The sequence below is a fragment of the Staurois parvus genome, unplaced genomic scaffold, assembly GCF_062004578.1.
Source record: "Staurois parvus isolate SC_StPar_1 unplaced genomic scaffold, SC_StPar_1.0 ptg000290l, whole genome shotgun sequence".
NCBI classification, from domain to species: Eukaryota; Metazoa; Chordata; class Amphibia; order Anura; family Ranidae; genus Staurois; species Staurois parvus.
In genome coordinates this window covers 2,698,088-2,770,176 of record NW_028318086.1, presented here as the reverse complement: position 1 = coordinate 2,770,176, position 72,089 = coordinate 2,698,088, and the positions used below count along the sequence as shown (strand labels likewise).

Below are 72,089 nucleotides of genomic sequence, written 5' to 3'. Positions count from 1 at the left end.
GTACGCCCCTTGAGGGTTAGGGACCTTAGATTGTACGCCCCTTGAGGGTTAGGGACTGATGTGAATGTACAATATATATGTAAAGTGCTGCGTAAATTGATGGTGCATTAGAAGTACCTGAAATAAATAAATACCACCAAAAGAAAGATCTATTTGCTGGAAAAAAAGACATAAATTTCATTTGGGTGCTGCGTTGCATGACCGCGCAATTGTCAGTTAAAGTAACACAGCGCCGTAAGGCGAAAAATGGCCTGGTCAGGAAGGGGGGGAAATCCTCTGGATGGCGAGGGGTTAAAGCGATACGTAACAAAGTATCTTCTAAAGAATAGTTCCTCCGGTTCTCCTTTCACTCTCCAGTAACGGACAAGACCCATGAGACTTACTAAACGGCAGCATCCTGTCTTGCAAGACAGGGCTGAGCTATGTGGCAGAGCTGTGTAAATCTTAAGCCTGGATTGATAGAAATACAATTTGGTAGGAAAAAAAGCAAACGCTCTCATATATATATTTCATCTTTGAGTTTATCTTTGTGTCTGGAGTTCAGCTTTAAAAGCGTGTTTTTCACACCTTAGAAAAAAAAAAATCATTGACAAAAAAGTCCTTTCCGCCGCGGTGTCCTCTTTCTGCACACCACAGCGTCCTATCCACACAGCCCCGCCATTGTGTCTGTGCATGCCGCATCCCGCCGCCCCTCCAGCTATGAAACCAAATCTTGTTTTGAATGCTTTTAAGTGTTTAAGTACCATATCTGTAAATTACGTGAATCAACCTGAAGAGATAACAATCCCCCCCCCCCCTTCTCCCTCCGTCTATTCCTGGTGCGAGACCAAACAGGCGAACATCACAGATACGCATCGCGGTTGGCGGACCAATTTGAGAATCCGTGATTAAAGATGTTCCATTTTTATCGCATTAAAGTCTCGTCTATCCGGCTGCTTTACGGTCTTGATCTCAGGGAGGCCAATAACGCGGTAATACCCCCTCATATTACCTAAATATAGTGCCGCAGAGGGCGGGGGGGGGAGGGGCTGGGGGGCTCTTTATGTGATAATAATCTGCTCTTTGATCTGGATGAATCTAATTTTAAACACTGTATTCCCCGGGCTGCAAATGCTGGATTGCTTTGTGCGCTGAAAGTATGCGATGCGAATCAAGGTGCCTAACCAAGAGGGGCTGGGATGTTTTCTCAACCAGGGGCGGACTGACCATTTGGAAACTCGGGCACTGCCCGAGGGCCCGGGGTCAGTAGGGGGCCCCATGAGATGCCCCTGGTACCTTTTTCATAGGCTTTTTTGAGTTTGGGCAAGGACACAGGGGCCCCATGATCCCCTATTGCCCGGGGGCCCCATGAGTTGTCAGTCCGCCCCTGTTCTCAACTGAAATATAGATACGTGAGTCGTCTAATGCCCCGTACACATGATCAGAAAATCGTACAAAAAAATTTTGCGGGAGCACGGATCGAATGATTTTTCTCTTCGTTGATGCGCAGGATGTTTTCACCGATTACCAGGGGCGGACTGACCATTTGGAAACTCGGGCACTGCCCGAGGGCCCGGGGTCAGTAGGGGGCCCCATGAGATGCCCCTGGTACCTTTTTCATAGGCTTTTTTGAGCGTGGGCAAGAACACAGGGGCCCCATGATCCCCTATTACCCGGGGGCCCCATGAGTTGTCAGTCCGCCCCTGCCGATAACGATATTGTGAACGAAAAAATCCAGATGAACAACAGTGAAAAATCTTGTCGTTTCGCATACAAACGATCGATTTCCTATGCGGTGGTACGAAAAAAATCTATCACGCATGAGTGGAAACAGAAGATGACCCGGATGTTTATGTCCGAGGAATCTTCGTAAGCACGAATGAAAAATCCAAATGTTACAAGTAGATTGTCCTAATGAGATGATGAAACCAGAATTCTGCAGATTATATTTTATGTATCACTATTTATGTATATAGGTCGTGTAATAAACGAGATTATACTCATTGCTGGTAATCGTTGTGTATATCGATCGTTCTGGCCGGAAGGGCGTGGCTACAAGGTCACATGCACACTGCATCACTTCCACTTGTACGGAAGACGTCAACACTACGTATTGCCCGATGAACGATTTTTTTAGATTGGTTAATGTGGGTCACGATTTCGACCAATGAACGAACGCCTCTCGGTCGTCAGATGACCGGTCGGTGGATTTTCTAATCGTGTTTTCCCACCTTAACGCTCTGTTTCTTCTCCCTGCGTTGCAGGTAAGTATAACATGTTTGTTCTATTTAAAAAAAAATTTAAGTTTTAGAATGAAATCTGCAATCACTCGGATCTCATTTACGATAAAGAAAAAAAAATTGTCCTGTCTATAACGAGGTTCCCTGCGTATGAGCTTACCTCCTGGAGAACCGCGCTCTTTTCAAGGTGCTGAAAGGGATTGGAGCCACCACCTACGTATTGCCCGACAAACAATTTTTTTAGATTGGTTAACCATTTCAATACCGGGCAATTTTCCACCTTCCTGCCCAGGATATTTTTCAGGTTTCAGCGCTCTCACACTTTGAATGACAATTGCGCGGTCATACAACATTGTACCCAAACTAAAATTTTATCATTTTCTTCACACAACTAGAGCTTTCTTTTGGTGGTATTTAATCATCACTGGGGTTTTTATTTTTTGATAAATTAACAAAAAAATACCAAAAAATCTTTGTTTCTGTTATAAAAGTTTGCAAATAAATAATTGTTCTTCATAAATTTAGGCCGAGATGTATTCTGCTACATGTCTTTGGTGAAAATAACCCAAATTAGGATGTATTATTTAGTTTGTAGGAAAGTTATAGAGTTCACAAACTATGGTATAGATCTGAATATTGATCAATCCTGAAGTACTGACAGCCAATCTAATTTCTTGAGGTCCAAGAATGTCAGAACAGTACAGTTATCCCCCAAATGTCAGGACAGTACAGTTATCCCCCAAATGTCAGGACAGTACAGATATCCCCCAAATGTCAGAACAGTACAGATATCCCCCAAATGTCAGAACAGTACAGATATCCCCCAAATGTCAGGACAGTACAGATATCCCCCAAATGTCAGAACAGTACAGATATCCCCCAAATGTCAGAACAGTACAGATATCCCCCAAATGTCAGGACAGTACAGATATCCCCCAAATGTCAGGACAGTACAGATATCCCCCAAATGTCAGGACAGTACAGATATCCCCCAAATGTCAGGACAGTACAGATATCTTTTTGCAGAGTAGACAGTCCGACGTACTTCATAAGAGGCATGGCGAGTTTTTTGAAGTTGTATTTTTTTTGTCATAATTTTTCGGAAAATGAAATATTGAAAATGAAAATGAAAATGGAAAATTCTTTTCACTATTTTTTTTTTTTTACATACTGTCACCAGTGCAGTACAGCGTCATCATATAAGTGGCATGGCAGTGAACAGGGACACTGACTGGTGACAGTATGAAAAAAAAAAATATATATATATATTTTTTTAATTTTTTATTACATTTTTTTTATTTTTTTAAGATTTTTTTCATATTTCACTATGACCAAAGTAGTACAATGTTACCATAGTAACATTGTACTACTTTGGGGAAGTGATCAGTATTTTTTTTTACACAATTTGCTTATAGCAAAGAATTACTTTGCTATTAACAAGCATTTACCTGAATGACATCGATTCGTTCAGGGTTTTTTTTTTGTGCTTAGCTGTGATTTGGCCACAGCTAATCACATGACATGTGCATGTTACCTGCTGTGACCATTCACAGCTAGGCACTAGTATACAATGGATGGCATGAATGAAGCCATCCATTGTATACAACTGTCATGTGACCTGCTGTGATAGGTCACAGCAGGTCACATGGTACCGTCAACGGGGGCCGGTACTCAGATCTGTCATCGGCCGTGTCCGAGGTATACGGCCAGTGACAGATCGCGCCGCTGCGCGGCTCTGCAACCACGCGAACTGCGCATGTGCGGGAGCACGCCAAATGGCGTGCACCCGGAAAGCTGAAGCATTTTTGCGGCCGCCAAACGGCTATAGGCCAGGCCACGATTTCGACCAACGAACAAACGCCTCTTGGTCGTCGGATGACCGGTCGGTCGATTTTCTAATCGTGTATTCCCACCTTTACATGCCAAAGGAGCTATGAGTCTGGTAAGCCAGGCTTGTGATCCAGGCACCTCTGCCAGACAGTATAGCCAGATCTGTGACCATACTTTTCCCAGTGCAGCTAAGCAATACACTTTGGTCAAGGACACACCCCCAGATTTGTGATTGGATAATGAGGTGACACTGAACAATATCCTTATTCTCCCAAAAAAAACCCACATTCATTAACCCCTCACCCTCCTGAGGATTAACCCCCCTTCCTGACCAGGCCATTTTTTTGTGATATGGCGCAGCATTACTTTAACTGACAATTGCGCGGTCATGCAACGCTGCACCCAAATTAAATTTATGTCCTTTTTTTCCCACAAATTGAGCTTTCTTTTGGTTGTAGTTGATTGCCTGTGCTTTTTTTATTTTTTGCGCTATAAACAAACAAAAACCTATGATTTTGAAAAAAAGATATATTTTTGACTTTTTGCTATTAAACACGTCCAGTAAAAAATTTATAAAATCACATTTCTTTATACATTTTGGCCAAAATGTATTCTTCTCCATGTCTTTGCTAAAAAAAATCCCAATACGTGTAAATGAATTGGTTTACGTGAAAGTTATAGCGTTTACAAATGGCGGTATAGATACTGGAAATTTTTTTATTTACTAGTAATGGCGGCGATCAGCGACTTATAGCGGGACTGCGGCGGGCATTCTGACACTGGGGGGGGAACTGACCTGGTGACACTGACATCCCCGGTGACACCAATACAGTGATCAGTGCTAATAAAAAGCACTGACACTATACTAATAGCACTGGGCAGGAAGAGGTTAATATCCAGGGCAATCAAAGGGTTAACTGTGTGCTGTTTTACATGATGTGCTGTGTGTATGTTTCACTGTAAGTACACTGCTTTGTATGCAGAGCCACACAAAGCAGTGTGCAGGAACTGACAGTGGAGAGACCTGTATTGTTTGCATACAGGACTCTCCCCCTTCGGTAATGCACGGAGATCGCCAGGTGCCAGTGATTGACAGCTGAGGCTGCGAATGGGGGCACCCCCTACTTCAAAATCACGTATATATATGTGGTTTTTCGCACCTGTGCCACCCTGTAGCAGTGTTTCTGCTATAGGCAGGGGCGGACTGACCATTTGGAAACTCGGGCACTGCCCGAGGGCCCAGGGTCAGTAGGGGGCCCCATGAGATGCCCCTGGTACCTTTTTCATAGGCTTTTTTGAGTTTGGGCAAGGACACAGGGGCCCCATGATCCCCTATTGCCTGGGGGCCCCATGAGTTGTCAGACCGCCCCTGGCTATAGGGGCAGTTAATTAATGGTCTTGTAATCTATTTTTCATGAAATTGTTTCACTTGTGGCTGAAGGGGGGGCTTTAAAAACACACAGCTGAGCCATGTTTTTGCCAACACCCTATAGCTCCCCCTTAAAGGGGTAGTAAACTTGACTTTAAAAAGAAAAAAAAAATCATCTCCTTGCAACGTAATGTCACAATGTGCTAGTATGCATCATAAAAAACATAAAAGAACATAGCTACCCTCTAACAGGTCAAATCACAGCAGCAAAAAAAAAAAAAAAGAATTTGGAGGAGGCTGAGGGCAATAGAATACCCCAGAGCCAAGAAGGCTAGTTTCACATTTGTGTGTCTGCATTTTCATGCATTTTTCAGGAATTTAAAAAAATGCATTTTAAGCACTCCCATTGAAGTCTATAGGGTCAAAAATGCAGATGTTGCGCAGACGCGTGTTGCATAGACGGGAATTGGCCCCATAGACAGTAATGGGATTCCTCTTGTTGTGTAATGTCAGGCTGCAGCCGAAGCGAAGCAAATTGCACAGGTGAGAATGAGGAATGATTGGATCGCTCTTGTTGTGCATTGCTTTGTGACGATCCCAGTGTGACAAATCGCACAGATGGGAACGGGGGGGCCAAGGATATCTCAGCTCTGGGGACACCTGGCTACCAACAGCCACACAAAAGCTATATATCAGTTGTGGGTCTATTGAACCTTTAATTCTGAGCTCGGGTCGGCTCTGATGATCCTTTCTGTGAGTCATAAAATTTTAGAGGGAAGGATAGTGAGGTGTGCTGACAAAAAGATTTAGGCTCGGTTGCCACTCCTGCGACTTTGGATCCAACTTGCGACATTCGAGGTCGCAGGACATGTAAAATGCCATACTTTCCTATGACAGCTGTTCCAATGACTACGTCTGAAGTCACTGCGATTTCAGGGGCGTCCCTAGGGTTGGTGTCACCCGATGCGATATCACTTGGTGACACCCCCTCCGACCATCCCCGCAGAATGGATTGGATCTGCGGATTGAGCATAATGTATCGGACTCCGATCCATTATGCTCAATCCGCAGATCCAATCCATCCTAGGGGAATGTTGGCTTGCTTTACAACTTACCTTTTCATGGAGCGGGTCCGGTGTCACCCCGTATAGGTTGCATGCAGACAATCCCTGCAGGATGGATCGGATCTGCAGATTGGGGAGCATAATGGATTGGACTCCGATCCATTATGCTCAATCCGCAGATCCCATCCATCCTAGGGGGATCGTCAGCTTGCTTTACAACCTACCTTTTCGTGGAGCGGGTCCGGTGTCACCCTGTGTGGTAGGTGTCACCCGGTGTGGCACACACCCCCCGCACCTGCCTAGGGACGCCACTGGTCTGCACTATTTTCTTGTGACTTGAGTGCCATAGGGTGTAAAAGTCGCATGAATTTGGAGTCACCTAGTGTGAACCGAGCCTTAAAGCGGAGTTCCACCTAAAAGGGGAAGTTCCGCTTTAAAGATTGGTCCCCCGCTCCCCATTAAGGATTGGCACCTTTGGGGAGCGGGTACCCGAATTTGACAGGTACCCACTCCCACTTCCGCTGCGATTGCCTAGGCGATCGGAAGCGGACGTTGTCCTCCTCCCTCCCCGTAGTCTCCTGGGACACGTGACAGGACCCAGAAGACTACAGGGCCATTCAGGAAGAGCAGCACTACTCACGCATGCGCAGTGGGTACCCGGCTGTGAAGCCGCAAGCTGTCACAGCCGGGTGCCCACACTGAAGATGCCAGCACCTGGAATACAGGACAGCCGGTGAAACGGGTTGCGGCGGGGGCACCGCAGGATCGTGGGACAGGTAAGTGGCTGTTTTTTAAAAGTCAGCAGCTACATTTTTTGTAGCTGCTGACTTTTATTTTTTTACAGAGTGAGTGGAACTCCGCTTTAAGGTATAACTAAAGGCAAGTATTTTTTTATTTATTTCAGGTACTTTACATATATATATATTGTACATTCACATCAGTCCCTAACCCTCAAGGGGCCTACAATCTAAGGTCCCTAACCCTCAAGGGGCGTACAATCTAAGGTCCCTAACCCTCAAGGGGCGTACAATCTAAGGTCCCTAACCCTCAAGGGGCGTACAATCTAAGGTCCCTAACGCTCAAGGGGGGTACAATCTAAGGTCCCTAACCCTCAAGGGGCGTACAATCTAAGGTCCCTAACCCTCAAGGGGCGTACAATCTAAGGTCCCTAACCCTCAAGGGGGGTACAATCTAAGGTCCCTAACCCTCAAGGGGCGTACAATCTAAGGTCCCTAACTCACATTCATACATACACATACTAGGGACAATTTAGACAGGAGCCAATTAACCAGCATGTCTTTGGAGTGTGGGAGGAAACCGGAGCACCTGAACACAGACACAGGGAGAACATGCAAACACCAGGCAGGTGGTGCCGTGGTTGAGATTCGAAACAACAACCTTAGTACCGAGAGGCAGAAATGCCAACCATGTAGCCACTGTAAACAGAAACCTAGACCCACAGTACCAGTGAAAGGAGAAGCAGCAGAATGATGAGCCCATCACTCTGTCACTCTCTCCTCCTATCTGCTCCTTGCATTGAAACCCACTCTATTGGCTCTCTGTGCTGCTGCTTCTTCTCCTCCTGCTGGAGCTCTGCTACAGATTGCACAGTAAACAACAAGAGGCTGAAACCATGTCAAGTGAATGCACTTAGGCTCCATTCACACCTCTCAGGTGCCATAGGTCATACATGTTTTTTTGCATGATTTAGCGTGTACCTATGCATTTTGTATAGGACAGCCCTATAATTTCAATGGACTGCTCTATGTTCCCCAAACATGCAAAAGAGGTGTCTGACCCATTTTGAAAATCACACTGCGCCACAGCGCATGTTACTGTGGCACCGCATGAATGCGCATGCTCTAGCAGAATGTGCGGGGGTCTGCAAAAGGGCAGCACGTTTTTGCGTGTGAACAAAGCCTTACGCTGTTTACATTGAAATAATAAATTAAATAATGAATTAAAGTATAACTAGATATATATATATATAGGCAAATAATTTTTTAGTTTTGGATAGAGCAGAGAGGGATTAGAGCCCCTGTCTAGTTTTTATTGCTGTCTGTGGATCCATTAGAGAGATTCCCCCTCTCTGTTTGTCCCGTTTACAGTTTTCACCAAGAGTGAAAGTGAAAGAAAATCCCAAATTTTGGGTTGTCTCCAAAAAAGGAATAGAGAGTATACGCTATATTACCCAAAGTATTGGGCCAGCCCTCCATATCCTTGTATTCAGGTGTTCATTCCCCTCCATGGACACAGGTGTATACAATCCATCACCTAGGCGTGCAGACGGCTTCTACAAACATATGTGAAAGAATGGGTCGCTCTCAGGAGCTCAGTGACTCCAAGCGTGGTCCCGTGATAGGTTGTCACCTGGGCAATAAGTCCATCCGTGACATTTCCTGGCTACTAAATATTCCACGCTCAACTGTTAGTGGGATTATAACAAAGTGGAAGCAACTGGGAACAACAGCAACTCAGCCACCAAGTGGTAGGCCACGTCACATGACAGAGCGGGGTCAGCACATGCTGAAGCGCACAGTGCGCAGAAGTCACCAACCATCTGCAGAGTCAATAGCTAAAGACCTCCAAACTCGGTGTGGCCTTCAGATTAGCACAACAACAGTGCATAGAGAGCTTCATGGAATGGGTTTCCATGGCCGAGCAGCTGCATCCAAGCCTTACATCACCAAGTGCAATGCAAAGCGTTGGATGCAGTGGTGTAAAGCACGCCACCACTGTACTCTAGAGCAGTGGAGACATGTTCTCTGGAGTGACCAATCACGCTTCTCTGTTTGGCAATCCAATGGACGTGTCTGGGTTTGGCGGGTGCCAGGAGAACGGTACTTGCCTGACTGCATTGTGCCAAGTGTAAAGTTTGGTGGAGGGGAGATTATGGTGTGGGGTTGTTTTTCAGGGGTGGGGCTTGGCCCCCTAGTTCCAGTAAAGGGAACTCTTAAGGCATCAGCATACCAAGACATTTTGGACAATTTCATGCTCCCAACTTTGTGGGAACACTTTGGGGATGGCCCCTTCCTGTTCCAACATGACTGCGCACCAGTGCACAAAGCAAGGTCCATAAAGACATGGAGGAGCCAGTTTGGGGTGGAGGAACTTGACTGTCCTGCACAGAGTCCTGACCTCAACCCCATAGAACACCTTTGGGATGAATTAGAGCGGAGACTGCGAGCCAGGCCTCCTCCCCCGACATCAGTGCCTGACCTGACAAATGTGCTTCTGGAAGAATGGTCCAACCTTCCCAGAGACACCCTCCTAAACCTTGTGGACGGCCTTCCCAGAAGAGTTGAAGCTGTTATAGCTGCAAAGGGCGGGGCCAACTCAATATTGAACCCTACGGACTAAGACTGGGGGGCCATTAAAGTTCATGTGCGTGGAAAGGGCGGGGCCAACTCAATATTGAACTCTACGGACTAAGACTGGGGGGCCATTAAAGTTCATGTGCGTGGAAAGGCAGGCCGACCAATACTTTTGACAATATAGTGCATCTTCCAATGGGGACACTAGGACTGGTGACAACCAGGAATCCCTTCACTTCAGAGAGATTTCCTCTCACTTCCTGTTTTTGGCTATGGGACAGGAAGTGAAGAAAAATCTCTCCAATGGCTAAAAAAAAAAAAGACCTGACAGGAGTTTCAACTCTCCTTTACTCTATACAAAATATAAAAAAGGTAGTTCTGCTTTAAGACTTATATAAATGAACTGATAAAGCTCAGAGAAAAAAAAAAAGAAAGAACATGATGTTGAATCTGTTACATTGTTGCAAACCTTTGAAACATTCTACTAGCACTACACAACTAAATATAACAATGTAGTAGGTCCAGAGCTGTTGTGACTCACCGTAAGGCCTGGTTCACACCTATTCGTTTTTAGTGCATCATCCTGACATGACTATCTTTGTCTATTCTGCTGTGAGTTGCCAATTGTATGTTTTTAATAAAGAAAAAATAACTCAGCGAGCGCTCAATAGAAATAAGCGACTCTGCACAGTAACAGGGAGCCATAAAACCTTCCAAATAACACATATAATCAAGGTAAGTGCAGCGCTAAACCTATAAAAATATAAAGAGTTCTTCAATAAATCAGTAGTCCTTAGTATAAATCATATATATACATATATTTCCAACCGCTCCATCTCCGCCACCCCCCTCTGCCAATCCCTCCACTGGCTTCCGATTGTGCAACGGATCAAATTCTAAATCCTAACACTGACGTACAAAGCCGTCCACCATACTGCCCCGAACTACATCACTGACCTAATATCCAAGTACCGCCCAACACGCACACTCCGCTCCTCACAAGACCTCCTTCTCTCTAGTTCCCTGGTCTCCTCCTCCCATGCCCGCCTCCAGGACTTCTCCAGGGTGTCACTCATCCTCTGGAACTCCCTGCCCCAACCCATCAGATTATCACCTACTCTCCTCTCCTTTAGGCGCACCCTGAAAACCCATCTCTTCAGGGAAGCCTACCCCACCCCCTGCTAACTTGCCGACCTCCTCCACTCTTCCTACCACTCCATCCCCCACAGCTATCTCCTCCTGTGCCACCATCCCCTCCCTCCTAGATTGTAAACTCGAAAGAGCAGGGCCCTCAATCCCCTCGTGTTTTGCATTGTATTGGTATTGTTCTGTCACATGTTCTGTCCCCCTTTGTAATGTACAGCGCTGAGCGAACTATTGGCACTTTATAAATACTGTATAATAATAATAATAATATATGCATGAAAAAAGTTCTAAAACAATAGAGCTCCGTGTGACTTCACGTTTGGCATAACATGAAAGGTATAAATAAAAGTTATTTCCATACATGTGGATGTGTAATCATACACCAGAAATCTTGCGATGAACATGGCAACCCCAACTGAGGACGTACACACGTACGAAACACGTTTTGGAGGAGCCTGCGAGCCTTGACGTCACGCCGTCGGACCTCCTTGATCTGGCGGCGTGACGTCAAGGCTTGCAGGCTCCTCCAAAACGCTTTTCGTACGTGTTTACGTCCTCAGTTGGGGTTGCCATGTTCATGATGGCCCCTATTACCAAACCAGCTGGTTAGTGCTCATAGCAACCCTATGGCTGTTATTTTATTGTTCATGTTCATCGCAAGATTTTTCACATCCACATGTATGGAAATACCTTTTATTTAAACCTTTCATTAAACATTATTTGAGTCTACTACACTATGGGCTTTTCCATCTATTGCTCTTTACCGAGCACCTAATCCCCCACAGCTCCCCCTGGTGACCACTGTACCACACTGAAGAGGCTGCACCCATGTCCTTAAAGGGGACCTCTGGTTGAATATATCTTGATGACATCTACTTATCCTGGGTTGATCCCGGTCCTATGCTGAGAGGGACCCATTAGCAGACCTCCACTATACTATACACTGCGCATAACCATTGTGCGTCCGGTGAGTGCGCACTTTACCCATTACCTTGCCTCTCACCTATCCATTTGAAGGAATTTTGCACTGAAGTCACACGGAGCTCTATTGTTTTAGAACTTTTTTCATGCATATATGATTTATACTAAGGACTACTGATTTATTGAAGAACTCTTTATGTTTTTAAAAAAATTTAAAATTAATGTTGCACTTAGCAGGGGCGGACTGACCATGTGGAAACTCGAGCACTGCCCGAGGGCCCAGGGTCAGTAGGGGGCCCCATGAGATTGCCCCTGGTACCTTTTTCATAGGCTTTTTTGAGTTTGGGCAAGGACACAGGGGCCCCATGATCCCCTATTGCCCGGGGGCCCCATGAGTTGTCAGTCCGCCCCTGGCACTTAGTCTGGCACCCCTCTGCTTCCTTCTACTTACAGAGTTTCAGCTTTGCTCTAGGGATGCCGCATATCTGTGCTCCCTCTTGAATTTCACATGGTCTCCCATATGGACCATTATATGGACTTTTAATACAACCATACACCTCTCCAGCGCCAATTATTATTCTCCTTGGCCTGAGTAGATGGGTCTTTCCTCTCCAAGGAGGGTTCCAGTCTCCTGGGGGGGATGCTGCCCCTAGGAGAAAGATTGTGAGACAGGAGATTGCAATCTGGACCTCAATAGAAGCTGGGCGTTGGGCCTGCAGAAGACTGCTTGAGGATTACATTTGCTGGAAGGCACTGCACAGAAGGTCAGGGACAGTCAGGCTGGGGAGGAAAGAGTTAGATGGTGCAGGACCAGGGGCCGACTGACAACTCATGGGGCCCCTGGGCAATAAGGGATCATGGGGCCCCTGTGTCCTCACCCACACTCAAACCACACCCCAAAAAGCCTATGAAAGGTACCTGGGGCATCTCATAGGGCCTCCTACTGACCCGGGCCCTCGGGCAGTGCTCGAGTTCCCAAATGGTCAGTCCTGCTCCTGCGGAGGATGTCCTCCAGCCAGGAAATTAAACTTGACAAAGGAGCACGCTTCCGCCCTTAGAAGTAAATGCATGCTCTGAAACGCGTCGCTATGCATGCTGGTCCCTGACGTCATCACGTCGACATCGCGCCTCAACGTGCGTTCCAGACGCCATCTTCGTGAGGTTACTCATGCCGGCCAGCTCCTCCCTCCTGTCACCACGTTATTCCTGGATGCAGATGCAGCTGACTAAAGCCGGGACACAGCCGTTCCTCAACCTCTTGGAAATTGTACCTCAATACAAGCCTGTTTTACTACTATTACTTGTGAGTTCTCCTATATTTGGTATTTATTAAAAGTGGTTCTGCTGCACTTAGAGGCGCTTCTTTTCTTTGTCATCAGGAAATGAGGCGGGCTGTATCTGACTTGCTGCATTTTCTAATGCACATTGTGAGAAGCTCACAGTGTGCGGTGAAATCAGACTAAGCCGTGTCAGGACAGGAGAGGAGCTGCTACAACTGGACAAGACTGATGGGAAGGCTTTAGGAAGATTATGCAACGGTCATATTTTGGATTATTTATTTAAAAATCAGTATAAACCTTTACAGTGTTTTTAAAGTCCTATGTCTGAAACGTGATGTAAATGTTTTGTGCTGAGGCCTTTTAATTCTTTTAGAGTTTTTTTTTGTCCATTAAAAATACTTATTATCACTACAATTCCATAAATGAATATGAAGTCCTCAAAAAAAAAAAAAGTCCAGTCTTTTAGGAGTTCAGTATCCTTGTTTTCATTTCGGCTCTCTTGAACGAGTATTTCTGATTCGTCCTCTTATCTGTCAGAATGTACCAAGTCCCCCAGTAGATTCCGCTGGTCACGCCGATGTACCGCCCCTTGTGATACTTCCCATTTAGATTGGCCGCCAGGCAGGTGTCAAACCACCAACCAGATCCGTAATACATCCCGCAGTTTCCCGACGTATAATTGTCATTATCGCTGTCATACGTTGTGAAATACTTGTGATCGTGGTTGTAGTTTCGGCTGTAGCTAAGAGCGTTTCCGGCGTTCCCGTGGTACTCCCTGGCGGTAAGTCGATACTTGTTTTGCTCATTGGCGACTTTGAATTTTCGATAGACGGCGTGCCGTTTCACACCGTACCAGTCCTCTAGTTCGATACGAAGGGTGTGCTGGCTGGACCTGGTTAGGCTGTGCAGATGTTCATTGCCCAGCCAATGCTCTCCTTGAAGAATGCCAAAACCTTGCTTGTACTCCTGCCATGTCCGGTTGAAGCCGACCGCGCCATCCTGCCTTCGCTGAAACACCGTCCAGCCTCCTCCATCCGTCACCATGTCACAGTAAACCTAAAGCCAACCAGAAGCACACATGGTGAACCAAAAATATGAACCTAGGCATTAAGGCAGGGCTTAAAATTTCAAGTCCTGAGCTACTAGCCAGGCCTTAAGAGTTACTTGCCACCAGTTGCCCCACCCAACCCCTACCCTGCTACACCCCTAATTCTGACCCTAAACACACCCTCGTAAATTATTTCATGAAATTACACTGTTAAATGTTACCCACATTACATCAGGGTCCCCAGAGTCCCCCCACATTACATCAGGGTCCCCAGAGTCCCCCCACATTACATCAGGGCCTCCAATGTCCCCCTAAACACTCCATCATACTTAGACCATGCAACGCATACAGTGGGGCAAAAAGTATTTAGTCAGCCACCAATTGTGCAAGTTCTCCCACTTAAAAAGATGAGAGGCCTGTAATTGGCATCATAGGTAGACCTCAACTATGAAACAAAATGAGAAAACAAATCCAGACAATCACATTGGTTGATTTGGAAAGAATTTATTTGCAAATTATGGTGGAAAATAAGTATTTGGTCACCTACAAACAAGCAAGATTTCTGGCTCTCACAGGCCTGTACCTTCTTCTTTAAGAGGCTCCTCTGTCCTGCGCTCATTACCTGTATCAATGGCACCTGTTTGAACTTGTTATCAGTATAAAAGACACCTGTCCACAACCTCAAACAGTCACACTCCAAACTCCACTATGGTGAAGATCAAAGAGCTGTCGCAGGACACCAGAAACAAAATTGTAGACCTGCACCAGGCTGGGAAGACTGAATCTGCAATAGGCAAGCAGCTTGGTGTGAACAAATCAACTGTGGGAGCAATAATTAGAAAATGGAAGACATACAAGACCACTGATAATCTCCCTCGATCTGGGGCTCCACGCAAGATCTCACCCCGTGGGGTCAAAATGATCACAAGAACGGTGAGCAAAAATCCCAGGACAACAAAGGATATATAACAAAGTATTGAGATGAACTTTTGATATTCACCAAATACTTATTTTCCACCATAATTTGCAAATAATTCTTTCCAAATCAGCCAATGTGATTGTCTGGATTTTGTTTCTCATTTTGTCTCTCATAGTTGAGGTCTCCCTATGATGCCAATTACAGGCCTCTCTCATCTTTTTAAGTGGGAGAACTTGCACAATTGGTGGCTGACTAAATACTTTTTTGCCCCACTGTACAACCATAACCCCCATAATCTTTCACTAACAAAACCATAACTCCACCAAGCATATCCTACCTACTATCCAACCCATCAGTACATCAAATGCCCCATACTGTACTATCCATAATAACCACATCACCCTGAACCTGACCAAACCACCCATACATGTAGGTTTACATACAGACACATGTACATACACACACACACAAACAAACAGAGACACCTGTACACACACAGAAATGTACATACACACACAGAAACCTGTACACACACGCACAGAGACACATGTACACATACACATGTACAGACACATACACACAGACACATGTACATACACACATACAAATACACACACACACCCCTATAAAAAGTTGCAGTACTTCGTTGTTCACTCACAGAGCCGGGTACTGCACTCTAGGGGGAGGCAGAGAGCACAGCACACACTCCTTACTTTGCTTTCACTGCGCTCAGCTATTGAGCAGTCTGACGGCTCCCAGTGCCAATGACAGATCCGGCCTGAGCTCTGAGCCTGCTCAGCAAGACGTCCCTGGGGACACACTCACCCCCACCATAATTTCCACTCACCAATGCGAGCAGGCGAGTGGAAAATTCAAGGCCTACATTAAGGTACATACAGTTGCAAGAAAAAGTATGTGAACCCCTTGAAATTAACTTGTTTTCTGAAATAAAAGACTCATGAACAGGGATGTTTGCCAGTTCCAGTGATGTTTTGAAGACTTTAGCTGATACTCATTTGTTCTTCTTTACCTCATCAAGGATTCTGTGTTGTGCTTTGGAAATCTTCTTCTAGGAAGAGTAGTCACAGTACTAAATTGTCTCCATTTATAGACAGTTTGCCTGTCAACTGATGGATGTCTAAGCACTTTGAAATTGTTTTGTATCCATTTCCAGCCTAATGCAGATCATCTACTCCTGATCGTATGTCTTCAGAGAACTCCTTTTTTGTAAGGCATGGTTCACATCAGCTGATGCTTCTTATGAACAGCAATCTTAAAATGTTTGTCTTTTATCAATCTAAGCTACACATTCATTTTCATTAGTGCAGCCTTTTTCAACCAGGGTGCCCAGGCACCTGTAAAGCATTCAAAAGAACCACTTCCAAGATGGCCGACAGTGCGATGACATCAGAGGGAGGCTCCACCCGACGTGTTTCGTCATCAAAAGACGTCTTCTAGGGGTGCCTGCAGATTGTCTATGGAAAAGTGCTATTTGACCGCTCAATATATGGGGGTCAAACCAATCTGGTAGGGGGCTTGTGTTGCTGGCTTTTGGTGATATGCTGGAATCGGGGTGAATATTTCTGCACAGAAGATTCCTCTTTATTCACATTAAGGATCGGGGGTGTTCATGGTTTCATCACTATAACTTGGGATGTTTTGACTGACTATTATATCTGTTTCGATCAGTTCCACCCTTAATATTGAGATCACGGTTATTTTATGAGCACTTTATTTTCTATTAGTTTTTCAATTCACTTGAAATGTTTTATTTTTGAATTGCTTAGCATTGCATTTCTGTATATGTACAAATTTACAGCAGTTATAAGTAACTCACTATACCTCAAAAGGCTGTCGCACTGCTATGGGCTGGACAGTGTAAATTCCGTTTTCTCGAATCCCCTGTTTGTAGATATCCGCACAGTCTCTTGGAAAAAGCCTCTCTGCTTTCTCTGAAGATTCAACCACTGGAGGCAACCAAAGACAAACAATTAACTTAGTACATAGACATAGGAGGAAAACCTCAACCTGCATTTTGGACAACATCGACAATAATTCTTATGGGCTAACAAAATACCATCCTGTACACAGGTTTGTGAATATAATGTATGGCAGAGGCATAGCTGGGGGGGGGGGCAGGGGTGTACATATATACCCGGGCGCCAAATGAGGCTTACAACCAGGGGCATATTTGCCACGAGGCAAACAAGGCGTTTGCCTAGGGCGGCACTTTTTAGGGGGGCGGCGGAAGGGACACTTAGTACAGGGGTGGGCAGTGGGCTGCTGTGTCTTACCTGGCTCCGTGTCCCAGTCCCATGACGATCCAGTCCAGGAGGCGCTGCTGGAGGAGAGGTAGAGAGGTCCGCAGGTCCGGTGTCTTCTTTTCCCTGGACGTCATGTGTGGGCGGGATGATATGCCGCCCCTGTTATCTGGCCAAACCCTCGGGATCACTGGACAGCCTATGGCAGCTCATACCTCCCTCTGCAAGCTCCACCTCCTCACCGGTGATTGGGTGTCAGAACTGTAGCTCAGGAAAGGCACACAGGCGGCCAATCACCTGCGAGGAGGCGGAGCTTGGAGAGGAGGAGCTGAGCGGCAGCGCGAAGATTGAGTGAGGGAGCGGCTGGAGCAAGTGAAGAACATAGCTGACTGGTAAGTGTGCCGTGCAGATGGTGCTGCTGCAACCAGGTATGCTGGCTGTGGATGGGAGAGGGAAGGAGCCTAGGCTGGAGCAGGGGTCAGCAAGCTAAGTGTCATTGGTGTCAGTGGGAGGAATAGTGCCCCATCATTGGTGTCACTGATGTGATTAAACGGGGAGGGGGGCTGGGGTGCCAATTTTATAGTTCGTCCCTGGGCACAAAATATCCTAGCTACGCCTCTGATGTACGGGCACTCAGAGATGTAGTGTCATGTCTCCTAAAGGCTCCTGACCCTGTCAATTGGATGTTTACGAGGCAATGGGAACTGCCCTAGTAGGTCAATAAGTGACTTAAAGAGGAATTCTCACTTTCTTTCTGCTTGGGGGATATCAAAACTGTATCATATAAGTTGACACTTTTGTATAAGAGGCTTTTACCACTGTACCAGAAACTGCCACCTTTCTAGTAGAGGTCAACAGTTGTACTCTACTGTCCACCTCATTTCTGCTTGGGAACATCACAACCCTACTGGAGGCCATCACCATATAACAAAACACCATTGCCATTCCACTAAGGCCCACCACCTTTCAGCTAGGAGCCCTCACAGTTGTACTAAGACTTCTCACTAATTAAGGTAGTCACCACTCTGTTAGGGATTGCCACATGTCTACTAGAACAGTGATCTCCAAACTGTGGTCCTTGGCTTGCTATAATTTGTGGCTAGTATTTGACCCACTAATACCAACAGTAGGGCATAATTCCCCTCACTGACACCAATGAAGGGGCACCATTCCTCCCACTGACACCAACAATGGGACCCACTGACAACAACAATGGTACACAATTCATCCCAATGACACCAACGATGGGGTCCAATGACAACAATGAAGGGGCACAATTCCTCTCAATGACGCCAACGATGTGGCACAATATCTTCCAAAGACACCAACAATGGAGTCCAATGACACCAATGATGGGGCACAGTTCCTCCCAATGACACTAATGATGGGGCACAATTCTTCTAAAGGTGGTGTCAGTGTTTTTCCCACTGACGTCGGGGCCTTTTCTACTCCCGAAGGCCACAGTCCAGCCTTCCTAAAGTCTAAATGACAGTACACTGGCCTTTTGTTTAGAAAGTATGGAAACCCCTGTACTAGAACCGTCACTATTACACTGTGGCCCACCTCCTTTTCTACTAGGGAATATGAACACTGTACTAAAGCCTACCACTACTCTAATGGTGTCTATCACCATACAAGGGATGACCACTTTTTCCACTAGAGACCATCACTGGCCCACTACATTTTCACTAAGTGGCATCAGTGTTGTAGTAGGGCTCACCACCTTTGTGCCAGGGTACACTATCTTTGTACTGTGGCCCATCATAATTCTGTTGGGTCACATCTCTACTAGGTCCCACCACTTTTCTACTGATGGTAACTGTCATTGTGGAAACACCACAACTCTACAAGCGACCATCACCCCTTTTATAAGGTCCAGCAATATTACATAAGTGGATCATACCATTCTGTAAGAACTTGCCTTTTTGGCTCACCTTGAGATACCACATTTCCTGCGCTCTTCAGAGTCAGTGGCGGTTCTTCTTTTGTTTCAAGGGCTTTCAGTCTTCGACCTTCTACAATAAAGACTAGTTGAGTAAAGGCAAAAAAGAAGGACACAATATAATTGGGTAATTGCGACACAGAGCAAAAGAAATGCTTATTTCTACAGGACCTCATCTGGAATATGCAGCTCAATTTTGGGCTCCAATTCACAAAAAGAACATTGGGGAACTGGAGAAAGTACAGAGAAGGGCAACCAAACGAGACATGGAGGAGATCAACTATGAGGAAAGATTAGAGGAACTGAATTTATTCTCTCTTGAGAAGAGGAGATTAAGGGGCATATGATCACCATGTATAATACATAAGGGGGGATATGATCTCCATGTATAATACATAAGGGGGGATATGATCTCCATGTATAATACATAAGGGGGGATATGATCTCCATGTATAATACATAAGGGGGATATGATCACCATGTATAATACATAAGGGGGGATATGATCTCCATGTATAATACATAAGGGGGGATATGATCTCCATGTATAATACATAAGGGGGATATGATCTCCATGTATAATACATAAGGGGGGATATGATCTCCATGTATAATACATAAGGGGGATATGATCTCCGTGTATGATACATAAGGGGGGGATATGATCACCATGCATAATACATAAGGGGGGATATGATCACCATGCATAATACATAAGGGGGGATATGATCACCATGTATAATACATAAGGGGGGATATGATCTCCATGTATAATACATAAGGGGGGGATATGATCTCCATGTATAATACATAAGGGGGGATATGATCTCCATGTATAATACATAAGGGGGATATGATCTCCATGTATAATACATAAGGGGGGATATGATCACCATGTATAATACATAAGGGGGGATATGATCACCATGTATAATACAGAAGGGGGGATATGATCTCCATGTATAATACATAAGGGGGATATGATCTCCATGTATAATACATAAGGGGGGATATGATCTCCATGTATAAAACATAAGGGGGGATATGATCTCCATGTATAATACATAAGGGGGGATATGATCTCCATGTATAATACATAAGGGGGATATGATCACCATGTATAATACATAAGGGGGGATATGATCTCCATGTATAATACATAAAGGGGGATATGATCTCCATGTATAATACATAAGGGGGGATATGATCTCCATGTATAATACATAAGGGGGGATATGATCACCATGTATAATACAGAAGGGGGGATATGATCTCCATGTATAATACATAAAGGGGGATATGATCTCCATGTATAATACATAAGGGGGGATATGATCTCCATATATAATACATAAGGGGGGATATGATCTCCATGTATAATACATAAGGGGGGATATGATCTCCATGTATAATACATAAGGGGGATATGATCTCCATGTATAATACATAAGGGGGGATATGATATCCATGTATAATACATAAGGGGGATATGATCTCCATGTATAATACATAAGGGGGGATATGATCTCCATGTATAATACATAAGGGGGGATATGATATCCATGTATAATACATAAGGGGGGATATGATCTCCATGTATAATACATAAGGGGGGATATGATCACCATGTATAATACATAAGGGGGGGATATGATCTCCATGTATAGTACATAAGGGGGGATATGATCTCCATGTATAATACATAAGCGGGGATATGATATCCATGTATAATACATAAGGGGGGATATGATCTCCATGTATAATACATAAGGGGGGGTATGATCTCCATGTATAATACATAAGGGGGGGATATGATATCCATGTATAATACATAAGGGGGGATATGATCTCCATGTATAATACATAAGGGGGGATATGATCTCCATGTATAATACATAAGGGGGGATATGATCTCCATGTATAATACATAAGGGGGATATGATCTCTATGTATAATACATAAGGGGGGGATATGATCTCCATGTATAATACATAAGGGGCGATATGATCTCCATGTATAATACATAAGGGGGGGGGGGATATGATCTCCATGTATAATACATAAGGGGGATACGATCTCCATGTATAATACATAAGGGTGGATACATTCTCCATGTATAATACATAAGGGGGGATATGATCACCATGTATAATACATAAGGGGGGATATGATCACCATGTATAATACATAAGGGGGGATATGATCTCCATGTATAATACATAAGGGGGATATGATCTCCATGTATAATACATAAGGGGGATATGATCTCCATGTATAATACCTAAGGGGGATATGATCTCCATGTATAATACATAAGGGTGGATACGATCTCCATGTATAATACATAAGGGGGATATGATCTCCATGTATAATACATAAGGGGGGATATGATCTCCATGTATAATACATAAGGGAGGGGGGGGGGTATGATATCCATGTATAGTACATAAGGGGGGATATGATCTCCATGTATAATACATAAGGGGGGATATGATCACCATGTATAATACATAAGGGGGGGATATGATCTCCATGTATAGTACATAAGGGGGGATATGATCTCCATGTATAATACATAAGCGGGGATATGATATCCATGTATAATACATAAGGGGGGATATGATCTCCATGTATAATACATAAGGGGGGTATGATCTCCATGTATAATACATAAGGGGGGATATGATCTCCATGTATAATACATAAGGGGGGGGGGATATGATCTCCATGTATAATACATAAGGGGGATATGATCTCCATGTATAATACATAAGGGTGGATACAATCTCCATGTATAATACATAAGGGGGGATATGATCTCCATGTATAATACATAAGGGGGGATATGATCACCATGTATAATACATAAGGGGGGATATGATCTCCATGTATAATACATAAGGGGGATATGATCTCCATGTATAATACATAAGGGGGGATATGATCACCATGTAGAATACATAAGGGGGGATATGATCTCCATGTATAATACATAAGGGGGGATATGATCTCCATGTATAATACATAAGGGGGGATATGATCTCCATGTATAATACATAAGGGGGATATGATCTCCATGTATAATACATAAGGGGGGATATGATCTCCATGTATAAATACATCAGTGGTTCATATAGTGAACTCGGTGTGGAGTTGTTCACCCTGAGGTCATCACAGAGGACAAGGGGGCACTCTTTACATCTGGAGGAAGAGAAATTTCATCTCCAAACACGGAAAGGTTTCTTCACAGTGAGAGCTGTGAGAATGTGGAATAGACTCCCTCAAGAGTTGGTTCTGGCCAGCTCAGTGGATTGCTGTAGGAAAGTCCTGGATTCTTTCTTGGATACACAGAATATAACTGGATATAACATTTATAGGTAACGTTGATCCAGGGAATATCCGATTGCCTCTCGGGGGGTCAGGAAGGATTTTTTTTCCCAGCAGGAGCAAATTGGATCATGCTTTGCTGGGGGTTTTTTTTTGCCTTCCTCTGGATCAACTGTGGGCATAGGATTATAACTTTTTTTTTCTTTCTATGGTTGAACTGGATGGACTTTTGTCTTTTTTCAGCCAGACTAACTATGTAACTATGTAAGATGTTGAATCGCACATTCATAAGTGGCAGTAAACCAATGGTAATGCTGTAGAATAGAAATAGTTGTCCACATTTGTATCCTAGCTCAAAACAGAAAGGAAAGCAACTTGATACTGACTATGTGTGTGGAGTTAAGCTTTAAATTTGACCATAAAACCCCAAATTTTCTGTTATATTCAGTACCCCATAATATAATATTTTATTTCCTAGATTGTAAGCTCCCAGGATCAGGGCCCTCCTATCCCTCTTGTATTGAACTGTATTGTTGCTGTATTGTCTCCCGTTATATTGTAAAGTGCTGAGAAAACTGTTGGCGCTGTATAAATCCTGTATAATAATAATAATATATAAATCCTGTATAATAATAATAATAATTTATATAAATCCTGTATAATAATAATAATAATATATAAATCCTGTATAATAATAATAATAATTTATAAATCCTGTATAATAATAATAATAATTTATAAATCCTGTATAATAATAATTTATATATAAATCCTGTATAATAATAATAATAATTTATATAAATCCTGTATAATAATAATAATAATATATAAATCCTGTATAATAATAATAATAATTTATAAATCCTGTATAATAATAATTTATATATAAATCCTGTATAATAATAATAATAATTTATATAAATCCTGTATAATAATAATTTATATAAATCCTGTATAATAATTTCACAACAGAAAGTTGTTCTTAAATAACTTTTACTTTAAAACAAAGCATCACCAATTATTTTTATTTAGCTGTTGCTGAAATTATAGCTGCTCTACTTTAATTTCTGTGTATTTTGTTTTTTTTTTATTTATTTATGCAAATGACTAATCTCCTTCTTATGACCCTTTGTAGAATCTGCAATTAGCTGATTATTTTTTTTTCTATTTCCTTTACAAATCTGAAGAGTCAGGCCTGTATATGGACTTCCATCCCGTAACGGCTCTTTAGTTTTCTATACATCTGCCCCTGTTAATAATACAGAACTGGCAAATGGACAACCCCGGGCTCAATACAGACCGGGGATTGTCTGCAGGGAGTAAAGGAAAATTGTCCCGTCTTTGTTCCGGAGAGGCACTGGGAGACGCGGCGGTCACATCAGAAAGCCAGTGTCAAAACTCGTCCAACTTTGGAGAACGTCACCACACACAGGGGCTTGTCAGAGCATCAAAGATGAGAAAACTTTAAACAAGCCGCACAATGCTGATTCTCTTTTTGTTTATTTTTTTTTCCTACTTTCCACCTCAATGGCTTGCAGAAAATATGAGCCTCCCCCCCTTTCTCATTTTGTAGGTGTTATGAATAAAGAGAGAGAAAGATTGATGTCCTTATTTTCTAAATTTTTTTTAATTGGTGTACTAATTTAGTAAAATTAAAATAGATTAAATGAAGTCATTAAACATTTTATACAAGTAATAGTTTGAACATTTAAAAATAATAATACAAAAAATAAAATAACAATAATAATTACTATTATTATTACATTATTTTTTAATATAATAATTGATGTACTTATTTTGTAAAGTTAAAATAGTCTAAACGTATAAGTAATTATACATTTTATTCAAGTAATAGTTTAAACATGTAAAAAAAAAAATTTAAAAATTATAAATAAAAAAAATTAGGAATAATTCTACTACTACTACTATTACTACTATTGATACTACCAATAATAATAATAATTTTATAAAATTAAAATAGATTAATTGAAGTCATTAAACATTTTATTCAAGTAATAGTTTAAACATGTAAAAAAAAAAATTTAAAAATTAGAAATAAAAAAAATTAGAAATAATTCTACTACTACTACTATTACTACTATTGATACTACCAATAATAATAACAATTTTATAAAATTAAAATAGATTAAATGAAGTAATTAAACATTTTATACAAGTAATAGTTTGAACATGTAAAAAAAATAATACAAAAAATAAAATAACAATAATAATTACTATTATTATTACATTATTTTTTTAATATAATAATTGATGTACTTATTTTTAAAGTTAAAATAGTCTAAACGTATAAGTAATTATACATTTTATTCAAGTAATAGTATAAACATGTAAAAAAATTTAAAATTATAAATAATAAAAAAAAAAGATTTCTACTGGGATTGAGATGTTCAGCCATCTTGACTGACCTTGCAAGGATGACACAATTCATCCATCCTGGCATCTGGCAGATGCTGGGGTTGTACACTGATCTGCATATCGGCAGCCCAATCTACTGTTCAAGAAGTTTGATACAAGGAAGGTAAGAAGAGATATAGTATGGCTGCTTTTTAATAAAAAACTTACTTCTTACATATTTTTAAATTTACATTTAAAGTGTTACTAAACCCCGGACCCTACATTCACTCTATCTGGTCTCCCCGGACCCTGCATTCACTATATCCGGTTTCCCCGGACCCTGCATTCACTATATCCGGTCTCCCCAGACCCTACATTCACTATATCTGGTCTCCCCGGACCCTGCATTCACTATATCCGGTCTCCCCAGACCCCGCATTCACTATATCTGGTCTCCCCGGACCCTGCATTCACTATATCCGCTCTCCCCGGACCCTGCATTCACTATATCCACTCTCCCCGGACCCTGCATTCACTATATCCGCTCTCCCCGGACCCTGCATTCACTATATCCGCTCTAGCCGGACCCTGCATTCAATATATCCGGTCTCGCCGGACCCTGCATTCACTATATCCGCTCTCGCCGGACCCTGCATTCACTATATCCGGTCTCCCCGGACCCTGCATTCACTATATCCGGTCTCCCCGGACCCCGCATTCACTATAACTAGTCTCCCCGGACCCCGCATTCACTATATCTGGTCTCCCCAGACCCTGCATTCACTATATCCGGTCTCCCTGGACCCTGCATTCACTATATCCGGTCTCCCAGGACCCTGCATTCACTATATCCGCTCTTCCCGGACCCTGCATTCACTATATCCGGTCTTCCAGGACCCTGCATTCACTATATCCACTCTCCCCGGACCCTGCATTCACTATATCCGGTCTCCCCGGACCCTGCATTCACTATATCCGCTCTCCCAGGACCCTGCATTCACTATATCTGGTCTCCCCGGACCCTGCATTCATTATATCCGGTCTCCCCGGACCCCGCATTCACTATATCCGGTCTCCCCGGACCCTGCATTCACTATATCCGGTTTCCCCGGACCCTGCATTCACTATATCCGCTCTCCCCGGACCCCGCATTCACTATATCCGGTCTCCTTGGACCCCGCATTCACTATATCCGGTCTCCCCGGACCCCGCATTCACTATATCCGGTCTCCCCGGACCCTGCATTCACTATATCCGCTCTCCCCGGACCCTGCATTCACTATATCCGGTCCCCCAGGACCCCACATTCACTATATCCGCTCTCCCCGGACCCTGCATTCACTATATCCGGTCTCCCCGGACCCTGCATTCACTATATCCGCTCTCCCCGGACCCTGCATTCACTATATCTGGTCTCCCACAGTACACACAACATGGAAATGCAATTATTTTAGTAAATATAAGCTGCTAAATCCCTTTTCTCATCAGCAGTATAGAGCAGAGTGGAAAATGACTGGCCAGACAGTGACTGTAGGCAATCAGATGCAGGCAATGTGGGGATTTAGACAGCCAGTGTCCGTGGCTGTCAGAATACAATGGTTGTAGTGGGAGGCTCACCCATCCATGCTGTTCACACCAGAACATGATGCAGGAAAGGCACATATGGATTTTAAAAAATGGACTCCCACAATCCACATCTGTAGGACCCGGCTCACCTTCGCACATCATGACAGCAATAACATGGTAATATGCAGGGCTTTCTTCAGTGGGAATGTGGGGGAACACAGTCCTGCATCTCCAACACTGAATGTATGTTACGGCAAGGGGTGTTGGAGGGGCTGTTGTTGCTGGCTACTGGGAGATCTATTGTTGCTGGGGGATCTTTAGTTGCGGGGGTCTATTATTATTGTTGGCGGGTGGATTTATTGTCCATTGATGCGGGTGGGGGATCTATTGTTGCTGGAGGGAAAGTTGTTGCTGGGAAGGATTTACTGTTGAGAGTGGGGTCTATTGTTGCTGGCTGCTGGGAGATCTATTGTTGCTGGGGTGAATCTATTGCAGCAGGGGGGGTGTTGTTGTGTGTGAGATCTATTGTTGCTGAAGGAATCTATTTTTGCTGACTGTAGGGGACCAGTGACTTAATTGTTGCTGAGGGGGTCTTTAGTTGCGGGGGTCTATTATTGCTGGCGGGTGGATATATTGTCCATTGATGCTGGTGGAGGATCTATTGTTGCTTGAGGGAAAGTTGTTGTTGGGAAGGATCTACTGTTGAGAGAGGGGTCTATTGTTGCTGGCTGCTGGGAGATCTATTGCAGCAGGTTGTGTGTGGGATCTATTGTTGCTGAGGAGATCTATTGTTGCTGACTGTAGGGGACTAGGGGATCTATTGTTGCTGAGGAGGTCTTTAGTTGTGGGGGTCTATTATTGTTGGCGGATGGATTTATTGTCCATTGATGCGGGTGGGGGATCTATTGTTGCTGGAGGGAAAGTTGTTGTTGGGAAGGATCTACTGTTGAGAGAGGGGTCTATTGTTGCTGGCTGCTGGGGGATCTATTGCAGCAGGTTGTGTGTGGGATCTATTGTTGCTGAGGAGATCTATTGTTGCTGACTGTAGGGGACTAGGGGATCTATTGTTGCTGAGGAGGTCTTGAGAGAGGGGTCTATTGTTGCTGGCTGCTGGGAGATCTGTTGTTGCTGGGGTGAATCTATTGCAGCAGGGGGGGTGTTGTGTATGGGATCTATTGTTGCTGAGGGGGAGGGGAGTCTGTGGTTGCTGACTGTAGGGGACTAGGGGATCTATAGTTGCTGAGGGGATCTATTGTTGTTGATTGTAGGGGACTTATTTTACTGCTTTTCTTGTCATCATTAACAAATTCAATAGAACCCCAAAATGATACTTGGTTCTGTATTTTCTTACAGGGGGCAGTACTGGGAGGTGGCCAGGGGGTGGAACCAAGGGAGGTGGGTGGGGCGGGGAGACAAGGGGATAGTACCTGCACCTATTCTCAGAGAATAAAGCCCTGATCATATGTGAACCAGGGGCAGACTGTCCATTCGAGCACTCGGGCACTGCCGAGGGCCCGGGGTCAGTAGGGGGCCCCATAAAATGCCCCTGGTACCTTTTTATAGGATTTTTTTGGGTGTGTTTTGAGTGTGAACAAGGACACAGGGGCCCCATGATCCCCAATTGCCCGGGGGCCCCATGAGTTGTCAGTCCACCCCTGATGTGAACACAAATATAGGAAGCGCTAATTCTTATCCTCATGAAGTAAATAGGATTTAGAGGTTTTTTTTATTCAGGTTTATATTTATCTGAATCCGATTTTAAAAACTGCAAGATGCAAAAAACAGGAATAATAATGTAAAAAATATAAACCATTCATCATTTTATCTGGTTGATCGTTTTTAAAAAGCATTTGAATGTCTCATTTTCGAGGAGCTCTCAGTTGATGACCAGATTTGGGAAGTGATTATGTCTTTCCATGAATTTCAATATCGAGAGTTCCTCGAAAACAAGAAACAACTGGATTTTATTACGTAGGAAAGGGCCCCAGAACAGCAGGATATTTCTTTTTACGACAAGAAAAAAAAGCCTAAAATGACATAGTGGTCATATAGATGTATACAAACAGATAAACCCACATGGCTAAAAAATATATGCATGCCACTGGAATCAGTGTAGTCTATAATAAATAATCAGTGTAGTGTATAATAAATAATGTAGTCTATAATAAATAATGTAGTCTATAATAAATAATGTAGTCTATAATAAACAGTAACAAAGGATGTCCAGATACCTGCAGAGTTTAATGGGATACTCCGGGTCACAAATGTTCTCAACAATTTTGTTGTAACATTCCGGCCATTTTTTTTCTATCTGAATGCAGCCTATTAGTTCTGTGGTAAGACTGAGACCATTTTTTCTGGTACTACAATTTTGTTAGAAAAAAGTTGACCTCCTCAAAATGCAGACAACAAAAATCTTCCTTGGCATGACATTGCTGAAGGGTTGAATTATGACAACGGAGATTGTCACCATTATGGTATACATGGGGGTTTATTTACTAAAGCTGGAGAGTCCAAAATCAGACTCCCTTCTGCATAGAAACCAATCAGCTTCTAACCTCAGCTTGTTCAATGAAGCTTTGGCAATGAAACCTGGAAGCTGATTGGTTTCTATCCAGAAGGGAGTCTGATTTTGGACTCTCCAGCTTTAGTAAATAAACCCCATTGTGTCTGAGATTTAGGTTGAGCATCAAAAGTTTGGTCTTTGTGCAACGGACAATCCAGGAACCGTCCTCGTTCGTGCACATTTGCCTGACAGGGGAATGCCTCCGACATTCCCTGTCACATCTCTACTCATCTAAATGCTCTCCAAGAGCTCCCTTTCTTGGGAGAGGGACCTGAACTTGACTTTCTCCCAAAGCTTCGCTGGACAGTAGATACCAGGAGGGAGGTTACAAGCTCATCACGAACCGTGGTTGTCCAAGAGTGGAGTGTGGTGGGGTAGAGGTTGAGCATAAAAAGTTTGGCCTTTGCGCATCGTACAATCCAGGAACCATCCTCTTCCGAGCACATTTTCCTGACAAGGGAACCCCTCCGACATTCCCTATCACATCTCTACACATCTAAATGCTTTCCCAAGAGCACCCTTTCTTGCAGCATTGGGAAAGGGACCTGAACACAACTTTCTCCCAAAGCATTGCTGGACAGCAGATAACAGGAGGGAGGATACAAAGTCATCATGAACCATTGATGTCCAAGAGTGGAGTGTGGTGGGGTGGAGGTTGAGCGTCAAAGGTTTGGTCTTTGCGCATTCTACAATCACTGGACAGTAGATACCAGGAGGGAGGTTACAAGTGTAACGGAACCGGACCCCAACTGCACTTGGGTACTTCCATCAGACTACCGCTTCCCCATCTGAACCCCGACCACAGACACCACCGCTGACTAGACAACACCAGTCTTGGAAGTAAACCAGGAAGTAGACTACTTTATTTTAACACAGATACAAGATATATACATTCAAGGGAACAACCCCCCCCCCTGCATAATGATGCAGGGCGGAGAAATCTACATTTAGTAACAAGAGACACACGAGCAGACAGTCCCATCAGGGGGGAGGGTTGCTGGAGACCCCCCCCCCCCCCACCAAGCCAATACATCCCATAATAGTTTGCTCCCAAGCAAGACACACAATAGAACAATGGGATGCAACCACATGGCATTAAACAATCAACAACCCCCCACCCCAATATTAGGACAGATCACCCTGTACCCCTAACAGGCACAGGGTGACTTACACATAATAGGGATATGGGGAGCTGAGACAGGGGTCTCCCCACCTCTCCAAAAAGAGCTGGGTTCCATGGACCCCCACCCAACAAGCTCATCATGAACCGTGGTTGTCCAAGAGTGGAGTGTGGTGGGGTGGAGGAGACGATGAACTATTTCTTGCTTCAGTGCCCCTTCAATATAGAAGTCTACAAGCGGGTGGGTGGGGTTCTGGGGATACCTTTCCTTTTCCACTTGAGTTACGTGGAGTAGTCTTACGGAGCCTTTCTGGCTCAACGGGATTTTGATTTTGAGACACTTTTTCTAGTTAGCCTAGTAGTCCGTTACTACACGTGGAATGCACGGTGTCAGGCTTCCACGCGGAAAAAAGTCCTTCCTGTCGAGGTGGTGGTGCACAAGATTCTGGGTGAGGTTGGGAAGATTCGGGGTCTTGAGAAGGACAGGTGGAGGCCTGGACAAAGGAATGGAGGAATGTCAGGTCCCTGTAACTGCTGTCTGTCAGTCTCTTTCTGTCCTTTCATGTTCCCTAGATTTTTGTAAGATCAGATTTTTGAAAAAAGGCTGCATGAATGGGATCAATGTTTAACCGTTTCTTAGCCTGAGGGGGGGTTTAGGTGGAGGTCGGGTTTGTTAAGATACAACATAAAGATAACAATAATAATAATAAAATATGATTGGTTCTGTTTATGTTTTTCCCGGCAAAAAAAGCCGTTTATTGTTTTCTTTGCTGAAGTAAGCGATTTTTGTTTAATTATATATATATATATATATATATATATAAAATCAAACAAAAATCGCTTACTTCAGCATAGAAAACAATAAACGGCTTTTTTTGCCGGGAAAAACATATATACAACATATCTATATAATTTTTTTTTTATTTATTCTGTATATATCTAAATATGTTTTGTATTATGTTATTTGTTTGTAAGATATTTAATAAACAAAAATTTACAAGGACACCAGAAGTATTCCGCGTTCCCCCAGGTCCCGAACGCTTGCTGGCAATGCCGGGAATAAGAGGGGTCATTACTCCACATTTTCTGGGAATGCCCTAAACTGAGGGACTACTGGACCATGGTGGAATGGACGATAAAAACGATGGCGGGGGTCTCCCTTGGAGGAAACCTAGTGGCCTACCTTTTACACGATATGCCACTCTCCAATAAGAGATACAACAATTCTTTATTGGAAGATCTCCTCGACGCAGAAAAGGCTTGCATTCCAGCATTATGAAAAAGCACTGTACCTCCCAACAAGATGCACTGGCTCGTTCGCATTACTGAGATCCAGGAGATGGAGAACCATGATGTTGAAGAAACAAGAGAACAAGTTTTGGAAAATTTGGACTCCTTATTTCTTTTACAAGGACCAAACATCACTAGCTTCCCAACCGTAAACCGAGGCGACAGAATGATACATTGATTCGAAGGCACTATTTATTTAGGCCAAGGGTATCGAATTAAAATCCACGGAGATCCGTTGGTAACATTTTCTTTCTTCATAGGTCCGAAAATCATTTTTCTTCTATAGACTCAGGTCTTTCACATCACAGCCCCCTTTACATTAATGTCCTCAGCCCCCCCTTTCCCATCATAGCCCCCCATACATCACAAATCCCTTTCACATCAGAGCCCCCCAACATTACAGCCCCGCTTACATCACAGACCTCTTAACATCACAGTCTTTCCTTGACATCACAGTCCCCCTTGCAATCACAACCCCCCACATCACAGCTCCCCCTCTCCTGACATCACAGACCCTTCATATCACAGCTCCCTCCTCTAACATCACAGTTCCCCCAAATCACAGCTCTCCTCACACCACAGCCCCCCAGTATTACAGCTCCCCCCTCTCACATCACAACTCCCTCCTATCACAGCTCCCTATTTCACAGCTCCCACCTTTCACATCACAGCTCACCATATCACAGCTCCCCCCTCCCGCAGCCCCCCTCATTTTACAGCTCTCCCCTCTCACTTCACAGCCCTCCATATCACAGCTCCCCCCTCTCACTTCACAGCCCCTCACATCATAGCTCTCCCCTCTAACAGCACCCCCATATCACAGCTTCCCCCTATCACAGCCCCCCATTTCACAGGCTCCCCACATCAGATCTCTCCCATATCACAGTTTCCCAACCTCACAGCCCCCCATATCACAGATCCCCCAACTGATTTCACAGCCCCCTCTACTCCACCATCTTCCCCATACTGTAACGCATTGTGGAGGGTGGGAAGAATGGCGAGGTGGACTCCTGCTCTATATGTACTCATCTGCCGCCGCCATTGTCGCCACTTCTGTTGAAGTTACAACAGGGAAGAGGGTGGGAGGAATGGAAAGAAGGACTCCTCTTCTGAATGTACTGGCTTACTGTCACCACCGCTGAACACAGAGCAGGGAGGAGGGTGGGAGGAATGGAAGGAAAACTACTCTTCTGGAATGTACGAACAGAGCAGAGAGGAGGATGGGAGGCATAGGTTTCCACTGAGGGCGGGAGCTGCCCAACTCTTCCTGGTAAAAAGCGAGTGACCCTCATGAAAGATTGGCTCCCCTTCCCCGCTCCCCTGTAGACCTGCAATGTTTCCCAACCCTCCTCCCTGCTCTGAGTTCTGTGGCGACAAGCCGATACATTCAGATGAGGACTCCTTCCTTCCATTCCTCCTGCCCATTTCCCTGCTGGAATTCATCAGCAGAAGAGTACATACAGAACAGGAGTCCACCCTGCCATTCCTCCCAATTATTAACAGCTGCAGCAGCGGAAGTAGAGGAGTCTACTAAGGCTGCTATGTAGTATGGCCGCGGTCCGGACAGGACTGTCACTCAGTCAGTATTCAGACCGTGGTCCGCCATTTAGTGATGCCTGCTATAGGCTATTGGCAATTTCGCCTGCCGATAAAGTCTCCCAGAGTGGTTAGAAAATTGAGGTGTACAAAATGGTCTATATTCAAGATAAAGCAGCTTCTCTTCCTCCAATACCTGGAAACATAACACTTATCTTTCTTTTTACCCCTGCTTCACCTTTATCCAGGATGATAAATGATGAGGATGCTACAGATGTGCAGGAAAAAGCATTAGGAGAATGGCCCATGCTTTGTGCAGGCTCTCGTAACACCCCGGATTGCATCCATCTTGTGTGTGTGTCTGTGACATTCCAACACTTGATTTATCTAAGATCACCTTTAAGGGGGACCAAAAGGCAAAGATCTCCCCTGCAGCATCATACTTCATTGTTGTAGTGGAAAAAAGGAATTATTATCCATCACTGGACTGGTTTTCAGGAGGTTTTTGGTCTGTAAGGAAGAATCGGGCTTGAGATGAGAGATTAAGAAGAACGCATAAATCAAATGTAAAGGGAATCGTCTGTCTTGGAAGTGCTCTGCGTAGTTGAAGGCATGCACTGGGAACAGAATGGAGATGATTACGGGGTGACCCTTTAACCTGCCTCTGCTCACCTTAAGGACTGACCCCGGAGTGAGTGATGGTGCTGTCATATTAATAACAGAAATAAATGATGGTTCTGGAAAAAGGAAGCCAAAGATCTATTTTGCAGAAGAAGGAAAATATTTTAAAATTGCACTCTAGGCAGATATAATAGACACAAATGAATACACTTCTATAGTCATGAATACATCATTATATGTATTGTTAAATGCAAGCAGTGTAAGTACCAGAATGGGACCTGGTATCAGTCCCTGTACAACTTGGCTCCAGTGTGAGAGAGGAAGGAGCACTACAAGGAACCAACCAGTCCATGTGCTGAAATGTAGGAGCAGAGTGACAGACGGCACTTCTCTACTGAGCACAGTGCAAGGGTGTGCTACAATGATCACCAATGTAAGGGGGCATTACAATGATGATCAATGTTGGGGGGCACTACTAATATTTAGGCTTGATGAAGGGGGAGTGCTGAGCCCCTGAAACATGTTGGATGTTGCAAAATAAAACCTTGTAAAGGACTGTATCAACTAGTGTCATGTTCCCAGCCTTTCAACATTTCAGCAGTTTAAGGGGGCAATACAATGACCTCCAATGTAAGGTTCTAAGGGTCACTTCTCTACTGACTACCAGTATAAGGGGGTACTACGCTATTGACCACTAATGTGAGTGGACACTACACTACTGACCACTGATGTAAGGGGCTCTACACTACTGACCACCAATGCAAGGAGGCCCTTCTCCAGTGACCACCAATGTAAGTGGACACTACACCACTGTCCATAGATTCAAGGGGCCCTATACTACTGACCACCAGTACAAAGAGGCCCTTCTCCAGTGACCACCAATGTAAGTGGACACTACACCACTGACCACTGATGTATGGGGCTCTACACTACTGACCACCAATGCAAGGAGGCCCTTCTCCAGTGACCACCAATGTAAGTGGACACTACACCACTGTCCATAGATTTAAGGGGCCTTACACTACTGACCACCAGTACAAAGAGGCCCTTCTCCAGTGACCACCAATGTAAGTGGACACTACACCACTGACCATAGATGTAAGGGGCCCTATACTACTGATCAACAGTACAAGGAGGCCCTTCTCCAGTGACCACCAATGTAAGTGGACACTACACCACTGACCATAGATGTAAGGGACCCTATGCTACTGACCACCAATACAAGGAGGCTCTTCTCCAGTGACCATCAATGTAAGTGGACACTACACCACTGACCATAGATGTAAGGGACCCTATACTACTGACCACCAATACAAGGAGGCTCTTCTCCAGTGACCACCACTGTAAGTGGATACTACACCACTGATCATTGATTAAGGGGCCCTGCACTGCTGACCACCAATGCAAGGATGCCATTCTACAGTAACCACCAATGTAAATGGACAATACACCACTGATCATTGATATAACGAGCCCTGAAGTACTGACCACCAGTGGAAGTAGGCCCTTCTCCAGTGACCACCAATGTAGGAGGCACTATACTGAGCACCAACGTAGGGAGCACTACAATGATCACCAATGTATTGGCCTACCTAATCGCAGGCTATCCCCTCTTCAGTCTATCATGAATGCTGCCGCCAGACTCATCCACCTTACTAACCATTCTATAGCTGCCACCCCTCTCTGCCAATCCCTCCACTGGCCTCCACTCAGTGTCCTCCACCCCTCTCTGCTAATCCCTCCACTGGCTTCCCATTGCCCAACGAATAAAATTCAAAACATTAGCAATAGCATATAAAGCCATTTATAACTCTGCCCCAAATTACATCACCAATCTTGTCTCCAAATATCATCCAAACTGTACTCTCTGCTCCTCCCACGACCTCCTGCTCTCTAGCTCCCTTGTCTCCTCCTCCCATGTTCGTCTCCAGGACTTCTCCAGAGCCTCCCCCATCCTCTGGAACTCTCTACCCGAATTTATCAGACTATCGCCTGCTCTGCCCACTTTTAGGTGATCTCTGAAAGCCTATCTCTTCAGGGAAGCCTATCCTGCCTTCAGCTAATAACGGAATCTTCAATTCCTCCTACCAGTCCATCCCCCACAGTTATTACCTTTTGTACCACTAGCCCCTCCCTCTTAGATTGTAAGCTCCAAGGAGCAGGGCCCTCCTAACCCTCTTGTATTGAAATGTATTGTTGCTGTATTGTCTCCCGTTATATTGTAAAGTGCTGAGCAAACTGTTGGCGCCATAAATCCTGTATAATAATAATAACAATGTAAGGTGGCACCTCTCTGCTGAACACCATTATAAGGGGCATCTCTGCAAGGGAGCACTTTTCTACTAACCACCATAGTAATGGGGCACTATAATGGCAACCAATATAAGGGAGCACTACAAATGTTTAGCCCTGATGAAGGGGGAATGCTGAATCCTGAAACATGTTGGCAAAAAAACGTTTACAAGACTGTACAGACTGGTGTGGCACTCCCATCCTTTCAAAACCTCGCCAGTGTAAGGGGCACTTCTCTACTGATCACCAATATAAGGGGCATCACACCATCAATTGGCCACCAGTGTAAGCGGACACAACACCATTGACCATTGATATAAGGGGCCCTACACTACTGACTACCAATGCCAGCAGGCCCTTCTCCAGTGACCACCACAGCAAAGGGGCACTACACTGATCAGCAATGTAAGGAAGAACTGCAATGCTCACCAATGTATAAAGTGAACCTGACTGCCCCCCATTATAAGGGGCACCACACCACTGACCACAAATATAATTGGGGAACTTCTCCACTTATAATCAACTTAAGGGGTCATGTCTTTTTTGACCACCAATGTAAGGAGGTCCTTCTCTCCTGATATGGTGTCAGAGAGATCTACCCATCTCTGTGCTGCTTCTGCTCTTACTGTCCAAAGACGGAGGGGGTGGGTCTAGGACAGTCTGGTCTCAAAGGAAATTGGTTCGAAAATGCTAGCCACTGAGGACTGAGGGCATCTTGTGGCGGAAAAGAAGTACTACAGGGGATAGAACTGGACTGAAAGCAAATTTTGCAACAAAAGCTGCTGTTTATTTTATCTTTTAACTAGCTATTCATTTTTATCTTGTTATTTTTGTCTGGAGTTCAGTTTTAAAGGAAAAAACAGCCACAACCCTAAATATGCATACAAATATTTGTTTTACATGCCGACAGATTTGTAAAGTAATGAACATGTTCTTAAGATCCACCTACCCCTGTCAAGCTGCATGGTTGCACTAGATATGAACGGTGACAATACTTTTCTGAATCCACAGTTTTGCTCTTGGGACTACCACTGAACCTTAACACAAAGGGATTTCCAGAACTGAGCTTTGTTCCTCCTGGAAGCCCACCTAAGTGTCCCAGCTTCCTTCCAGTCAATCTGGTTATAGGACAGCTACTGAAAGCCTGATCTTAATTCCCAGCTGGTGTTTGACAACTGGAGTAATTATGGTCAGGGCCAGGGCTGGGACAAGGGGTGGGCAGGAGGGGTGGCTGCCCTGGGTGCAGTAGATTATTGCAGGAATGGGGACACCTTGCACTGATTTCCTTCTCTTACAAGGCTAACAGGGGTAGTGACAGCAGCCTCACTACTCTTGTCAGCCTAGCACTGGGAGCAATGAGGAGAAAGCCGGGAGGAGGGGATCCCCTAAGTGGATCCCCTCACACATCATGAACAGGAAGGGGGGGTACACTTTGGCATCTTTGCCCTGGGCACTGGTTGACCTTGTCCTGGCACTGGTCAGGGCCAGGCCAAAGTGTAGGCAAAATAGGCCACTGCCTTGGGCTCTTCAGCAGAACCTGATGGAGTGTGGCAATCTGAACTTTTTGCTTTAAGTGCCAAAGGACCTCATCCTGACACTGGTTACGGTAGATGAACAGAAAAATGGTTTTGTGGCTTTTTGAAGGAACAGCTAATGATGCGATTCAGTAAAGGCTTCGCAATACAACTCCGGCGTTATGACTGTACATGGAACTCTTGCATCAAAATCATACCAGGTGTACAACAAATTCATAAAGTTTCTATTTGTGAAACCTTTCTAACACGTGGCTTTGGCCATGACCAATTTATAAAGAAATACTACATCAGGGCAACTTAGTGGATGTAGGCACACCATGCAGGACTGGAGGTGGGGGGTGGACTTTCCCCAATGACTGTCAATGCGAAGGAACTTCTCCACCGAGCATCATTGTAAGGGGACACTACAATGAGCACCAATGAAGAGGGGCACTGCAGTGAAATCCCATGTAAAGGACATCACTGACCACCAATATAAGGGGACAGTACGACCTCCAATGTAAGGGGACACTTCAATGACAATTATTGTAAGGGGGTATTACAATGACCACCAATGTAAAGGGACATTACAATGACCATCAATTTAAGGGGACACTACAATGAAAATCAATGTAAGGGGGCACTACAATGTCCACCAATGTAAGGGACACCTCACTACAGTCCACTAATATAAGTCCACTAATACACCATTGACCACCAATTTAGGTGGACATTACACCACTGACCACTGATGTACAGTGTGCTCTACACTACTGACCATGAATGCAAGAAAGCCCTTCTCTGTTGACCAACAATATAAGGGGGCGCTATACTGAACACCAGTATAAATTGGGCACCACTCTACTGACCACTAATATAACTGAGCAATACACCAATGACAACCAATATAAATGTGGAACTTCTTCACTTTTCATCTATTTAAGGGGTAATGTCTTCTCAGACCCTAGCGTAAGGAAACCCTTCTGCACTGACCACCAGTGCAAGGGGGCACTTTACCACTGATGACCAATATGAGGAGACACTCATCTACTAACCTCCAATGAAGAGGAGAACTGCAGTTTTCTCTGTCTGATTTTCTTTTTTAATATATTGTTTGTTTTTTTCATGACTATTACGTAAATAATTTTGTTGTATGGGGGGGATGTGTTACAAAAATGATCATCCCTGGGTGATGTTCAGTTGGTACGGCACTGGGCTGTTTTATACCAGAAGCAAGAAGAAAAGGGAAATAATATCTGTGGCTTGTTAATATCTGTGAGGTCTCAGTAGAATGGTTGTCTTGTACATTTGACTTCCTCTTTATGGCTTTTCCAGTTCCAGACCTCTCAACACAAAATCCTGCCATTCAGAGGGCTACAAAACTCAAAGTTCACAGCGGATGATGTCACAGACACTCCGAGGGTAATCTAGGTAACCGCTGCCACTGGTATCCCCAACAATAAGGCGATTCAGTCCACCAGATGCACAAAATGAAGACCCAGACAGCCAGCACTATATGGATTAGCTGACCAGTCACACCCCTGGCTCTCCACTGTCGGTCTATTTCCTATTATGAAAAGAAAAAAAAATAGATACGATATATATATATATATATATATACAGTTGCAAGAAAAAGTATGTGAACCCCTTGGGATTACGTGGAGTTTTGCATGAATTGGGCATAAAATGTGCTCTGAACGTCATCTAAGTCACAACAATAGAAGAACACAGTCTGCTGAACATAATACTACACACACATTAGATGTTGCCATGGTTTAATTGCACATAACATGTAAACATTCACAGTGCAGGGAGGAAAAAGTATGTGAGGCCCTAGCTTAATGACTTCTCCCAGAGCTAATTGGAGCCAGGAGTGAGCCAACCTTGACTCCAATCAGTGTGATGATATTGGATGTGTTGCTGACAGCTGTCCTGCCCTTAAAAAACACACACCTGTTTTGGTTTACTGGTTTCAAGAAGCACTGTCTGATGTGAACCATGCCTCGCAGAAAAGAGCTCTCAGAAGACCTACGATCAAGAATTGTTGACTTGCATGAAGCTGGAAAGGGTTACAAAAGTATCTCTAAAAGCCTTGATGTTCATGTGTCCACGGTAAGACAGACTGTCTACAAATGGAGAAAGTTTAGCACTGTTGCTACTCTCCCTAGGCGCGGTCATCCTGTAAAAATGACTGCAAGAGCACAGCGCAGAATGCTGCATGAGGTAAAGAAGAATCCCACAGTGTCAGCTAAAGACCTACAGAAATCTCTGGCACATGCTAACATTTTTGTTGACACATCTACAATAAGGAAAACATTCAACAAGAATGGAGTACATGGGAGGACACCACGGAGGAAACCATTGCTGTCCAAAAAGAATATTGCAGCATGTTTGAAGTTTGCAAAAGAGCACCTGGATGTTCCACAGCACTACTGGCAAAATATACTGTGGACAGATGAAACCAAGATTGAGTTGTTTGGGAAGAACACACAACACTATGTGTGGAGAAAAAAAGGCACAGCACACCAACATCAAAACCTCATCCCCACTGTAAAACATGGTGGAGGGAGCATCATGGTTTGGGGCTGCTTTGCTGCCTCAGGGCCTGGACGGATTGTTGTCATTGATGGGAAATGAATTCCAGAGTTTATCAAGACATTTTGCAGGAAAATGTACGACCATCTGTCCGCCAACTGAAGCTCCACAGAGGATGGGTGATGCAACAGGACAATGACCCAAAGTATACAAGTAATTCAACAAAACAATGGCTGCAACAGCTCAGAATACACCTTCTGGAGTGGCCCAGTCAGAGTCCTGACCTCAACCCGATTGAAATGCTGTGGCATGACCTTAAGAGAGCGATTCACACCAGACATCCCAAGAATATTGCTACATTGAAATAGTTTTGTGAAGAGGAGTGGTCCAAAATTACTCCAGATCGTTGTGCAGGTCTGATCTGCAACTACAGGAAACGTTTGGTTGAGGTTATTGCTGCCAAAGGAGGGTCAACCAGTTATTAAGTCCAAAGGTTCACATACTTTTTCCTCCCTGCACTGTGAATGTTTACATGTTATGTGCAATTAAACCATGGCAACATCTAATATTTGTGTAGTATTATGTTCAGCAGACTGTGTTCTTCTATTGTTGTGACTTAGATGAAGTTCAGAGCACATTTTCAACTGTATATATATACTCTGACTTTGACTCTGAATTTGTAGAGTTGTAAACCCAATTGGTGTTCACAATGTAATTTCTGTAACGTAGCCAATATTCTAATAGGGATTTCAAGGTGGCCCCTATGAAGAAAAAGCATATACCACTAGGAATTCCCAGCATGCACTGGGCCTAAGTGGTGGCCACAATTTTGGATTCTGTATGTGCTCTCAGTGGAAGAGTTTTAAGTGAAGGATCAAAGGAAATGTACTTAGAGAAATGGAAGGTAAGCCTTTGCTTATAATGCTAGGTGCCTGGCTGTCTCTGGATTCTGAGCACCGACCTAGAGCATGCATGCAAATGAAGAATGTCAGGATGAAGTTAAAGCTGAACTCCTGTCAACCATAAAATGTCAATAAATTGTGCCCTTTCCCAGATAGGAAGGGTCCGTAAATCCTAACAAGGACCTTTAATAAAAGGACACTTACCTGTCCAGGGATCCAGTGCTGTCCTCACCCGGCCAGTTCCTTGCACCGGGTCCTTGGAGCCGCCATGTTTACTGTGGGAACCCACTGTGCATGCACGAGCCACACTGCACCTTGTGAATGGTCCTGCAGCCTTCTGAGACCTGTGTCGTGTCCCAGGAAATTGCATTTGATCCCAGCAGAAGTGGGAGCGAGTACCAGAAGTAGTTACCCACCCCCTAAAAGAGAAAAAAAAAGTGCCAAATGTAAAAAGAAAGGGGGGGGGGGGGGGATTAGTGGAACTTCCCTTTTAATAAGGCCTTGTGCACACTGGGCGTTTTTACAGCTGCTGTTTTGGGCATTAGGCATTTTTTTTTCTACAGCCAGTAAACTCCCCAGCATGTTATCCTATGTGTCCATGCACACATAGGCTTTTATCAGCATTTTTTGTCAGGGACGTTTTCAGCCTGGAAACCCCCCCCCCCCCCCTTCCTGAACTACTGCGTTTGAAGAGGAGTTTTCAGCTGTAAAAACACTTTAATGCTGCAAAGCGCTTCTATCCGGTGTTTATGAGCGTTTTTGAGCCTCAACTTTTGTGGGAGTATAGTTTTGCTAAAAAACTCTAAAAAAAGCTCATTCAAAAGCATTAAAAAATCCAACAAAACGAACGGTTTTTAACGTACCATTCTACAGCTAACGCTACTGGCGTTTTTATAACATCCAGTGTGCATGAGGCCTAAAAGTTAAATTCCGCCTAATTAATGAATGGGGAGATGTTTAAACTGCTACAATTTACTACATATTTAAAGATCCACAATAACAAAAAATATTGTATTCTGGTAATCCTGTGTGTTAGAGACCTGTAGTGGTTGTATTCAGCATATTAATTCCTTTATTTCACATGCTTTTACTTACAATTATATTTCCATATTTACATGTTACATAGTTAGTCTGGCTGAAAAAAGACAAAAATCCATCCAGTTCAATCATAAAAAAAAAAAGTTATAATCCTACACCCACAGTTGATCCAGAAGAAGGCAAAGAAACCCCCAGCAAAGCACGATCCAATTTGCTCCTGCTGGGAAAAAATATCCGATTGCCCCGAGAGGCAATCGGATATTCCCTGGATCAACTTTACCTATAAATGTTAGTATCTAGTTATGTAGGCCAAGCTGGCCAGGAAACATGGCAGTTACAGGAATTACAGAATAAACTCTCCAGCGCTCCAGGGATCAAATGCCAAAGGAAAGCCAAGGGAACCAGGACCAAAATCAAGGGCCATCTCTACCATTCTACTAAGCTTTACATTTACATGGGCAGCACAGTGGCTAAGTGGTTAGCACTTCCGCCTGGCAGTACTAGGGGTCGTTGGTTCGACTCCCAACCACGGCACCACCTGCCTGGAGTTTGCATGTTCTCCCTGTGCCTGTGTGGGTTTTCTCCCACACTCCAAAGACATGCTGGTAGGTGAATTGGCTCCTGTCTAAATTGTCCCTAGTATGTGTATGTATGAATGTGAGTTAGGGACCTTAGATTGTACACCCCTTGAGGGTTAGGGACCTTAGACTGTGCGCCCCTTGAGGGTTAGGGACCTTAGATTGTACGCCCCTTGAGGGTTAGGGACCTTAGATTGTACACCCCTTGAGGGTTAGGGACCTTAGATTGTACGCCCCTTGAGGGTTAGGGACCTTAGATTGTACGCCCCTTGAGGGTTAGGGACCTTAGATTGTACACCCCTTGAGGGTTAGGGACCTTAGATTGTACGCCCCTTGAGGGTTAGGGACCTTAGATTGTACACCCCTTGAGGGTTAGGGACCTTAGATTGTACGCCCCTTGAGGGTTAGGGACTGATGTGAATGTACAAATATATATGTAAAGCACTGCGTAAAGTGACAGCGCTATATAAGTACCTGAAATAATAATAATATATGTTTGTGAGTATTTTTTCATCCCTTTTTACCTTTAATAAACCTTGGATAATACACTAGGGGTGTGTGCCTCCTGTTTGCTCTTTTTCCAGTTACAGGAATTAGGACAAACCATATACCTGGAGGTGCTTTTAAAGGTTTTAGTTTTATAGTTATTAACCATTTTTTTCTAGAAGAAAAAACTTATTGCTGTAATTGCTGAAGTGTTACCTGGAGATGGGTTTTCATTTGCTTGTCTTTTTCTTAAAGGGGCAGCACAGTGACTAAGTGGTTAGCACTTCCGCCTAGCAGCACCTGTGTTGTCAGTTCAAACCCCAACCATGGCACTATCTGCCTGGAGTTTGCATGTTCTCCCTGTGCCTGCGTGGGTTTCCTCCAGGTACCCTGACTTCCTCCCAAACTCCAAAAACATTCTGGTTAATTGGCTCCTTTTTAAATTGGCCGTGTATGTATACGAGATAGGGACCTTAGGGTCCCTAAGCTCCTTGAGGGTTAGGGACTGATGTGAATGTATGTAAAACGCTGCGTAAATTGATGGGGCTATAGAAGTACCTGAAATATAATAAATAAAATAAAGTCCATTTAAAACTATAATGCCAGACCCTGTTCACAGGGTGACAACACTGCTGTGCAATTTCACAGCAGAACAAACAGCGATTACATCTTGTTAAGCTCCTCCGGTTGTATATATTCCATAGCCTATAATCTCACCAGCAGTTTTTATTGAGATTTATGTAAGAATACTGTTCTGTGCTGTGTGATCGGTATTTTATACTCGGAATCCTCAATTGAGGTTTTTAGCTTCTATAAGATTACATTGAATTAAACTTGTATATACAGATACCCTCCCTCTTAGATTGTAAGCTCCCAGGATCAGGCCCTCCTATCCCTCTTGTATTGAACTGTATTGTTGCTGTATTGTCTCTCGTTATATTGTAAAGCGCTGAGCAAACTGTTGGCGCCATATAAATCCTGTATAATAATAATAATATATGTATAAATCCTGAATAATAATAATAATAATATATAAATCCTGTATAATAATAATATATAAATCCTGTATAATAATAATAATAATAATATATAAATCCTGTATAATAATAATATATAAATCCTGTATAATAATAATAATAATAATAATAATATATAAATCCTGTATAATAATAATATATAAATCCTGTATAATAATAATAATATATAAATCCTGTATAATAATAATAATAATATATAAATCCTGTATAATAATAATATATAAATCCTGTATAATAATAATAATAATATATAAATCCTGTATAATATTAGTTGTATATATAGTATTTAACATATTTAAGGAATTTTTATATTATTTTCCTATTTGCCTATTGTCTTGATTTTAGCCTTGATGAAGGGGGAGTGTTGATCCCTAAAACGTGTTGGCTTTTATTGCAGAATAAGATGTTATATGGACTGAACAAACTAGTATGGTGTCCCAGCTTTTCAATTTTTTTTTGTCATATTATTGAAGAAACTGGAAAATGGTTGGCTCTACTGGCAGACACAACAGGTAATAAGCTGATGTTACAGGAGGACTAAAAAATTGCTGTGAAAAAGGGGAGTTCCATTCACACTGAAAAAAAATAAAAAAGCAGCTACAAAAACTGTAGCTGCTGACTTTGAAAAAACAGCCACTTACCTGTCCCTCTGTCCTGTGGTGTCCTCCCCGCAGCCCGTTTCACTGGCAGTCCTGTGTTCCAGACGTCGGCATCTTCAGTGTGGGCACCCGGCTGTGACAGCTTGCAGCTTCACAGCCGGGGGCCCACTGCGCATGCGCGAGTAGCGCTGCGCTTCATGAATGGTCCTGTAGTCTTCTGGGACCTGTCACGTGTCCCAAAGACTATGGGGAACAAGGGCAGGAGGACAACCTCTGCTTCTGATCGCCTAGGCGATTGCAGCAGAAGTCAGAGTGGGTACCTGTCAATTTCGGGTACCCGCTCCCCAAAGGTGCCAATCCTTAATGGGGAGCGGGGGACCAGTCTTTAAAGCAGAACTTCCCTTTTTGGGTGGAACTCCGCTTTAAATTGGTATGAAACCCAAAATCAAATATATACTATATTACAGCTTACCAATGTATAGATGTGATGGCTGTAGTCATTTTCTTTATTAGGCTTTCTTTCTGTCTTTTATTTTCAACTGGTGATCCTGCCAGTAAGTCTGTTGTTTTTTTAACAGAAAAAGCAGTCCTGCACATGTAGCAGTTAAAGGGTTGAGAAATAACATTTACTACTGACAGGGGTCTTACAATGATCAATTTCTATTCATTTTTGTAAAACCTTTATCCAAAACGAAAAAAAAAAAAAGACAGTAGATGTACCTGCTTAAGAAACTGTTAGCTGGAGTTCAGCTTCAATTTGTTAGTGTATCTACCTAAATCTTCTAGTACACCTGCACTCCCCCCAGACTGACAATGCTGTTGTCCAAAGGTTCCCCCTGTGCTGCTACATCCAGAGTGGAGGCGCTCTAATACAAGAGGTGTGTTACTGGCCAGATCACAAGGTGAAAACAGAAGAAAAAAGCCCAAAAAGAAAACTAATGCAGACACCATGTCTAATGATTGGTAAGCTGCAATATATTACATTTTTGGTTGTGGGTTTATTACCACTTTAATGCTTTTGACAGACGGCATCATATTTGAATGCTTTTGATTTTGTCCATAATTCTAATATAAGGTCCTACATTGGACACTTCTATGTACATTTATCTGCGGCTCCCTTTTCCGACATGAGCGTAATAAGCTGGCCATACACTGCTACAATTTCGGGCAATTTAGAGGAATCTGCTGAATTCTAACAGTGGCTGGCTCTGCTGTCTCAGCAAAAGTCGACTACTCCATTGACCTTTATCAAAGGAGCGGAGATAAAAATGGTTGACTAAGAATGGTTGGCCTGCAGTCAATCAGTGCTGGCTGTCAGAATAAAATAGCCTCGCAGAGTAGGGTTAGTCCATCCAAGCGTGAATGGATAGAGGAGTATGTTAGAATTCTTGTTCTCCCTGTGCCTGCATGGGTTTCCTCCGGGTGCTCCGGTTTCCTCCCACACTCCAAAGACATGCTGGTAGGTTAATTGGCTCCTGTCTAAGAAATCTATTACTGTAGAGCCAGTTTTAGACTACTAAAGCAGCCCATAGATTATGCAAATTTCTTTCCTTCCACCCATGGTGATTCCATCCTTGATTCCCATCAACACAGTCAGTGTCTCCCACAGAACTACTGTGTTCTGCCGGTGGGGAGCCTTCCCTCCTGGCAGAACACAATAATCACTGACGGTAGCCGCTGGGTGATCATATGAAAAAATCTAACAGACTGGAGGCAATCAATAGATCAAAGTCAGAATAACCAGCCTGCCCATAGATGGATCAAATACTGGCCAGCCCCTGCTGAACTGGCCGAGATTTGATCCATCTATGGCCAGCTGAAGACTAAGAAGGTGAAACGCCCCCAATTGGAGAAGACTAGAAGGAAGTAGAACAGAGGTGAATCCTAATTGTCTTCTTCAGCACTGAGAATTTCCTCTGTTTAGTGGAGTTATGCTTTAAGTGCTTGCAATGCTCTCTGGTATCTCAGCTATTGTCATACCAGTGGGAGGACTCACCTAATGCGGAGAGCTTCTGGACGGATTCGTTGCAGGGCAGCTCGCACCCAGACAATATCCCTAAGAGAAGAACCACCAGTGAATTCAGCCTGTCCTCTATCTTGCTCAGGTTGACTTTGCTCTCCTCCTGCAGCTTATGGAACATTGAAGTCACCGACTGGAGATTTGACTCCAGCAAATTCAGCCTCTCGCCGACGCTCTTGGACTTTGGGTTCTGCGGCTTGCTGTTCCCTTCAGTCCCAGACTGTTTTAGGGTCTGCTTGAACTCCTGGTTGGGTTCTTGGTGGACTTCCTTCAGTTGCTCAGGTGTGGGCTGCTCATCAGGTAAAAGAAAGTGGAGCTTGCAGCCCTGAGGTCCATCACAGTTGGCGTCTACTTGGGGCATGGCCACCAGTTGCTCCAAGCAAGCCGGGTCCTCCCGTCTATGGACACAGTCAGAGCTGTCACCCATGGACACCTCAACATCCTGCAGAAGCAACAGCAGGGCAATCCAAAGCATCTCTTCTCCAATCTGGTAACCCTGGAATCGCAAGATACAAACCTATTCACCCCCACCACAGCATCCAGCGTGAGCTAACTGAAGCAAACAACCTGTGCAAACTCTTCTTGACTTTTACAGGTCTCTCTGTATACAATTCATTACAGGCTGGGAAATCCTGAGAGAGCTTCAAAGCAAATGAAGACAGTGGATGTGTGTGAGGCATGCACCAGACAGGAGGGGGCTGGGGAGAGAGGGGGGGTGCAAGAGGGGAGAGGAGGGCCTGGAAAAAAAAAAAAGTTTCCTATAAAGAACACTTGAATCTCAGATTAGCATCTCGCATCCCTTGAAGAACAGCCTTTATATGTCTAGGTGAACGGCCGCCGTGTCATCATTATTGCGCCAACCCTTTTCTTAGCCTGCAAAGACTTGAATGGAAGGGCTGGGTCCTGGAATATAAAATGATTAACAAGGGGATAGCCCGCATCTATATATTTTTATGGTACACAAGTGAGAGGAATGGATGTAAAGTGTCTTGTAAACCAGAGCCTGGGATCTGGAGAGGTGTCATTCCTGGAAAACAGAATTTGTATTTCAAGGGGGATTATGTCACTTTTGCTAAACGGAATTTAAAGTTTAACTCCGGGGGGGATTATTTTTTTTATAGTTTTGGAGAGAACGGGTATAAGTATCACCTTATGTTCTCCAAAAACAAGTAAAAAAAACTTTTGGCTTCAGAGACCCTGTTGCCAGAGCTTATGTTTCAACAACAAACTTCCCAGAAGAATGAAAGTAAATTTTCCATGTTATTTGCATGTTAATTATCTACAGTCAGGTCCATAAATATTGGGACATCGACACAATTCTAAAATTTTTGACCAAAAGTAATGGGACAGAATAATATTCATAAATCAAACTTTCACTTTTTAATAATTGGTTGCAAATCCTTTGCAGTCAATTACAGCCTGAAGTCATAGACATCACCAGACGCTGGGTTTCATCCCTGGTGATGCTCTGCCAGGCCTCTACTGCAACTGTCTTCAGTTCCTGCTTGTTCTTGGGGCATTTTCCCTTCAGTTTTGTCTTCAGCAAGTGAAATGCATGCTCAATCGGATTCAGGTCAGGTGATTGACTTGGCCATTGCATAACATTGCACTTCTTTCCCTTAAAAAACTCTTTCGTTGCTTTTGCAGTCTGCTTTGGGTCATTGTCCATCTGCACTGTGAAGCGTCCAATGAGTTCTGAAGCATTTGGCTGAATATGAGCAGATAATATTCCCGAAACACTTCAGAATTCATCCGGCTGCTTTTGTCAGCAGTCACATCATCAATAAATACAAGAGAACCAGTTCCATTGGCAGCCATACATGCCCACGCCATGACACTACCACCACCATGCTTCACTGATGAGGTGGTATGCTTAGGATCATGAGCAGTTCCTTTCCTTCTCCATACTCTTCTCTTCCCATCACTCTGGTACAAGTTGATCTTGGTCTCATCTGTCCATAGGATGTTGTTCCAGAACTGTGAAGGCTTTTTTAGATGTCGTTTGGCAAACTCTAATCTGGCCTTCCTGTTTTTGAGGCTCACCAATGGTTTAAATCTTGTGGTGAACCCTCTGTATTCACTCTGGTGAAGTCTTCTCTTGATTGTTGACTTTGACACACATACACCTACCTCCTGGAGAGTGTTCTTGATCTGGCCAACTGTTGTGAAGGGTGTTTTCTTCACCAGGGAAAGAATTCTTCGGTCATCCACCACATTTGTTTTCCGTGGTCTTCCGGGTCTTTTGATGTTGCTGAGCTCACCGGTGCGTTCCTTCTTTTTCAAAATGTTCCAAGCAGTTGTTTTGGCCACGCCTAATGTTTTTGCTATCTCTCCCATGGGTTTGTTTTTTCAGCCTAATGATGGCTTGCGTCACTGATAGTGACAGCTCTTTGGATCTCATCTTGAGAGTTGACAGCAACAGATTCCAAATGCAAATAGCACACTTGAAATGAACTCTGGACCTTTTATCTTCTCATTGTAATTGGGATAATGAGGGAATAACACACACCTGGCCATGGAACAGCTGAGAAGCCAATTGTCCCATTACTTTTGGTCCCTTAACAAGTGGGAGGCACATATGCAAACTGTTGTAATTCCTACACCGTTCACCTGATTTGGATGTAAATACCCTCAAATTAAAGCTGACAGTCTGCAGTTAAGGCACATCTTGTTTGTTTCATTTCAAATCCATTGTGGTGGTGTATAGAGTCAAAAATGTTAGAATTGTGTAGATGTCCCAATATTTATGGACCTGACTGTATATAGAAGCCTCCCTTTGCGTAGAGCTGGCCCCGGAAAGGGCCTTCTAATCTTGTCCCAGGTTTCTTTCCTCCCAGTGCAGCAGCAGCCAGCCACCAGGGACGGACTGACCATTTGGAAACTGGGGCACTGCCCAAGGGCCCAGGGTCAGTAGGGGGCCCCATGAGATGCCCCTGATACCTTTTTCATAGGCTTTTTTGAGTTTGGGCAAGGACACAGGGGCCCCATGATCCCCTATTGCCCGGGGGCCCCATGAGTTGTCAGTCCGCCCCTGCCAGCCACACAACAATATCTACTCTTATGGCTCTTGAACAAACTTGGATAGGGCATGGGAAGCTGTGAGATATTCCAACGAATGCTGAGCAATAATAGGAAGGCTCTCTTCACTCTACAGCAACTTCATAGAACAGTCCCTTCAATAATAGCCCAGGAAGTGGACATCCCTGGGACACCATGAGCAATGACCCAGGCCAGGCAAGCCTTCATGTTAGTGAACCAGGGGCCAGCAGCAGCACAGGTCTGGTTTAGGTTGAACCCTTTTGCTGCCAGGTCCGCACGTCGTACGGGCTTGAGAGCCGGGGGGGGGGGGGCTCCAAATTGATAACGCCAATGGCGGATCGCTAATTTGCTGTGAGTGTGACACTAACCTTATGGGTAGGTTCTTAAATACTTATCTACTGGTCAAAAGGCCACCAAGCTCTTTTTTGCACTTTCCCAATAAGCGAACAATAAAAGCCAATTGCCAGCTATGGCCAACTGCTCCACTTTTGCTCCAGTTTTCAGCCACTAAAAAAAAAAAAAAAAAAAAAGTCTCCTCGGGAGCCCAGGTGGTGTTCTATCCCTTGTGAGGTCTCTTCAATCAGCAGCTCCGGAGAAGAAGAGTTTGATCTGTCGCTGGTACCTTTAATCACTTCACTTCCTCTACACATGAGAGACAAACACAGCCTAGTGTCTTCTCCGTGTCTTCCCATTGTGGCCTCCGCTTTCATCTCCGCTGACATCTGTCCGGGCTGATCTCAAGGCTAAACAGAATGGAACGCCAAGCTTTTAACTCCTCTTATACCCACCTACCTGATGATTAAAGTGTATCTATAGACAAAACTTTTGTTTTTCAATTTTCGAAAAGGGAGGAACAATTGAGTCCTGTCCGTGATACTTTTTTTATTTGCACTAACATACAATTTTGAGGACAAGCTTTCGGGGAATGTCCCCTTCTTCAAGGTCCAAGCAGTACACCTCAAGCGAAAAGGGAGGAAAAGGGTTTTTACGACTGACATGGTACGCCTAACATGGTCTCAACTAAGTGCCAGCTTGGTCTTCACTAGAGCACCCCGCAAGGCTCGATGGGTGACCCTAATGAGCACCGTTCTACTTTGCTGTGAGCTAACACCAGGTCACGGCTCTAAGGATTGCACCATAGAAGGGTGGCAATGATGTGGAGACAGAGACCAAAATAGCAGACAATCCGAGGACAAGCCAATGTCGGGGCAGGCGGCAGGTGAGGACGCAGTCGGCGTCTATGAAAATGTTGGGGTAGGCTGCAAGAGAGTGGTCAGCTTTCAAACTGAGGTTAAGGCAGGCAGAAAATAAGAGCATCGGGCTGTATTCAGAAGTCATTGCAGGCAGTAGGCAAGAGAGTATCAGGAACAGGCAACGGGAGCAGGAGACATGATCAGGATCAGGTAGTCTGGGTCAGTAACAGGCAAATCAAGAATAACAGGAATCTTAGCATATAAGGTAGCTGGTAAGAAGAAACTGCATCAACTACCAGAAAAGAAGGCACTTAGATAATATTCAAGGCCTGCCTGTAGGCAGCTGCAGTTAGCTAGTCTAATAGAATAGTGTCTGGTTACAGAAGGTTGTGTCCTCAGGTCCCTTTTAATTAAAGTCCTCCTGCAGTGATGTCGTGGGAGAGTCAGTGCCCATAAACAAACAAGTTTGGTAGGAGCCCAGGTGCCGATGGGGCATGGGAGACAAACATCCCACGCAGGGGCGGACTGACCATTTGGAAATTTGGGCACTGCCCGAGGGCCCAGGGTCAGTAGGGGGCCCCATGAGATGCCCCTGGTACCTTTTTCATAGGCTTTTTTGAGTTTGGGCAAGGACACAGGGGCCCCATGATCCCCTATTGCCCGGGGGACCCCATGAGTTGTCTGTCCGCCCCTGATCCCACGTCAGTACAGATGTAACCAGGACAGGGTCGGAGGCTGGGGAGCAGTAGACCTGCACCCAGGAGAGCTCACTGTAGACTTTCTGACCCTTATGGCAGTGGGGGCTTGGGTGGATTAGAAAAGGCCTTTTGGGCAGGGCTATTGAGGCTATTCCCCTTGAGTGTCCTGGGAGAAGTGTACCTGAGGAGGAGTTGCCTGCAGAGCTCCTATCCCAGTGAGTACTAATGACTCCGATGGTTGATGAAATGCTGCTTTTGCTTTCACTTGTGACTGCTGCGGATCATCCACCTAATGTGATTAACAATTTACTGTCAAGTGACTACGGAATGCATGTACTTGTGATATGACTATTATAAAATTTTCCAAGTACCACCAGTAGAGTGCAGCAACCCTATTTATGTATGGACATTCCTTCCTCGGGATATAAAGGTCAACGGCTGGGAATGTCATGACATAGAGTGGGGCACAATATGGCGGAGGGTTTGGCGTCAGCCAAAAGGGTAGTGTCTAGCAAGACAGGAGCTGGGGTAGGGACTTGTGCTTTTTATGCCATTACTGGCCAATCACAGAGCCCCTCTTACATGCCAAACTGGCCAAGTGCCTTTGACACATGCCAATGCATGATAACGCACATGTACATGCCTTAGCCAAAAAAGGCCAAGAGCTGGCTCACATGTGGGTGTCACACTGCAAATGGACAGGATGGGCAAAGCCCCTGACCATAAAGATTTGGACCCTGGAGGTACAGGTCGCAACCCCTGTCACTTTATTTTTGGCTGTCTGTGACCCGTTGGAGAATTATCCCTTCACTTTATGTTATGAAGCTGCAAAATGAAGTAAGAGGAAATCTCTGAAAGATGAGACAGTTGTCACTGGAACAGATGTCCCCACTGGGAGATTACCTTTGTAAAATATTTGGATTACCCATCAATTTCTGTCTCAGTGGCAAAGGTCACCAAGCCAGAGAGATACAAGGAGAGTCTGCTTATAAGGGTATGAAGGACTCCTTTTGTGAAGGAAAATCAAAAGTGTTTTGGTGGGTACAGATGGGCTAAACTAGAGATCAGAGCCAGATTTGGATGCCTTTGTTATTGACTATGCTCAATGATCTCTTCATTCATCCAGTTTCTCTCTAGTCAATAGTATCAAGCCCTTACGGATTCCCTCTGTAGCTCCAAAACGTGTTGGATTTTCCTAAGAATCTTCCAGACAGTAAAATGATTCTAGAGTGAAATTTTGTAGCATTCTGGCCTATCCTACTTAAAACTTCCATTCCAAAGACCTAGCGCATGTCATCACTCTTGAGTGCCGCTGGATTTTTTGGTGGGTCCCCCTAAGATCTGCACTGCCTGGCAACATGCATTCTTCACACCTTTCCTCACAGAGTCAGTAAAAGCTTGGTTTTGTTGTTGAGCTTGTTTTTGTTGTTTTATTAGAGGTTAACAAGTTGGTTGGGGTCTAGGGGTATATGGGAAGCCCAAGGAACTGTAAAACTTGAGGACAACTTCTCAGCAAACACTGTACAAAAATGTGGACTAAAAAAAGTAGCAACTGTGTCTTTAAGGAGCACTGAGGTCCCCTTTGGTGTACCTTCTCAGACCCCAGATGAATCCTTCCTCTTTCACCTGTTCTGAGGGTATCCATGGGCAAGGGATTCCAAGTTGTGCAGTTAAGTAGTCCCGGATGAGAACTAGTTGGACATTGCATATGACCACCCTCTACCGTCTCTGGACCAGGGGGTGTAGAAGTACTCACACTGTCTTGTTAGCTTGATGGGTCACAGCTTCTTTCAGGCCTTATTTTGGACTAGGCTCCTTCCCTGCTCACAGGCTGCCCTTCCTAGGAGATGGTGGCACAGTGGAGATCCTACCATCCAGCACCAGCCTTTAGACAGGCCCCCCTCCCTGGCTCCACACTCCAGCACCTTTCTTTAGTCTATATTCCACCCGTCTCCAACACACCTGGTGCTGCACAGGCTCTTCCCTTATTTAAGGATTGCCCTGCCATGCCCTGGCCTTGTGCCTGAGGATTAGCCAAGTTCACCTAAACATGCAAACCCAGGCTTCCTCCCCTCCTCCAGCCCTCTTCTAGAAAGTTCCTCTAGTTTCTAGAAGGGTGGAAGGGCTCCAGAAAACCTGACCTGTTATGCCTCCCAGCTTGTCCTGAGGTAACCTCACTGCCTCACTCCCAGACTGACTCATACCAGGCTTCTAGCATGACTAGCGTGTCTGAGTAAAATAAAAAAATCCTATCTAGCTAACCCTAGAGCAATGTTTCTCAATCTTTTTTAAGTCAAGGCACCCTTTAAAATGATGGACAGTCCCGAGGCACCCTTAAAAATTATGGACAGTCCCGAGGCACCCTTAAAAATGATGGACAGTCCCGAGGCACCCTTAAAAATGATGGACAGTCTTGAGGCACCCTTTAAAATGATGGCCATTGATGTACATGCTCCATACTGATATGTTGAAGCTTACACAGGGACAATACCACAGCTGGCCCAATCACAAGGCACCAATGTTGGTATGTGGGAGAGGGGGCAGTGGGCCACGTCCATATCCGTGCTCATTAGTGCTGGGTATATTGTTTTCCAGCAAAAAAAAAAAAAGTGTCTCAGGTCCCTCTTCCCCCCACCCCATCCTTGCATATGTACTGTAGACTCTAATTCTGGTTTTGTCTAGGGCAGTGGTCCTCAAATTGTGGCCTGCAGGCCAGATGAAGCTCTTTGCTTGCCTTTATTTGACCCTTGGGGAATTATTCCTAACACTGACACTGATGATGGGGAATACTTCCTCCAACTTATATAAACACTAAAACACTATTCCTGCCACTCACACCAATGATGGGGCTCTATTCCTCCCATTGACACCAATGATGGGGCACTATTCCTCCCACTAACACCAATGATTGGGAACTATTGCTCCCACTGACACCAGTGATGGGGCACTATTGCTCCCACTGACAACAATAGTGGGGTACTATTCCTCCTACTGATAACAATGATGGGGCACTATTACAATAACTGACACCAATGATAGGGCACTATTCCTACCACTGACACCAATGATAGGGCACGATTCCTTCCACTGACACCAATAATGGGGCACTATTCCTCCCACTGACACCAATGATGGGGCACTATTCCTCCTACTGAAACCATTGATGGGACACGCTTCCTTTTACTGACACCAACAATGGGGCACAGTTCATTCCACTGACACCAATGATGGGGCACTATTCCTCCCACTGATAACATTGGTAGGGTGCTATTCTTCCCACTTACACCAATGACGGGGCACTATTCCTCCCACTGATACCAATGATGAGACACTATTGCTCCAACTGACACCAATGATGGGGGCACTATTCCTGCCACTGATGCCAAAGATGGGGCACTATTCTTTCCACTGACACCAATGATGGGCCACTATTCCTCCCACTAATACCAATGATGGGGCACTATTCTTTCCACTGACACCAATCATGGGCCACTATTCTTTCCACTGATACAATGATGCTGGAGCTTTAGCTCTCCCTTCTTACTACAGGCACTATGTAATTTTTTTACTGCCACTGACCACCAAGCCTGGGGTATTTTCTACTCCCACTGGTCACAATCTGCCCCCCCTAAAGTCTGAAGGACAGTAAACTGGTCCTTTGTTTGTAAGGTTTGGAGAAAGCCTTGGTCTAGAGCATCTTTTCTCAACTATTTTACCCCTGAGGAACCCTTGAAATAATTTTCAGGTCCTTGGAGAACCTTTGCAGAAATCAATTCACTGGTGGTTAGTGGGAAAAATGCCCCTTACATTAGTGGTCAGAATACCACTTTTACAGATAACTAAAAAGATTGATGCCATGCCACTGACTCTGCCAAGTGATGGTGGCTCTGGAACTATGAAAGCACCATCAAAATGGGAGGTCACTCAACCACAGCTCAAGAGACCCCTAGCAACCTCTGGTGGAAACCTGGTTGAGAATGGCTGGTCAACCTATTGTACTCTGGTATTCTATTCTCCCACCACAGAATGTGCACTGGCTCTCAGTGTCATCATGTACAATGCCGGAACCGCAGTGGCCACTTTTTAGTTTCTGTGCCAGCCCAAAGGACAAAACCTCAAATGCTGGAATGGTCCCTGGAAATCGAGTTCAGTAGGCAAAGATGATTATTTTAACACCTCGTCTTCAAAACCAGAGGACCTGCATGATGTGATATCGAGCCATGGAGGCCTGGCCTGTCAGCAGACCCTCATCTGCCTTGTACACATGGAATTCCTGCAGAATAAATCAAACGGAAGCTGAAAGGAGATGTTAGAGAAGCTGGCTCGAAAGATTTGCTGGTTCTGAGGAAATTGCCGCCAGATGAAAAGCAAAAACTTCAACAAGGTGACTTGAGTGAAAGCCCAGAGGAGAGGCACATGTGCTTCAAAGGCCCGCACTGATTGTCCAGGAGATCCAGAAGCCTGCACTGGGGGACCTGGATATCAGCTGCACTTTGAACTGTTCAAGGGTGGGCACGATTCATCTCCTCCGACCTGTCAGCATATCCCTGTAGATGTCACTTTGGTTATGGAGATCATTTCAGTGACGGTCCATCCCAAGAGACATCTGAGGGCTCAACTTCTAGCGAAGCTTTTACCACATGTAACACTTATCTATGATTTTCCTGTTCTAGAAAATCTCAGAGCTTGGGCCAAACTTTTAAGTACCAATATCAATGGCCTGTTGCTGCTATGATTCAGTCAGTGTTGGTCAATGTACTTGACATAGGGGACCTTAGGTGCAGCCTCTGATATCACCAAAGGGCCAGTAAGTGAATGAAATGTTGCAAAAAGCTGTCATAGACTGCATACAGGCAACAGGTAATCATCACAGACTATGGGCATGCTGCAGGATAAGGTCAGAGACTATGGGCATGCTACAGGAGATGGTAAGAGACTACCAGCAGGCTACAGGAGATGTACAGAGATTACTGGCATAGTACAGGAGATGGTCAGAGACTGCAGGCATGCTACTGGAGATAGTCAGAGGCTATGGACAAGCTCCAAGAGATCATCAGAGACTATGGGCATGCTACAGGAGATGGTCAGAGGCTATGGGCATGCTATAAGAGCTACAGGCATGCTACATGAGATGGTCAGAGACAGTAGGCATGCTACAAGAGATTGTCAGAGACTACAGGCATGCTACAAGAGATTGTTAGAGACTATGGGCATGCTACAAGAGATTGTCAGATACTATGAGCATGCTACAGGAGATTGTCAGAGACTATTGGCATACTACAGGAATGGGCATGCTATAGAAGATTGTCAGAGACTATGGGCATGCTGCAAGAAATTGTCAGAGACTATGGGCATATTACTGGAGTTTGTCATAGACTATGGGCATGCTGCAAGAGATTGTCAGAGACTATGAGCATATTACTGGATAATGTCAGAGACTATGGGCACACTACAGGAGATTGTCAGAAACTATGGACATGATACAGGAGATTGTAGGAGACTACACGCATGTTACAGGAGATTATTAGACTATGGGCATGCTACAGGAGATTGTCAGATTTTGGGCATGCTACAGGAGATTGTGAGAGACTATAGGCATGCTATAGGAGATTGTCAGAGATTTTGGGCATGCTACAGGAGATTGTGAGAGACTATAGGCATGCTAGAGGAGATTGTGAGAGACTATAGGCATGCAACAGGAGATTGTCAGAGTCTATGGGCATGCTGGAGGAGACTGTAGGAGACTATGGGCATGATAGAAGAGATTGTAGGAGTCTATGGGTATGCTCAGGAGATTGAGAGAGACTATGGGCATGATAGAAGAGATTGTAGGAGACTATGGGCATGCTTAGGAGATTGTTAGAGACTATGGGCGTGCTATAGGAGATTGTAGGAGACTATGGGCATGCTACAGGAGATTGTAGGAGACTATGGGCATGCTACATGAGATTGCCAGAGACTATGGGCATGCTACAGGAGATTGTCAGAGACTATGGGAATGCTACAGGAGATTGTCAGAGACTATGGGCATGCTCAGGAGATTGTGAGAGACTATGGGCATGCTCAGGAGATTGCCAGAGACTATGGGCATGCTACAGGAGATTGTCAGAGACTATGGGCATGCTCAGGAGATTGTGAGAGACTATGGGCATGTTCAGAAGATTGTGAGAGACTATGGGCATGCTACAGGAGATTGTCAGAGACTATGGGCATGTTCAGAAGATTGTGAGAGACTATGGGCATGCTACAGGAGATTGTCAGAGACTATGGGAAGCTCAGGAGATTTTGAGAGACTATGGGCATGCTCAGGAGATTGTCAGAGACTATGGGCATGCTCAGGAGATTGTCAGAGACTATGGGCATGCTACAAAAGATGGTCAGGCTGAAAACATAAAATAGGAGTTGTTGTAGATTGGGGACATTCTTTAGAAGACAGTTTGAGATTGGAGACACATTACATGAGACTGCTAGAGATCACTACTATTCCATTACAAAAGAAAGCTTGCAAAATTAAAAACAAAGAAATAGAAAAGTGATGGATAGCACTGAAAGACGTAAGACAATGGAAAAGAATGATCCAGACCAGCAAGTCTAAAGAATAACGTTCCTCCACTGCCTCCAAACATTGTGTTCATTTTGGACAAAGTAGGGTTATAACCTCTAACAGTTTCTTTTGCCATCCGTGTCCCATTGGGGAGATTTCCCTTCACTTCCTTCACTATCAGGGCCGGATCTGGCCTCTCTGATCTGGGGGTGCAGTAAAAAAAAAGTCAGGGGGCATGATGTCAACTGGAACAGAGGGTCAAAGCGCAAGTGCTCAATAATGGGGACAGGGGCGGACTGACAACTCTTGGGTCCCCCGGGCAATAGGGGATCATGGGGCCCCTGTGTCCTTGCCAAAACTCAAAAAAGCCTATGAAAAGGGTACCAGGGGCATCTCATGGGGCCCCCTACTGACCCCGGGCCCTCGGGCAGTGCCGAGTTTCCAAATGGTCAGTCCGCCCCTGAATGGGGATCACTTTTCACTGCTACTGATGTAACGCTCTACAAAGTGAAGTATTTGAGCCCAAGAAAACAGCTTGTGAAAGTGAGATAAAATCCATATTCACCTCCCAGGGAGGTGCACCTTTATTGTTCCAATGTTAAACCTTTGGTATGATGACATGCCATGCAGTCTGTCCCAGGACCGTGCGGTGGACCATCCGCTCCCCTGCGTCCCCGAGCCGGGAAGGGAGGCTGTTCCATGGTATGTGTCCGAGCCGGCCGGGGATTGCGGCACTCCAGAAGTGACGTCAACTGCGACCGGGATGAGGGCGGAAGCAGAGTCCTGGACATGAGATGCAAGCTTGGCTGGTAACCGTGACAACGCGTTTCGCGCTCATGCGTTTTGTCAAGTCTAGAGAATGTACGGTTACCAGCTTTATTTATATGAATTAGAACAACAAGAAGGCCGAGCATGATGTCAACACTGTGTGTGAGTCACTGACAGTCTGTCCCACAGTGTCACCACCTGGGAAACACTATTATGTATTAGGCTGTCATTGGTTTAAGGTGATTAAACAGAGCCTGTTCTCCCTTATATCAGATGTACATATCAGAGTCCCCATTTACAGCAGGAGTCCTCATCAGAGTGCCCCTTTATTTCAGGTTCCCGTCAGAGTACCCCCTTAAATCAGGGTCTCCATCAGTGTGCTCCCATACATCAGGTGCCCATTAGAGTATCCCCTTACATCAGGTCTCCAAATCAGAGTGCTTCCTTACATTGGTGTCCCCATCACAGTCCCCCTTTACATGGATTGTCCTCATCAGAGTGCCCCTTTATTTCAGATTCCCGTCAAGAGTACCCCCTTAAATCAGGGCCCCCCATCAGTGTGCTCCCATACATCAGGTGCCCATTAGAGTATCCCCTTACATCAGGTCTCCAAATCAGAGTGCTTCCTTACATTGGTGACCCCATCAGAGTGCCCCCTTACATTTGATAAGTTATCCCCATCAGTGTGCCCCCTTACATTAGTGTCCCCATCACAGTCCCCCCTTACATGGATTGTCCCCATCAGAGTGCCCCCTTACATTTGATAAGTTATCCCCATCAGAGTACCCCCTTATATCAAGGTCCCCATCAGCGTGCTCCCGTACATCAGGTCTCCAAATCAGAGGGCATCCTTACATCAATGACCCCAATAGAACACCCCGTAACATTGGTGACACCATCAGAACACCCCTGTACATCAGTGTCCCCATCAGGAAACCCCCTTACATCAGTGTCCCCATCAGAGTGCCCCCTTACATTTGATAAGTTATCCCCATCAGTGTGCCCCCTTACATCAGTGTTCCCATCACAGTCCCCCGTTACATGGATTGTCCCCAACAGAGTGCCCCCTTACATCAACTGCATCATACTGACTCATGGATCCGTGAATGCACTCTCAGAGCTGGGAGGGGGCATGACTAAAATTTGGGGGGGGGGGCATGGCCCACCCCAGCTCCCCTCTAGATCCAGCCCTGTTCACTAAAGCAACAAGAGGAAATGAGAAGAAATCCCTCCAAAGTGAAAGATTTCCCTAGTTGTCACCAGAACTAAAATTTGGGATTTTCTTTTATTCCCAGTGATAATGGTAAACAGGACTAATACAGGGGGGAACCTCCCTAAAAGGGAAAATTAAAAAAAAAACAAAACAAAACAGACAGGGGTTGTAATCCTTCACCTCTTAACCCAAAATGTTAGTTCTACTTTAACTTAGCGAACAAAACACAGGCTACGATGTACAGGGGCCCCGGGGCCAAAGTGCAACACATGCCCCCAAACAAAGGTTGGGCACCACGGATTTACAGGGTATTGACATCAAAACAGTTCTGGATGGGGAGGGGAAAGGTTAGAACCTCTGTTAGTCTTTCATTACTGTCTGTGTCCCCCGCTGGGGAAAAAGAGCACCCAATTTGCCTTGGTGGCCTTTGTCGTTGGGGACAGAAAATGAACGGAAATCCAAAAAGCAAAGAGCAGAAATAGAGGGTGACATCTTCCACCAGGTCACCAGGACAAGCAAAGAGAGATAGGGGATCTAACCCTTTCCTATCCAAAATGAAAAAAAAAAAAAAATAGGGTTTACATACACTTTGGGGTTATTTAGTAAAACTGGAGGGTGCAAAATCTGGTGCAGCTGTGCATAGAAACCAATCAGCTTCCAGGTTTTATTGTCAAAGCTTAATTGAAGAAGTTGAAGTTAGAAGCTGATTGGCTCCCATGCACAGGTGCACCAGATTCTGAGTGCTCCAGTTTTAGTAAATCTCCCCCTAGAGTTCCTTTACCTAAGAACAATGATTGCTAAAGAAGTAATGGGCTCTTTAAATGTATTCTTATTCCTCTACTGCCATCTAGTGGAAATGTACAGAATTTACAGTGACTTTAAACTGGTATACAAATTATGCATCCTATCCTATTCTAAAAGTGTTCCTAAACCCCTGCATTCACTATATCTGGTCTCCCCGGACCCTGCATTCACTATATCTGGTCTCCCAGGACCCTGCATTCACTATATCCGCTCTCCCCGGACCCTGCATTCACTATATCCGCTCTCCCCGGACCCTGCATTCACTATATCTGGTCTCCCAGGACCCTGCATTCACTATATCCGCTCTCCCCGGACCCTGCATTCACTATATCCGCTCTCCCTGGACCCTGCATTCACTATATCTGGTCTCCCCGGACCCTGCATTCACTATATCTGGTCTCCCCGGACCCCGCATTCACTATATCCGGTCTCCCCGGACCCCGCATTCACTATATCCGGTCTCCCCGGACCCTGCATTCACTATATCCGGTCTCCCCGGACCCTGCATTCACTTTATCCGGTCTCCCCAGACCCTGCATTCACTATATCCGCTCTCCCCGGACCCCGCATTCACTATATCTGGTCTCCATGGACCCTGCATTCACTATATCTGCTCTCCCCGAACCCTGCATTCACTATATCCGCTCTCCCCGGACCCTGCATTCATTATATCCGCTCTCCCCGGACCCTGCATTCACTATATCCGCTCTCCCCAGACCCTGCATTCACTATATCCGCTCTCCCCAGACCCTGCATTCACTATATCTGCTCTCCCCGGACCCTGCATTCACTATATCCGCTCTCCCCGGACCCTGCATTCACTATTTCCGGTCTCCCCGGACCTTGCATTCACTATATCTGGTTTCCCTGGACCCTGCATTCACTATATCCGGTCTCTCCGGAGCCAGCATTCATTATATCTGGTCTCCCCGGACCCTGCATTCACTATATCTGGTCTCCCCAGACCCTGCAGTCACTATATCCAGTCTCCTCGGACCCTACATTCACTATATCCGGTCTCCCCGGACCCTGCATTCATTATATTTGCTCTCCCCGGACTCTGCATTCACTACATCTGGTCTCCCTGGACCCTGCATTCACTATATCTGGTCTCCCCGGACCCTGCATTCACTATATCTGGTTTCCCCGGACCCTGCATTCACTACATCTGGTCTCCCTGGACCCTGCATTCACTATATCTGGTCTTCCAGGACCCTGCATTCACTATATCTGGTCTCCCCGGACCCTGCATTCACTATATCCAGTCTCTCCGGAGCCCGCATTCATTATATCTGTTCTCCCTGGACCCTGCATTCACTATATTCAGCCTCCCCAGACCCTGCATTCACTATATTAAGTCTCCCCGGACCCTGCATTCACTATATACGGTCTCCCCAGACCCTGCATTCACTATATCTGGTCTCCCTGAACCCCGCATTCACTCTATCTGGTCTCCTCGGACCCTGCATCCACTATATCTGGTGTCCCCCAGACCCTGCATTCACTATATCTGGTCTCCCCCAGACCCTGCATTCACTATATCTGGTCTCCCACAATACACACAACATGGAATGCAATTATTGTAGTAAATATAAACTGCTAAATACCTTTTCTCATCAGCAGTATATAGCGGTCTTGTGACTGCTAACAGTGTCCAGCAGAGCACTGATTGAAGCTTGTAGGAGGAGTTTTTATTCTCTCCTGATGGTCCTATGAGGCTGTATAACCCCTGACCCTCTGCCTGGATAGTGCTGATTGGCCCTGTGCTGATCACATGCATTATCCCAAAGGAAAAAAAAAAATCTCTAGCACTACAAACTAAACTGAGCATGTGCAAAGTAAGTCCTAGAGCTCTGTACTATCAGCAGATGAATTGGGGACAGTAGAAGGTGAGGATCAAAGAAGACAGGATCAAACAGCCCTCAGATCGCGCACTGCAGATATACAGCTATAAGACTGTAGGTAAAAGAAGTGCACTGCTATTAATAAGGGGGAATTTAAGTCAAAAGGTAGATTTGTCAGGGGGTTGTATATGGATAATTAACATTTCTATAGGTAACTTTTCCGGGTGTTCTCTATATGATGCCAAATTGTTATTTTTTTGGGTTCAGGTCCACATTAGGATTGGCTCACTATTTTGTCCCAGTCATTTAGGAACAGCTTGGTAAAGGTCACAACTGGTATCACCCTCCTAGATAGGTGCTAGGTTTAGGTACATTTAGTTCTTAGCTCTCCTGTAATCAGTGGAGCTGCCTGTGATTGCTTTGGTCTGCTCTGAGTTTCGCAGGTTGTGAGTTGACTGCTTCCCCCTGTTTTCTGGATGGTTCTAGAAGATAATGGGTTAGTAGAGTCAAATTTATAGTATGAATAGTTATGTGGTCCCAGCCAATCCCTGGGAGAGGACCCAGAAGGTGGCAAGAAGGGAGCATAAATAGCCCAAGGCCTGGAGCAGAGGGGTTCTTGCCCAAGAGGAGGAGATCCCAGCCTGGAAGGTCTATTACCCTTCTGGGAAGACCAGTTGTGTGTTCGACTACTTACTGAGGTCCCAGGTTTTCTAGCTGGGCGGCCTGTCCTGCTGGAACTGACGGAGGGATTTCTTTGGGGGACCTGGTCTGAAGACTTCACAGGAGAGATGTTTGGAAGATAATAGAAGGAGGCAACCAACTATCCAAAGACATGACTCTTGGACATGCAGAATATCGAGGCTAATACTTACCCCTAATCCATAAAACCACCCCCACCCTTCTACCTCCCCCACCTAAATAAACACGCAACTGTTTTGGTGTAAAACCGGCCATAGCAGCCATTTATTTAACATAACTCTAACATAACACGCCTTACAGTACACTCAAATAATAACTGACAGTAATGATCCCAACCGGGTCCAAGGTCTTCGAAGGCACCGTTACTCACATCCAAAACTCGGCTGTATCTGACATCCAATGAAAAGACCCCCAGCCACTACTACACCCCCTTGGGGACAATACTACAGTTACGTAGTCCCAGATACAGCCAATGAACTCCCACATTACCAAGGTGACCTTATAATTGGGAAGGGACACCCATACCTATGATGGGCCCAACCCATAATCCACCAAATTGTCACTCCAGCACCGCCTTCAAAGACACATCGACCCCTGCCAGCTGCCATGACAAAACAGACAAACACCTCGGGACACAAATGCTTTTTCAGGCAAGAAACAAACTCAAGGAACTCACACAAAAACAAACAACAGGACAAACACAAAGAACAAACCAGAACCAAAACAGCAAAACAAAAAACACGAAAAACTCACTTTATCTGGCCCTTGGGACTCTATTCCACCAACTGACACCAATACTGGAACACCAATCCCCCCTATGGACACCATCAATGGGGCACTATTCTTCTAATTGATATCTACAATGGGACACTATTTTTCTCATTGATATCAATAATGGGGCACTATTCCTCCCATTAAACCCAATGATGGGGTGCTGATGGGGGGGCATTTTCTACTTCCACTGGCCATAGTCCATCCCCCTTAAAGCCTGAAGGACAGTAAACTGGCCCTTTGCTTGGAAGTTTGGAGACCCCTGTTCTGGAAGCTGGAAAACAATGTATAGACACCACTACTCCCAGTGTTCTCCACTAGATTCCACGTCTTGTGCCAAGCGATAGACCTGCTGCATTGTGAGCACAGGAGGTCGGCAGTGGGACGGTTGCCATTCAGAGATTACTTTGCGTTTTCTCAGTGAATGCAAAGCATTCTCTGATTGGACAAGGTGGAGATTGTGACATCACTGCTCCACCTCTCCACCTCATCCAATCATAGAATGCTTTGCATTTGTTGAGAAAATCCAAAGCATTTTCTGAATGGTGCCTGTGCCCAATGTCTGACCTGTGTTCACAATGCAGCATAGCAGATGGACAGGACCCGGAATCTAGTGGAGATCACTGGAGCAGCGGTGTGTCTATAAAGTGATTTCTAGCTTCTATAGGGATCCAACAGGCAGGGCCGTGGATAAGGGGGTACCACTGGTCCTCCTGTATGGGGCCCAGACCAGCAGGGGGGCCCAAGCATCAGGGTGATTCAGATGTGAGCAGGAAGAGTGATCGGCACAGCAGGGGCGGGGGCAATTACTGGAGCTGATCCCTTGTATGGCTCTCTCTGCAGCACCCTCCCAGTGCATCATACATTTCCCCATGCTGCCCAAGCCCCCCTGTGTGCCTTTCCCACAGTGCTGCTGGCTATCCTCCCCTCCTGCCCACAGGCAGATGCAAGAATACAATGGGATCAATAGGATGGAGAGTGCGGGAAGGGTCCATAAATATGTCACATTTACCAGTCCCTTCCTTTTCTGAATGAACACAATGGTGATCGGTAGTGATCACTCACTGTGTTCATTCATAACTGAAGCATAATAAATTGTGTTTATATGGGGGACCTGTTACATTGGCTGTACGGGGCCCCGTGGTTTCTAACAGCAACCCTGCCCACAGTTATGGTATATATATATACAGTGGGGATCGAAAGTTTGGGCACCCCAGCTAAAAATTTGTATTAATGTGCATAAAGAAGCCAAGGAAAGATGGAAAAATCTCCAAAAGGCATCAAATTACAGATTAGACATTCTTATAATATGTCAACAAAAGTTAGATTTTATTTCCATCATTTACACTTTCAAAATAACAGAAAACAAAAAAATGGCGTCTGCAAAAGTTTGGGCACCCTGCAGAGTTAATATCTTGTACTGCCCCCTTTGGCAAGTATCACAGCTTGTAAACGCTTTTTGTAGCCAGCCAAGAGTCTTTCAATTCTTGTTTGAGGTATCTTTGCCCATTCTTCCTTACAAAAGTCTTCCAGTTCTTTGAGATTTCTGGGCTGTCTGTCACGCACTGCTCTTTTAAGGTCTATCCATAGATTTTCAATTATGTTGAGGTCAGGAGATTGTGAAGGCCATGGCAAAACCTTCAGTTTACGCCTCTTGATGTAATCCCCCGTGGATTTCGAGGTGTGTTTAGGATCATTATCCATTTGTAGAAGCCATCCTCTCTTTAACTTCAGCTTTTTCACAGATGGCATCAAGTTACCATCCACAATTTGCTGAAATTTTATTGAATCCATTTTTCCTTCTACTCGTGAGATGTTCCCTGTGCCACTGGCTGCAACACAACCCCAAAGCACGATTGATCCAACCCCATGCTTAACAGTTGGACAGAGGTTCTTTTCATTAAATTCTGTGCCCCTTCTTCTCCAAACGTACCTTTGCTCATTCCGGCCAAAAAGTTCAATTTTAACCTCATCAGTCCACAGAACTTGTTTCCAAAATGCATCAGGCTTGTCTATATGTTCATTTGCAAAGTTCAAACGATGATTTTTGTGGTGAGAACATAGAAGAGGTTTTCTTCTGATGACTCTTCCATGAAGACCATATTTGTACAAGTATCTCTTTATAGTGGAATAGTGTACCACAACTCCAGTGTCTGCCAGATCTTTCTGGAGGGATCGTGCAGTCAAACGTGGGTTTTGAATTGTTTTTCTCACAATCCTGCGAGCTGTTCTGTCTGATATTTTTCTTGGTCTTCCAGATCTTGCTTTAACTTCCACTGTTCCTGATGACTGCCATTTCTTAATTACATTCCGAAAACAGAGGATATTGACATCTCAAAACGCTTTGCTATCTTCTTATAGCCTTCTCCAGCTTTGTGAGCTTCAACTATTTTCAGTTTCAGTTTTCTAGACAACTGCTTAGAAGAACCCATGGTGCTGATTGTTGGGGCAAGGTCAGATGAGTCTGGGCATTTAAAACCTTTGAGATTGACATCACCTGGTCTTCCCAGACGATGATTGAGAACAATCCATGACACTGGCAGGTCTCAGCTTGGCAAAGGGGGCAGTGCATGCTATAAATTCTGCAGGGTGCCCAAACTTTTGCAGACGCCATTTTTTTGTTTTCTGTTATTTTGAAAGTGTAAATGATGGAAATAAAATCTAACTTTTGTTGACATATTATAAGAATGTCTAAGAATGTCTAATCTGTAATTTGATGCCTTTTGGAGATTTTCCCATCTTTCCTTGGCTTCTTTATGCACATTAATACAAATTTTTAGCTGGGGTGCCCAAACTTTCGATCCCCACAGTATATATATATACCATAAAGACATGGAAAGAAGGTGCCTCTAGGTGTAGTATTGGCAGTTTATTAACATACGAAGATAAAATTCCACTTACAGAAAGTCAAAACATAGGCCCATCATAGAAAATCGACCGATGTTCCTGATGGTATGGGCTTAAGGGCCGTCCAGCAGCAGCTTGGAGATTTTTCCATCTTTCCTTGGCTTCTTTATGCACATTAATACAAATTTTTAGCTGGGGTGCCCAAACGTTCGATCCCCACTGTATATAAATAAAGGTGTACCTCGGTTTACGAACGCCTCGGTTAGCGTAAGTTTCGGTTTGCGAATAAAAATCCATTGAAAATAATGCCTCGGTTTACTAATTTAAGAAAAAAAAATTTGCAATACAAAGTAAGTTTGCCTAGGATGGCACCTGGGAGGTTTATAGCGCCGCCCCCGTGCATGCTGGAATCTGTGGTAGCACGTGGCGTCGAGTGTGGAGGTGTAGGAGGTGTTGGAGCGGTTTTTGCATCGAGTTATTGCTTGATTAATCATGTCCCTGTACAGTATTTATGCCTTTAAAGAGCACTTTATAAAGAGTTTTGAACAGGTAAAATACTTTTTTTAAACTTTTTTCTGACCTCCGGAATGGATTAATTGGTTTTCAATGCATTCCTATGGGAAACCGTGTTTCCGTTTATGAGTTTTTCGCAATACGAAACGTCCCGGAGAACGCATTAAATTTGTAAACCGAGGTACGCCTATATATATATATATATAGTTAGCATAGTTCCATGGGTCAAAGCTGGTCCACTGTAGCTATCTAAAATCATCCACACCCAGGGGTGGACTGACCATTTGGAAACTCAGGCACTGCCCGAGGGCCTAGGGTCAGTAGGGGGCCCATGAGATGCCCCTGGTACCTTTTTCATAGGCTTTTTCGAGTTTGGGCAAGGACACAGGGGCCCCATGATCCCCTATTGCCCGGGGGCCCCATGAGTTTTCAGTCCGCCCCTGTCCACACCTAGAATTCATATTTAGGTGAAACTGTGGGGTTGATTTATTAAAGGCAAGTAGACTGCACTCCGCAAGTGTGATTGCTGCAAAGCTTAGTAAATGAAGTAAAGCTTCCCTTTGCCAAGAATACCCAATCACTCGCAAGGAAAATAAAAAAAACTGTATTTTTGCTTGCACATGATTGGATGATGGAGGTCAGCAGAGCTTCTGCTCATTTACCAAGCTCTGGAGCAACTGCTCTTGCAGAGTGCGCAGTCTATTTGCCTTTCGTAAATCAGCCCCCGTGTCTAGTTTCTTTTCAGCAGTCCTGTACATGCCTTGTAGAGACTCAAACTGAAAATCAAAAAGAAGATAAAACGATACAGAAATGTTGCAGTTTTCTGCACAAAAAAGGCAGCATTGTTTATTAGTTTCCAGTTGCTTCCACTACGCCCCCTCCTAGAGTTTAGCCCGAGGGAAGTGAAATGAGCATCTTTTCCTGAACAAGTAATTTCCTAAATAAAGTCAGGAGACCAAAAAAAGACATTACAAGCTAAAAAAGCCTTAACACAAGGATGGGTAACTGTATTTTTGCAATGTACCTGTCATTTTTAAATCTCATTGGCCAAAAATAACTGTCACCTTTTTTTTTTCATAACGGGGCCTTATCCTGCTCTTTTAACTTTGTGTATTGAGCAGAAAAAGCTGCAGAAGGGCAGGTATGAGCCAAAAAATAATCTTTCGGTGAAGAAGCCCTTTTGATAAATATAAATTTTTCTTCATTTAAAAAAAAAAGTAAAGCTGAGCTCCCGGCATATATGGACATGTATGGATAGTAAAGACGCAAATGAATGAAGCTTTGAATTCATTGATGCTTCATTGAAAATGCAAGCAGTGTAAATATTTGATTTTGACTTGATATCAACCTCTTGTAGTCCCTGTACAGAGGAGACAAGGAGAAGGACTAGCAGCACAAAGAGCCCTTCACTTGTGTGCCAGTGAAAAGGCGTGCTGATAGGATGGGAAATCAGAGTGACATAGATGAGCTTATCAGTTTGCTGCTTCTCTTTTCACTGTCCAATCAGACTGGGAGAGAAACAGGACCTGTAAGGGCAGCTAAAAAAAATTGGTCTCCTCCATGGCTAGACACAGTTGTGTGAATATGAATGAGCTGTGAATATCATAGGACTGGATGGACGCATATAAAAATCTGTTGGTAGGTTCTAAAGCTCCTTTATATGTGTTTTATCTTTGTATTTTTTATCTGGTATTCAGATTTATTATTATACAGGCAGGAGCGGACTGACAACTCATGGGGCCCCCGGGCAATAGGGGATCATGGGGCCCCTGTGTCCTTGCCCAAACTCAAAAATGCCTATGAAAAAGGTACCAGGGGCATCTCATGGGGCCCCCTACTGACCCCGGGCCCTCGGGCAGTGCCCGAGTTTCCAAATGGTCAGTCCACCCCTGTATTCAGGATTTATATAACGCCAACAGTTTGCTCAGCGCTTTACAATATAACAGGAGACAATACAGCAACAATACAGTTCAATACAAGAGGGCTAGGAGCAGGGGCGGACTGACAACTCATGGGGCCGCCGGGCAATAGGGGATCATGGGGCCCTTGTGTCCTCACCCACACTCAAACCACACCCTAAAAAGCCTATGAAATGTACTAGGAGCATCTCATGGGGCCCCCTACTGACCCTGGGCCCTCGGGCAGTGCCCGAGTGCCCAAATGGTCAGTCCGCTCCTGGTTAGGAGGGCCTGATCCTGGGAGCTTACAATCTAAGAGTCATGAGAGAATTGTGGGGGCAATCATTACTACGAAGGCCTTCTGAAAAGGCTGGTTGTCTGGCTATCATGTGGGTCTTCTTATCAATGGTTTCTGAGTCAATGGCCCAGGTGAAGAATGCAGATCAGGAGATCTGACCTCACTTGCTGCACAGGTCTTCCAGGTCAGTGGCATGGAAAATATTGAAGCTGCAGACAGCCGGGCAATTTGAGTTTCTAGAAGTAGGTCAACAGTGACAGCTGAAATATTTCTCCCCTAACAGGTGAACTTTTTTTTCCTTCCTTCATAACACAATGTGCTATAAGAAAGAGTTTTAAATAGTAATATGTGATAAAAATTGTGATATTCCACGGGAAAGGCAACAAATTATAGTTTCTCTAACCCTCCTGCAGAGGGCGACATAGTCAAGTTGACCAGAATTAAGTAGTCACTTTAAATATGGAGGCGAAGGCGCAAGTTGTTTCCCGTGAAAATCCCAGAGCCCTCGTTTCTTTGTACAACGCAATAACTTCTTCCCTCCTACGTGAAATAAATAATAAAAAAATGACACCGTCTGTTTTTTTCCAGTGCCATTTATCTTCGAGGTTGACACCGAAGAAAACCCCAAATTATCGTCCACACGTGCACAGTTTCACCACAGTATCCTGACAAGGCATCTGCTATCATGCTGATAATGAACACCAAGCCTCGCCTGGAGGCCTCTGGACACTTTTTGTCCGGAAACGTGCGACTGGCTGCGGTCGCACAGCTCACAAGCGCAATCTGTTTTAGTGACAGCATTGGACAGGAAATGTCAGGAGGCCTGGAGAAGTTATAGTCACTTTCATCACTTGCTGAGGAGAGAACGTAGAGGCTGTGAACAAGCGGAAGGACCATTTCCACTCTAAAGAAAAAAAAGAAACGTGCAAAAGTTCTGAGAACATCTCGATGACCTGGTAAGCAAAGTGTGAGGAGCTTTAAATGGGATCTTTGGAGGTCCTACCAACCCATAATTCAGACCCCTGGGCCTAATAGTTCCAATGGGCTAAAAAAAGAATGGACTCCATTTTGAATTCCTAACTCAAGTTGAAAGCAACATGCTTAAGGAACTTTCCACAAGGTGCTTTTAATGGTGTACCAATGAAACACAAACCACGAAAAGGCCATTTGGGAAGCTACCAAGAGACATTAGAGTGGTTGCAACCATCCTCAAATGATGGGGCTAGGTATGGGTGACTTTTGTAGTTGGCTGGATGCTGGTGGGATGGCCTCTTGAAGAGTTCCTGTCTCAGCAACTGGTATGTGTGGATGTCAGCGCTGGACTGGTGAACACAAAGTTCGGTTATTGGGTGATATCTTTGTAGAGGATATAGTAGGAGTTCCTTCCAGGGGATTATCACCCAATGGAAGGGCAGCGTCGGTAGACTCATTTAAGGTTTTAAGCTGCTATCTTTCTGATACAACAGCTGTAAAAAAAAAGAAATGTGCAAAGTTCTGAGAACATCTCGGTAACCTGGTAAGCAAGGTATGAGGAGCTTTAAATGGGATACTTGGAGGTCCTACCAACTTGTAATTCATTCCCACGGGCCCAATTGTTCCAATGGGCTAAAAAAAGAATAGAAGCCATTTTTTACTCAAGTCAAGGGCAACATGCTCAAGAAACTTTCCCCAAGGTGCCTATAATGGTATACCAATGTAACACAAACCAAAAAGCAATTACTTAGCTACAGAGATTAATGTGGTTGCAACCATCTTCAAATGATGGGGCCAGTAATGGGTGACTGTTTCAGTGAAGGTTGGATGCTGGTGGGATGTCCTCTTGAAGAGTTCCATCCTCAGCAACCAGTGTGTGTGTATGACAGCACTGGACTGGTGTACCCAACGTTTGGTTATTGGTCAAAATCTTTGTGGAGGATATAATAGGAGTCCCTTTAAGGGGGTTTTTACCCAAAGGAGGGGCAGTGGACTCAGTTAAGGTCTTGGGCTGCTACCTTTCTGATACGACAGCAGAAACATTTCAGCAGGAGACACTTGGATGGGTATAGCATGCTTGGGCGCTCCCTTATACCCATCTCAGCAACTAACATTAACAAGCTCAGAGAATTCCCCACAGCAGAACCTAACAGATATCCTAATCCCCTGAGGGACTATAGTTGCTGATATCCACTCAAATTGAAATGTCCAACTCAAACTTACACGCCTTGCCAGGATGGGTCAGTAAAGAGTAATAGAAATCTGAAGTTTGTACCTTTCCAAGAGAAAATG

At 44.6% G+C, this 72,089-nt stretch overlaps 1 protein-coding gene across 1 annotated transcript; it reads right to left on the bottom strand.

Annotated features, from left to right (window-relative positions):
* Positions 1-13,404: 13,404 nt before the first annotated feature.
* On the bottom strand, positions 13,405-47,320 carry LOC149458275 (fibroleukin-like). The gene is made up of 4 exons (XM_089682438.1): positions 46,672-47,320; positions 19,306-19,386; positions 16,953-17,077; positions 13,405-14,199 (listed from the first exon to the last, which is right to left on the bottom strand). Exons 1-4 carry the CDS (start codon positions 47,168-47,170, stop codon positions 13,606-13,608), a joined length of 1,299 nt encoding a protein of 432 aa, XP_089538564.1. The 5' UTR covers positions 47,171-47,320; the 3' UTR covers positions 13,405-13,605.
* Positions 47,321-72,089: the final 24,769 nt, after the last annotated feature.

What these genes read in the sequence shown, in the direction of transcription:
- LOC149458275 (XM_089682438.1), bottom strand. Translation starts at nt 47,170, where the DNA reads ATGCTTTGGATTGCCCTGCTGTTGCTTCTGCAGGATGTTGAGGTGTCC. An exon ending in CCAGAAGCTCTCCGCATTAG is followed by an intron (nt 19,387 to 46,671) that starts GTGAGTCCTCCC and finishes TCTTTATTGTAG; the next exon opens with AAGGTCGAAGACTGAAAGCC. An exon ending in AGGAAATGTGGTATCTCAAG is followed by an intron (nt 17,078 to 19,305) that starts GTGAGCCAAAAA and finishes GGTTGCCTCCAG; the next exon opens with TGGTTGAATCTTCAGAGAAA.